Genomic DNA, 72,089 nt, shown 5'->3' with positions numbered 1-72,089 from the left:
GTTGTCAAAAGACTCTCTATTCCTTCTATAACCCGTGGTCACAAGACTCTATATAACTGTTATAACCAGAGGTTACAAAATCCTCTACAACTGTTATAAGCCGTGGTCACAAGTCTCTGTATCTTCTATAACCAGTTGTCACAAGACCCTCTATAACTGCTAAAACCCGTGGTCACAAGACTCTCTATAACTGATATAACCCGTGGCCACATGACCCTCTATAACTGCTATAACCCGTGGTCACAAGGCTCTTTATAACTGCTATAACCCGTATTCACAAGACTCTCTATAACTGCTATAACCCGTGGTCACAAATGTCTATAACTGCTATAACTCGTGGTCAAAAGACTCTCTATAACTACTATAACCAGTGATCACAAGTCTCTCTATAACTGCTATAAACCGTGGTCACAAGAACCTCTATAACTTCTATAACCCGTGATCACAAGACCCTGCATAACTGCTATAACCCGTGTTTACAAAACTCTCTATAACTCCTGTGACCAGTGGTCACAAGACTCTCTATAACTGCTATAACCCGTGGTCACAAGACCCTCTATAACTGCTATAACGTCCGGTCACAAGACTCTGCATAACTGCTATAACCCGTGGTCACGAGACCCTCTAAAACTGCTATAACTCGTGGTCACAAAACCCTCTATAACTGCTATAACAAGTGGTCACAAGACAATAACTTCTACAACTCGTGGTCACAAGACCCTCTATAACTGCTATAACTTGTGGTCACAAGACTCTTTAGAACTGCTGTAACCCGTGGTCACAACACTGTATATAACTTCTGTAACCCGTAGTCACATGACCCTCAAATCTCTTTGTAACTGTTATAACACGTGGTCACAAGACTCTCAAACTTCTATAACCAGTGTTCACAAGACCCTCTATAACTGCTATAACCCGTGGTAACAAGACTCTCTGTAACTGCTATAACTCGTGGTCACAAGACCCCTCTATAACTGCTATAACCTGTGGTCACAAGACCCCTCTATAACTGCTATAACCAGTGGTCACAAGACTATAACTTCTATAACACGTGGTCTCAAGACTCTACACCTTCTATAACCCGTGGTCACAAGACTGTCTATAACTGCTATAAGCCGTGGTTACAATATCCTCTATAACTGCTATAACCAGTGGTCACAAGACTCTCTATAACTGCTATAACCCGTGGTCACAAGACTCTCTATAACTGCTCTAACCAGTGGTCACAAGACTCTCTATAACTGCTCTAGAAAGTCGTCACAAGACCCTCTATAACTACTCTAACCAGTCGTCGCAAGACTCTCTATAACTGCTATAACCCGTGATCACAAGACTCTCTCTATAACTGCCATGACTCGTCGTCAAAAGACTCTCTCTATAACTGCTATAACCAGTGTTCACATGACCCTCTATAACTACTATAACCCGTGGTCACAAGACCCTCTATAACTGCTATAACCCGTGGTCACAAGACTCTCTATAACTGCTATAACCCGTGATCACAAGAACCTCTATAACTGCTATAACTCTTGGTCACAAGACCGTCTATAACTGCTATAACCCGTTGTCACAAGACCCTCTATAACTACTCTAACCCGTGGTCACAAGATTATAACTGCTATAACCCGTGGTCACAAGACCCTCTATAACTGCTATAACCCTTGGCCACAAGACTCTCTATAACTGCTATAACCCTTGGTCACAAGACCCTCTATAACTGCTATAACCCGTGGTCACAAGACCCTCTATAACTCCTATAACCCTTGGTCACAAGACTCTCTATAACTGCTATAATCCGTGGTCACAAGACTCTCTATAACTGCTATAACCCGTGGTCACAAGACTCTCTATAACTGCTATAACCCGTGGTCACAAGACTCTTTAGACCTGCTATAACCCGTGGTCACAACACTGTATATAACTTCTGTAACCCGTAGTCACATGACCCTCTATAACTGCTAAAACCTGTGGTCACAAGACCCTCTGTAACTGCTATAACAATTGGTCAGAAGACTATAATTTCTATAACCCGAGGTCAAAAGACTCTATATAACTGCTATAACCAGTGGTCTTAAATCTCTTTGTAACTGTTATAACCCGTGGTCACAAGACTCTCAAACTTCTATAACCAGTGTTCACAAGACCCTCTATAACTGCTATAACCCGTGGTAACAAGACTCTCTGTAACTGCTATAACCCGTGGTCACAAGACCCCTCTATAACTGCTATAACCTGTGGTCACAACACCCCTCTATAACTGCTATAACCAGTGGTCACAAGACTATAACTTCTATAACACGTGGTCTCAAGACTCTACACCTTCTATAACCCGTGGTCACAAGACTGTCTATAACTGCTATAAGCCATGGTTACAATATCCTCTATAACTGCTATAACCAGTGGTTACAAGACTCTCTATAACTGCTATAACCCGTGGTCACAAGACTCTCTATAACTGCTCTAACCAGTGGTCACAAGACTCTCTATAACTGCTCTAACCAGTCGTCACAAGACCCTCTATAACTGCTCTAACCAGTCGTCGCAAGACTCTCTATAACTGCTATAACCCGTGATCACAAGACTCTCTCTATAACTGCCATGACTCGTCGTCAAAAGACTCTCTCTATAACTGCTATAACCGGTGGTCACATGACCCTCTATAACTGCTATAACCCGTGGTCACAAGACTCTCTATAACTGCTATAACCCGTGATCACAAGAACCTCTATAACTGCTATAACTCTTGGTCACAAGACCGTCTATAACTGCTATAACCCGTTGTCACAAGACCCTCTATAACTACTATAACCCGTGGTCACAAGACTATAACTGCTATAACCCGTGGTCACAAGTCTCTCTATAACTGCTATAACCAGTGGTCACAAGACTCTCTATAACTGCTATAACCCGTGGTCACAAGACCCTCCATAACTGCTATAACCCGTGGTCACAAGACCCTCTATAACTCCTATAACCCTTGGTCACAAGACTCTCTATAACTGCTATAACCCGTGGTCACAAGACTCTCTATAGCTGCTATAACCCGTGGTCACAATACTCTCTATAACTGCTATAACCCGTGGTCACAAGACTCTCTATAACTGCTATAACCCGTGGTCAAAAGACCCTCTATAGCTGCTATAACCCGTGGTCACAATACTCTCTATAACTGCGATAACCCGTGGTCACAAGACTCTCCAAAACTGCTATAACCCGTGGTCACAGGACTCTCTATAACTGCTATAACCCGTGGTCACAATACTCTCTATAACTGCTATAACCCGTGGTCACAAGACTCTCTATAACTGCTATAACCCTTGGTCAAAAGACCCTCTATAGCTGCTATAACCCGTGGTCACAATACTCTCTATAACTGCTATAACCCGTGGTCACAAGACTCTCCAAAACTGCTATAACCCGTGGTCACAAGACTCTCTATAACTGCTATAACCCGTGGTCACAAGACTCTCTATAACTGCTATAACCCGAGGTCACAAGACTATAACTGCTATAACTCTTGGTCACAAGACTCCATATCTGCTATAACTCGTGGTCACAAGACTCTCTATAACTGCTATAACTCGTGGTCACAAGACTCTCTATAACTGCTATAACCCGTGGTCACAAGACTCTCTATAACTGCTATAACCCGTGGTCACAAGACTCTCTATAACTGCTATAACTCGTGGTCACAACACTCTATAACTGCTATAACCCGTGGTCACAAGACTCTCTATAGCTGCTATAACCCGTTGTCACAAGACTCTCAATAACTTCTATAACCAGTGATCACAAGATTCTCTATAGCTGCTATAACCCGTGGTCAAAAGACTCTCCAAAACTGCTATAAACCGTGGTCGCAAGACTCTCTATAACTGCTATAACCCGTGGTCACAAGACTCTCTATAACTGCTATAACCCGTGGTCACAAGACTATAACTGCTATAACTCTTGGTCACAAGACTCTCTATAACTGCTATAACTCTTGGTCACAAGACTCTCTATAACTGCTATAACTCTTGGTCACAAGACTCTCTATAACTGCTATAACTCTTGGTCACAAGACTCTATAACTGCTATAACTCGTGTTAATAAAAAAATGACAACTCCCAGAAAATTTCCGAATCAATGTCAAAACGCCAGAAAAAATTTAGCATGAAATCTTTTGGTCAGATTTTGATAAGGTGAACCACAGTTTTTATTTCTTTGATATGTTGAAGAAAATGTTAACTTGTCTTCAAGTGACGGACAGTTTAATTGATCAGTCAAAATCGAGGCCAGGAAAAAATTAAGATTTTTTTGTTATGTGTCGTTGTTCCACTGTTGGAGAAGGTGTACCATCACTGTTACTGTGTTGGTGATGGTGTACCATCACTGTTACTGTGTTGGTGATGGTGTACCATCACTGTTACTGTGTTGGTGATGGTGTACCATCACTGTTACTGTGTTGGTGATGGTGTACCATCACTGTTACTGTGTTGGTGATGGTGTACCATCACTGTTACTGTGTTGGTGATGGTGTACCATCACTGTTACTGTGTTGGTGATGGTGTACCATCACTGTTACTGTGTTGGTGATGGTGTACCATCACTGTTACTGTGTTGGTGATGGTGCACCATCACTGTTACTGTGTTGGTGATGGTGTACCATCACTGTTACTGTGTTGGTTATGGTGCACCATCACTGTTACTGTGTTGGTGATGGTGCACCATCACTGTTACTGTGTTGGTGATGGTGTACCATCACTGTTACTGTGTTGGTGATGGTGCACCATCACTGTTACTGTGTTGGTGATGGTGTACCATCGCTGTTACTGTGTTGGTGATGGTGTACCATCACTGTTACTGTGTTGGTGATAGTGTACCATCACTGTTACTGTGTTGGTGATGGTGTACCATCGCTGTTACTGTGTTGGTGATGGTGTACCATCACTGTTACTGTGTTGGTGATGGTGTACCATCACTGTTACTGTGTTGGTGATGGTGTACCATCACTGTTACTGTGTTGGTGATGGTGTACCATCACTGTTACTGTGTTGGTGATGGTGCACCATCACTGTTACTGTGTTGGTGATGGTGTACCATCACTGTTACTGTGTTGGTGATGGTGTATCATCACTGTTACTGTGTTGGTGATGGTGCACCATCACTGTTACTGTGTTGGTGATGGTGTATCATCACTGTGCTGTGTTGGTGATGGTGAACCATTACTGTTACTGTGTTGGTGATGGTGTACCATCACTGTTACTGTGTTGGTGAAGGTGTACCATCACTGTTACTGTGTTGGTGATGGTGAACCATCACTGTTATTGTGTTGGTTATGGTGTACCATCATTGTGCTGAGTTGGTGATGGTGAACCATCACTGTTACTGTGTTGGTGATGGTGAACCATCACTGTTACTGTGTTGGTGATGGGGTACCATCACTGTGCTGTGTTGGTGATGGTGTACCATCACTGTTACTGTGTTGGTGATGGTGTACCATCACTGTTACTGTGTTGGTGATGGTGTACCATCACTGTTACTGTGTTGGTGATGGTGTACCATCACTGTTACTGTGTTGGTGATGGTGTACCATCACTGTTACTGTGTTGGTGATGGTGTACCATCACTGTTGCTGTGTTGGTGATGGTGTACCATCACTGTTACTGTGTTGGTGATGGTGTACCATCACTGTTACTGTGTTGGTGATGGTGTACCATCACTGTTACTGTGTTGGTGATGGTGTACCATCACTGTTACTGTGTTGGTGATGGTGTACCATCACTGTTACTGTGTTGGTGATGGTGTACCATCACTGTTGCTGTGTTGGTGATGGTGTACCATCACTGTTACTGTGTTGGTGATGGTGTACCATCACTGTTACTGTGTTGGTGATGGTGTACCATCACTGTTACTGTGTTGGTGATGGTGTACCATCACTGTTACTGTGTTGGTGATGGTGTACCATCACTGTTGCTGTGTTGGTGATGGTGTACCATGGTGTACCGTCACTGTTGTGTTGGTGATGGTGTACCATCACTGTTACTGTGTTGGTGATGGTGTACCATCACTGTTGCTGTGTTGGTGATGGTGTACCGTCACTGTTGCTGTGCTGGTGATGGTGTACCATCACTGATGCTGTGTTGGTGATGGTGTACCATCACTGTTACTGTGTTGGTGATGGTGTACCATCACTGTTGCTGTGTTGGTGATGGTGTACCATCACTGTGCTGTGTTGGTGATGGTGTACCATCACTGTGCTGTGTTGGTGATGGTGTACCATCACTGTTGCTGTGTTGGTGATGGTGTACCATCACTGTTGCTGTGTTGGTGATGGTGTACCATCACTGTTACTGTGTTGGTGATGGTGTACCATCACTGTGCTGTGTTGGTGATGGTGTACCATCACTGTTTCTGTGTTGCTGATGGTGTACCATCACTGTTGCTGTGTTGGTGATGGTGTACCATCACTGTTACTGTTGGTGATGGTGTACCATCACTGTTGCTGTGTTGGTTATGGTGTACCGTCACTGTTGCAGTGTTGGTGATGGTGAACCATCACTGTTACTGTGTTGGTGATGGTGTACCATAACTGTTACTGTGTTGGTCATGGTGTACCATCACTGTTACTGTGTTGGTTATGGTGTACCGTCACTGTTGCTGTGTTGGTGATGGTGAACCATCACTGTTACTGTGTTGGTGATGGTGTACCATCACTGTTACTGCGTTGGTGATGGTGTACCATCACTTTTACTCTGTTTGTGATGGTGTACCATCACTGTTGCTGTGTTGGTGATGGTGTACCGTCATTGTTGCTGTGTTGGTTATGGTGTACCGTCACTGTTACTGTGTTTGTGTTGGTGTACCATCACTCTTACTGTGTTGGTGATTGTGTACCATCACTGTTGCTGTGTTAGTTATTTTGTACCGTCACTGTTGCTGTGTTGGTGATGGTGAACCATCACTGTTACTGTGTTGGTGATGGTGTACCATCACTGTTACTGTGTTGGTGATGGTGTACCATCACTGTTGCTGTGTTGGTGATGGTGTACCATCACTGTTGCTGTGTTGGTGATGGTGTACCATCACTGTTACTGTGTTGGTGATGGTGTACCGTCACTGTTACTGTGTTGGTGATGGTGTACCATCACTGTTACTGTGTTGGTGATGGTGTACCATCACTGTTGCTGTGTTGGTGATGGTGTACCATCACTGTTACTGTGTTGGTGATGGTGTACCGTCACTGTTACTGTGTTGGTGATGGTGTACCATCACTGTTACTGTGTTGGTGATGGTGTACCATCACTGTTGCTGTGTTGGTGATGGTGTACCATCACTGTTGCTGTGTTGGTGATGGTGTACCATCACTGTTGCTGTGTTGGTGATGGTGTACCATCACTGTTGCTGTGTTGGTGATGGTGTACCGTCACTGTTGCTGTGTTGGTGATGGTGTACCATCACTGTTACTGTGTTGGTGATGGTGTACCATCACTGTTACTGTGCTGGTGATGGTGTACCGTCACTGTTGCTCTGTTGGTGATGGTGTACCATCACTGTTGCTGTGTTGGTTATGGTGTACCATCACTGTTACTGTGCTGGTGATGGTGTACCATCACTGTTGCTGTGTTGGTGATGGTGTACCATCACTGTTGCTCACTGTTAGTGTTGGTGATGGTGTACCATCACTGTTGCTGTGTTGGTGATGGTGTACCATCACTGTTACTGTGTTGGTGATGGTGTACCATCACTGTTACTGTGTTGGTGATGGTGTACCGTCACTGTTACTGTGTTGGTGATGGTGTACCATCACTGTTGCTGTGTTGGTGATGGTGTACCATCACTGTTACTGTGTTGGTGATGGTGTACCATCACTGTTACTGTGTTGGTGATGGTGTACCATCACTGTTGCTGTGTTGGTGATGGTGTACCATCACTGTTGCTGTGTTGGTGATGGTGTACCGTCACTGTTGCTGTGTTGGTTATGGTGTACCATCACTGTTACTGTGTTGGTGATGGTGTACCGTCACTGTTGCTGTGTTGGTTATGGTGTACCATCACTGTTACTGTGCTGGTGATGGTGTACCATCACTGTTGCTGTGTTGGTTATGGTGTACCATCACTGTTGCTGTGTTGGTTATGGTGTACCATCACTGTTACTGTGCTGGTGATGGTGTACCGTCACTGTTGCTCTGTTGGTGATGGTGAAGCATCACTGTTGCTGTGTTGGTGATGGTGTACCATCACTGTTGCTGTGTTGGTGATGGTGAAGCATCACTGTTGCTGTGTTGGTGATGGTGTACCGTCACTGTTGCTGTGTTGGTGATGGTGAAGCATCACTGTTGCTGTGTTGGTGATGGTGTACCGTCACTGTTGCTGTGTTGGTGATGGTGAAGCATCACTGTTGCTGTGTTGGTGATGGTGTACCATCATAGCACAGGTGCTATATGACCCCTACGGGCTCATCACTTTCCTCTGATTAAATTAAAATAAATATATGAAGACAGTGGTTCAGTCCGACACGTCGTGTCCAACAGATGCAACATATCATGAGTACAGGCGCTAGTTTTGTTAAATTTTATGTATTAAGTAGCGAGGGAGAGAGAGAGTCGCCTATAAACTTTTAGTGATGATAAACGACGGTACTGATGATGGTCTCATTGCGATTTCGTGAGTCATTTTAGGGAAACTCATCAGAGGGTATTAGTGAATTTTAGGCTGTGTTAAGGTTTAATGTACCGAGTTTAATGATTAGTGTGTTTTCTGTGAAATACCTCCCCCCCCCCCGCACCTCCCTCTCAAAGAACTGATTAACTGGACCAATGCTCCAGTTCCTTGAATCAAGCCTGGATGTCTTCCATTCCTTGAGACAATGTATGACCCGTGTGGATTTAGTGCTCCCCAATGAATGTAATACTGTGGAAAAAATAAAGAATATCTTCTGATCAGAAGTAAGTTACTGTGTTTGTCTTCATCGTCTCAGCTTATATCTACAAACAAAACAAGTTTTAAGTGCCTATATTATGAGTGTAAAATATTTGGATGTTACTTTTCTTACTTCATTCGATCACCGGTGAGGGTAGAAACATCACGACGTGTTTCCTTAACACACCTGCTGTCCATGTTCACCTAGCAGTATAACAGGTACCTGGGTGTTAGTGGACTGGTGTGGGTCGCATCCTGGGAATAAACTGACCTAATTTGCGGGAAATGTTCAGCATAACAAGTGACTTTCTTTATAGTAATATGTCATTAATGTCAATTATGGTCTGTATAAGTTATATCATGTACTTGTGGGAATAAAAATTATTATTATTATTATTATTATTATTATTATTATTATTATTATTATTAATTTTATTATTATTATTATTGTTATTATTATTATTATTATTATTATTAATTTTATTATTATTATTATTATTATTGTTATTATTATTATTATTATTATTATTATTATTATTATTATTATTATTATTATTATTATTATTATTATTATTATTATTATTATTATTATTATTATTATTATTATTATTATTATTATTATTATTATTATTATTGTTAATTAAGTAATTAATTAATTAATTAATTAATTAATTTAACGTTGATCAATCTTACTTTCGGAAAAGTTTGGACTAATTTGGTGTAATTAAGGTCCAAATTTGGTTTCTTTCGTCAAAGAAATTTGGAAAATTTAAATACCGCTTTTCATGCGATTTCTGAGTCTCATCTGATTAAGTTCGAGCAATCAGTGCTGGTAACTTGACACTGCAACTTGTGAGTAACTTCAAGTTTGAAGATTGAGACACTTATGCAGCATATGGGAATCTTTATTTGTACTCACCTATTTGTACTCACCTATTTGTGGTTGCAGGGGTCGAGTCCTAGCTCCTGGCCCCGCCTCTTCACCGGTTGCTACTAGGCCCTCTCTCTCCCCGCTCCATGAGCTTTATCAAACCTCGTCTTAAAACTGTGTATGGTTCCTGCCTCCACTACGTCATTTTCTAGGCTATTCCACTGCCTTACAACTCTATGACTGAAGAAATACTTCCTACTATCTCTCTGACTCATTTGTGTCTTCAACTTCCAATTGTGGCCTCTTGTTTCTGTGTCCCCTCCCTGGAACATCCTGTCCTTGTCCACCTTGTCTATTCCACGCAGTATTTTATATGTCGTTATCATGTCTCCCCTGACCCTCCTGTCCTCCAGTGTCGTCAGGCCGATTTCCCTTAATCTTTCTTCATAGGACATTCCCCTTAGCTCTGGAACTAACCTTGTTGCAAACCTTTGTACTTTCTCTAGTTTCTTGACGTGCTTTATCAAGTGCGGGTTCCAAACAGGTGCTGCATACTCCAGTATGGGCCTGACATACACGGTGTACAGTGTCTTGAATGATTCCTTACTAAGGTATCGGAATGCTGTTCTCAGGTTTGCCAGGCGCCCATATGCTGCAGCAGTTATCTGATTGATGTGTGCTTCCGGAGACATGCTCGGTGTTATACTCACCCCAAGATCTTTCTCCTTGAGTGAGGTTTGCAGTCTTTGGCCACCTAGCCTATACTCTGTCTGTGGTCTTCTGTGCCCTTCCCCTATCTTCATGACTTTGCATTTGGCAGGATTAAATTCGAGAAGCCATTTGCTGGACCAGGTGTCCAGTCTGTCCAGGTCTCTTTGAAGTCCTGCCTGGTCCTCATCAGATTTAATTCTCCTCATTAACTTCACATCATCTGCAAACAGGGACACTTCTGAGTCTAACCCTTCCGTCATGTCGTTCACATATACCAAAAATAGCACTGGTCCTAGGACCGACCCCTGTGGGACCCCGCTCGTCACAGGTGCCCACTGTGATACATCATTACGTACCATGACTCGTTGTTGCCTCCCTGTCAGGTATTCTCTGATCCATTGCAGTGCCCTTCCTGTTATATGCGCCTGATGCTCTAGCTTCTGCACTAATCTCTTGTGAGGAACTGTGTCAAAGGCCTTCTTGCAGTCCAAGAAGATGCAATCAACCCACCCCTCTCTCTCTTGTCTTACTTCTGTTATTTTATCATAAAACTCCAGAAGGTTTGTGACACAGGATTTGCCTTCCGTGAATCCGTGCTGGTTGGCATTTATACTCCTGTTCCGTTCCAGGTGCTCCACCACTCTCCTCCTGATAATCTTCTCCATAATTTTGCATACTATACACGTCAATGACACAGGTCTATAGTTTAGTGCCTCTTTTCTGTCTCCTTTTTTGAAAATGGGAACTACATTTGCTGTCTTCCATACCTCAGGTAGTTGCCCAGTTTCCAGGGATGTGTTGAAGATTGTGGTAAGTGGTACGCACAACATATCTGCTCCCTCTCTAAGGACCCATGGAGAGATGTTGTCCGGTCCCATTGCCTTTGAGGTATCGATGTCCCTTAGCAGTTTCTTCACCTCCTCCTCATCTGTATGTATGTCGTCCAACACTTGTTGGTGTATTCCTTGTTGGTGTCCCCATCTGGTCTGTCCCCCCAGAGTCCTTCCTGTCTCTACTGTAAATACTTCCTTAAATCTCGTGTTGAGCTCCTCACATACCTCTTGATCGTTTCTTGTGAGTTCCCCACCTTCTTTCCTCAGCCTTATCACCTGGTCCTTGACTGTTGTCTTCTTCCTAATGTGGCTATACAGCAGTTTCGGGTCAGATTTGACTTTCGATGCTATGTCGTTTTCATACTGTCTCTGGGCCTCCCTCCTTATCTGCGCATACTCGTTTCTGGCTCTTCTACTAATCTCCTTGTTTTCCTGGGTCCTATGCCTCCTGTACCTTTTCCATTCTCTGTTGCACTTAGCTTTTGCCTCCCTACACCTTCGGGTAAACCAAGGACTCGTCTTGGTCTTCCTATTATTTCTGTTTCCCTTGGGAACAAAACTTTCCTCTGCCTCCTTGCACTTTGTTGCCACATATTCCATCATCTCGTTTACTGATTTTCCTACCATTTCTCTGTCCCACTGAACCTCCTGCAGGAAGTTTCTCATACCTGTGTAGTCCCCCCTTTTGTAGTTTGGCCTGTCCCCTTCAGTTCCTGTTCCCTTCTCCACTTGTAACTCTACTATATAGTCAAAACTCAGAACCACATGATCGCTAGCTCCAAGGGGCCTCTCGTAAGTGATGTCCTCGATGTCTGAACTGCTCAGGGTGAACACAAGATCCAGTCTTGCTGGCTCATCCTCCCCTCTCTCTCTGGTTGTGTCCCTGACATGTTGATGCATGAGGTTTTCAAGTACCACATCCATCATCTTTGCTCTCCATGTTTCGGGACCCCCATGTGGCTCCAGGTTTTCCCAGTCGATCTCCCTGTGGTTGAAATCGCCCATTACCAGTAACTTTGCTCTGCTCGAGTGAGCTCTTCTTGCCACCTCAGCCAGTGTGTCCACCATCACCCTGTTGTTTTCTTCGTACTCCTCTCTTGGCCTCCTGCAGTTCTGTGGTGGGTTATACATCACTCCAATGACTACTTTATGTTCTCCGGACTGAATTGTACCTACAATGTAGTCTCTTTCTCCAATCATGTCCATGCCTTCCATTTCCTCAAATCCCCATTGGTGTTTTATGAGCAGTGCAACCCCTCCTCCCCCTCTACTCCTTCTATCTTTCCTCAGGATCTGATATCCTGTTGGGAAGATTGTGTCTGTTATTATCTCAGCGAGTTTTGTTTCTGTGACTGCTATGATGTCTGGGGATTTTTCACTGATTCTTTCATTCCACTCCTCATGTTTATTCATTATTCCATCCGCATTTGTGTACCAAACCTTTAGTTTCTTTTCTATCATTGTGGTCATGCAAGTGTATTGGGGTTGGGGGAGGGAGAGCCTTGGTGGGGGCCTATATGGGGCTGTGGTGTAGGTGGGGTATGTGCTGATGGGGGTGGGGTCAGAATGCCCATAAGGGACAGCTGTTGGGGTGAGGTTTGTGATAAGGGGGTTGGTGGCAGAGGGAACAGTGAGTGGGTTGGAGTATAGGTTGCTCAGTTGCGTTGGGAATGTCGCGGGTGGGGTCTTTTGGTGGGAGATTCTGTGGGGTGTGTTTGCCCTTCCTCCTGTGTCTGGGTCCTGCTCATTTTCATTGCTTCTCGTTCCTCCTTGCGTCTCTGTACCCTCTCTTTCAGTGTAGTCCTTTCTTCTTGTGTTCTGTCGCGGTCGAGGAATACTCTCTGGTACCCCTCTTTGTCTCTCAGTCTTGCTTTCTCTTGCAGAATCCTGATTCGAACTGATTCTTCCTTGAAAGTTACTCTGACAGGCCGTATCCTTCCACTTGCAAACCACCCAATTCTCTGAAAATTTGTCACCTGGGTCATATTGCCCTCCCCTATTGTTTTCATGATGTCTTCAATCATTTTTTTCTCCTCCTGTTTTATTTCTTCAAAGTTGGCCCCCTTGGCTTCTTGGAGCCCGTACACAAAAATTGACCTCGCCCTTTCCTCCTCCCACTGAGTCTCCATCTGCTTCCTCTGAGGCATTTTGTTTCCTTCCATTGACATGTTCTTGCCTTCAGTCCCTGTCATATCTGAAACATCTATTCTTAGTGGACTGTCTTTCCTGGCCAGCTGTCCCTTGCTACTGCAGTTGGCTGTTAGAACCTCTGCATATAACAAACCTTCATTTTCTTCGGACCTGTCGCTTGATCTTAGTGTGCTCATCGTCTTTTCCCTGTGTGTGTATCATGTCTCCGTTGTTGTGTGTGTGTGTGTGTGTGTGTGTGTGTGTGTGTGTGTGTGTGTGTGTGTGTGTGCGTGTATGTGTGTGTGTGTGTGTGTGTGTGTGTTTGTGTGTGTGTTAGTGAGCTAGATAGAGGCGCCTGGCATGGATGAGCCAGGCAGGGGATGACCAGTGCCTGGAGGAAGTTAGTGCCAGTCCTGAGCGACCACCACTACCACTACCACCTACACCGCCGCTACCACCACCACCGCCTCTACCACCACCACCACCACCACCTACACCGCCGCTACCACCACCACCGCCGCCGCCACCGCCACCACCACCACCGCCGCTACCACCACCAACTACACCGCCGCTACCACTATCACTGCCGCTACCACCACCACCACCTACACCGCCGCTACCACCACCACCTACACCGCCGCTACTACCACCACCACCTACACACCCGCTACCACCACCACCACTACCAACACCGCCGCTACCACCACCACCCCCACCGCCGCTACCACCACCACCTACACCGCCGCTACCACCACCACCTACACCGCCGCGACCACCACCACCTACACCGCCGCTACCACCACCACCTACACCGCCGCTACCACCACCACCACCACTACCACCTACACCGTCACTACCACCACCACCTACACCACCGCTACCACCACCACCACCTACACCGCCCCCACCACCACCACCTACACCACCACTACCACCACCACCACCTACACCGCCGCTACCACCACCACTACCTACACCGCCGCTACCACCACCACCACCTACACCACCGCTACCACCACCACCTATACCGCCGTTACCACCACCACCTACACCGCCGCTACCACCACCACCTACACCGCCGCTACCACCACCACCTACACCACCGCTACCACCACCACCACCTACACCGCCGCTACCACCACCACCTACACCGCCACTACCACTACCACCACCACCACCACCACCTACACCGCTACCACCACCACCTATACCGCCACTACCACCACCACATACACTGCCACCACAACCACCACCACCTACACCACAACCACAACCACCACCGCCTTCACCGCCACCACAACCACCACCACGTACACCGCCACCACAACCACCACCACCTAGACCGCCACCACAACCACCACCACTTACACCGCCACCACAACCACCACCACCTACACCACCACCACAACCACCACCACATACACCGCCACCACACCATCACCACTTACACCACCACCACAACCACCACCACTTACACCACCACCACAACCACCACCACCTACACCACCACCACCACTTACACCGCCACCACACCATCACCACTACCATAACTACCACCAATATTCATACACCGCCACCAACACTTATACACCATCACCAACACTTACACTCCTATATATATATATATATATATATATATATATATATATATATATATATATATATATATATATATATATATATATATCTTTCTTTCTTTCAACACACCGGCCGTATCCCACCAAGGCAGGGTGGCCCAAAAAGAAAAACGAAAGTTTCTCTTTTAAATTTAGTAATTTATACGGGAGAAGGGGTTACTAGCCCCTTGCTCCCGGCATTTTAGTCGCCTCTTACAACACGCATGGCTTACGGAGGAAGAATTCTGTTCCACTTCCCCATGGAGATAAGAGGAAATAAACAAGAACAAGAACTAGAAAGAAAATAGAAGAATACCCAGAGGGGTGTGTATATATATGCTTGTACATGTATGTGTAGTGTGACCTAAGTGTAAGTAGAAGTAGCAAGACGTACCTGAAATCTTGCATGTTTATGAGACAGACAAAAGACACCAGCAATCCTACCATCATGTAAAACAATTACAGGTTTTCGTTGTACACTCACTTGGCAGGACGGTAGTACCTCCCTGGGTGGTTGCTGTTTACCAACCTACTACCTAGGATGTATATATATATATATATATATATATATATATATATATATATATATATATATATATATATATATATATATATATATGGATTCATCATTTAAACAGTACAAATCATTCATTCTACGATTCACTTTTCAAACAGAAAAACTCATACACCTAAATATGTATAGTTTAAGCCCCAGATAGCTCCCTCCACTGAACTAAGCAGAGCCCCCACACCTGCCCTAGATAACCCAGCACCATCCGCATATGTCTTTTCTGCCATAGAAGAGGTCCCATTTGTTTATAATAATATAATATATTTTTATTTACTACAAGTTCATGTACATGGTATACAGCTCTAGCTAACATCAATGACATACTACTATATAGAACACCGCTTGTTATGCTGAGCATTTCGAGCAAATTAGGTCAGTTTTGTCCCAGGATGCAATCCACACCAGTAAACTAACACCCAGGTACCCATTTTACTGATGGGTGAACATAGACAACCGGTGTAAAGAAACACGCCCAATGTTTCTACCCTCGCTGGGAATCGAACCCAGACCCTCGCCGTATGAAGCGAGAGCTTCAGCCACTAGGCCACGGGGCACCGTGAATGATATTGCAATGTCCAGTCAGCAACTACCACCAATTTCCATGGGCAACCATTTAACTCACATCTCGGCAAAATGCCACATATTACGGGGTGCTCTCCCTTATTCCTTGTGTCTATGCTGGCCTATACCTACTAATCAGATCCTCTCTCCTACACCTGTCAACATCATTGCCTCCAGCACTGAGGCAGATAATAAGACTGTTCCCATAACCTTTCATGTTGTCATCAAGACAGCTACCAATATCCTGCATCCCAACCCCAGGAAAACACATCCTCTACCTCCTCTTCCTATCTCTAAGACAAAAAACCCTATCCATGAACTTAACCTAGCTGTCCCCAGCTAAAACAATATTCTTACCTTCACTGGTGGTGTTTGTCGTGACATTCTCGATTGTCTTCGTTGGAAAGTCCTGGAACATCAACTCACATTTGCCTGTTAATATAAAAATATTTTTTGGTCTCTACAGCAGTCTCCTGGACCTTCCTCATCTTCAGTTTCGTCCCATTCATTCCTACTAGCATCCAACTCTTGGTAAGATCATCAACGTAGCTGTTTTCTACGTCCTTGCTCTGGAGATAATCCGTTGTATGACCCTTTAACCTTCTGAATCTCTCTCCTAGCTTCCTCTAATTCTGCCTTAACCTGAAGATACAGTTGTTCAAAGTTGAGGGAAGCCATCATCGCAATCATCGCCTTCGCAGATACCTGGAACACAATTCTCTACTTTCTCATGGCCAGTTTGGCTTCAGAACACACAGATCCACACAGGATGCCATTAACATCATTCTCAACTACATCCACATCAACACAAAACAAAGAAACAGGACAGCCCTGGTTGCAAAAGACGTTGAAAAAGCCTTTGACACTGTCTGGCACGAAGGGCTCAAGTACAAACTCTGCACTAACTTCAACCTGCCTCTCAATACTCGTAAACTCCTCTGCAACTTCCTAGACGGCCGTACCATGAGAATCAAATTCCAAAGCTGTTACTCTGACTACTTCACACTAAATGCCGGAGTACCCCAGGGATCTGTCCTCTCCCCTACCCTCTACATTTTATACACTAACGACATTCCAACACCTGTATACTACAACTCCATCACACTAGCCTATGCAGACGACATTACACAACTTATCACTCACGCCAATATAGATACACTCACACACAAAACACAAAATGAGGTAGACAGGATAGCCATCTGGGAACAAAAATGGAGGATCAAAACCAATGCAGCTAAATCCAGCATTACGTATTTTAACTACAGGAAACGTGATCCTCCATTACCTGTCGAGCTCAGAACAGCTGACACCCGCACTTACATCCCCATCACACAATCTGTCACTGTCCTGGCGTTAATCTTGACTACCTTCTTCGCTTACACGGACACATTCACTCAAGGCATGCAATAGCTAGTAAGGCCCTTGCGGGCCTCTACAAGCTGAAACATGCCTCCCAACGCACCAAACTACACCTCTACAAATCCCTAATACGTCCTCTGATAACTTACTCTCCTCTAGCCCTCTCTCTTGCAGCAAAAACAAACTTACTTAAACTGCAGCGTGTCCAGAACAAGGCGCTGCGCTGGGTGCTTGATGTCAGATGGGAGGACTTCGCCACATGCGAGTCTCTACATGCCCAGTTAGACATCCCTGCTCTGAATCTGTACTGGAAGACGCTCAGTGACAGACAGATAGACAAACTTGAGACACGACACGACTACTGGACCTCTCTCCTTGACGAAGACATTAGCAGACCCACAAACCAACACAACCTTTTCTACTCCTTGCATGATCCTGCTCCTAACCCTATTTACAAATAACCTTGGATTCGCTGACAGGTACCTTCTCTGACAGGTACCATTCTCTGACCCACGTTCACCTTAGCTTTTGGGTTAAGACATGGCCCAGTTCTACACTCCTCTCTAGCGCTAAACGTAGCATGTCCCTTCCTCCCCGCTCACCCCACCGGAGTCCTAACAGAAGAGCCTGAATTTCTCTTCTCAATATCTGTCCCACGATCGCCTTCGCTGCTGGGTTAAGCCCTGGCTCTATTTCTACGACTAAGAACACTCCTCTCCAGCACTATTCTTCGTCTGTCCCGTCTTCCCCGCTCATCCCATTTGGGATCTTACCTGAACTTTCGTTCGTTCGTTCGTACCCCAGGTAGATCTGTTTGTGACTTGAAAAAGCCCACTGTGTGGGCGAAACGTTGTCAATAAAGGATCACATTATACTGCATATGTGTTTATATTTCCTTAGTGAAGCTGTCCTGAGATTCGTTGATTAAATTATATTTTTCAAGGTGACTTTAAATTGCATCAAGAATTATTGATTCCATCAACTTTCCCACAAATGAGGCTACGTTGATTGTTCTATAATTTGAAAATAACCAATCTCCCACTTTATAAACGTGTATCACATTTACTGTATTCTATTTATCCGGTACAATACCTGTTTGTAGGGATATGTTGAAGAAGCTATCTGATGGCGTGCTAAGTTTGTCCTTGAATTCATTTACAACACTGAAAACATCTCATCAGGTCCAGGTGACTTGTTTAGTTTCAGTTTATTGACTTGTTTGAGGACCATGTGACAAGTGAATAATATTGTATAATTTGCTTTCGTTCTGACCAGTGTGATTGTTGATACATGTCGGTATTTTATACCATTTTAATGTTCGATTTCGTTTTTATTTTCTTGGGTAAAAAACAAAACAGAATAAACAGGTATTGCAAATTATACTCACTTCTTTTTCAATAACAGTTAGCTGACCTGAGTTACATTTAAGTGGGCCGTCGACTGGTGGCAAAGTTCTCGATTCACACGCTGGGAGTTTGGGATCGATTCTCTGAAAGGGTATTAACATTGGATGTGTTCCTTACACCGGCTGTCCATGTTCACCCATCAGTAAAATGGGTACCTGGGTGTTAGTCGACTGGTGTGGGTTGCATCCTGGGGCAAAATTTACCTAATATTTCCCGAAATGCATAACAAGTGGCTTTCTATATAGTAGTATGTCATTGATATCAGCTATGGTCTATATACCTTGTACTTGTACTTATAGTAATTAATATATTATTATTATATTATTATCTTTTCCTTAATCTTACTCATATATAACCTGAAATAAATCCTAATTTCATATATTCTGTTGGCTTATTTAATACGTTTTTTGTTTGTAGTTTAAATATCTTGTTCAGTAAGGTCACCCCTCACCTATATCGCCTCTAAATGTCTTTCTGTTCACCCAGGAGATGTTTTACTCTATTATTTATCCACACAGGATCAGTTACGTTTGATTTAAATTATCTGTCAGGAATATATGCAGCTTGGCCAGCTTGGCCAGCTTGGCCAGCTTGGCCAGCTTGGCCAGCTTGGCCAGTGTTATGGAAAATGTGAAGTTAGTAACTATCACCATCACCTACCATGCTACCACCATCACCACCTACCATGCTACCACCATCACCACCTACCATGCTACCACCATCACCACCTACCATGCTACCACCATCACCACCTACCATGCTACCACCATCACCACCTACCATGCTACCACCATCACCACCTACCATGCTACCACCAACGCCACCTACCATGCTACCACCATCACCACCTACCATGCTACCACCATCACCACCTACCATGCTACCACCATCACCACCTACCATGCTACCACCATCACCACCTACCATGCTACCACCATCACCACCTACCATGCTACCACCATCATGCTACACCATACCATACCATGCTACCACCATCACCACCTACCATGCTACCACCATCACCACCTACCATGCTACCACCATCACCACCTACCATGCTACCACCATCACCACCTACCATGCTACCACCATCACCACCTACCATGCTACCACCATCACCACCTACCATGCTACCACCATCACCACCTACCATGCTACCACCATCACCACCTACCATGCTACCACCATCACCACCTACCATGCTACCACCATCACCACCTACCATGCTACCACCAACGCCACCTACCATGCTACCACCATCACCATACCATGCTACCACCATCACCACCTACCATGCTACCACCATCACCACCTACCATGCTACCACCATCACCACCTACCATGCTACCACCATCACCACCTACCATGCTACCACCATCACCACCTACCATGCTACCACCATCACCACCTACCATGCTACCACCATCACCACCTACCATGCTACCACCATCACCACCTACCATGCTACCACCATCACCACCTACCATGCTACCACCATCACCACCTACCATGCTACCACCATCACCACCTACCATGCTACCACCATCACCACCTACCATGCTACCACCATCACCACCTACCATGCTACCACCATCACCACCTACCATGCTACCACCATCACCACCTACCATGCTACCACCATCACCACCTACCATGCTACCACCATCACCACCTACCATGCTACCACCATCACCACCTACCATGCTACCACCATCACCACCTACCATGCTACCACCAACGCCACCTACCATGCTACCACCATCACCACCTACCATGCTACCACCATCACCACCTACCATGCTACCACCATCACCACCTACCATGCTACCACCATCACCACCTACCATGCTACCACCATCACCACCTACCATGCTACCACTATCACCACCTACCATGCTACCACCATCGCCACCTACCATGCTACCACAATCACCACCTACCATGCTACCACCATCACCACCTACCATGCTACCACCACCACCACCTACCATGCTACCACCATCACCACCTACCATGCTACCACCATCACCACCTACCATGCTACCACCATCACCACCTAAAATGCTACCACCATCACCACCTACCATGCTACCACCATCGCCACCTACCATGCTACCACCATCGCCACCTACCATGCTACCACCATCGCCACCTACCATGCTACCACCATCACCACCTACCATGCTACCACCATCACCACCTACCATGCTACCACCATCATCACCTACCATGCTACCACCATCACCACCTACCATGCTACCACCATCACCACCTACCATGCTACCACCATCACCACCTACCATGCTACCACCATCACAACCTACCATGCTACCACCATCACCACCTACCATGCTACCACCATCGCCACCTACCATGCTACCGTCATCACCACCTACCATGCTACCACCATCACCACCTACCATGCTACCACCATCCCCACCTACCATGCTAAAACCATCACCACCTACCATGCTACCACCATTACCACCTACCATGCTACCACCATCGCCACCTACCATGCTACCACCATCGCCACCTACCATGCTACCACCATCACCACTTACCATGCTACCACCATCGCCACCTACCATGCTACCACCATCGCCACCTACCATGCTACCACCATCGCCACCTACCATGCTACCACCATCACCACCTACCATGCTACCACCATCGCCACCTACCATGCTGCCACCATCACCACCTACCATGCTACCACCATCGCCACCTACCATGCTACCACCATCGCCACCTACCATGCTACCACCATCACCACCTACCATGCTACCACCATCACCACCTACCATGCTGCCACCATCACCACCTACCATGCTACCACCATCGCCACCTACCATGCTACCACCAACACCACCTACCATGCTACCACCATCACCACCTACCATGCTACCACCATCACCACCTACCATGCTACCACCATCACCACCTACCATGCTACCACCATCGCCACCTACCATGCTACCACCAACACCACCTACCATGCTACCACCATCACCACCTACCATGCTACCACCATCACCACCTACCATGCTACCACCATCACCACCTACCATGCTACCACCATCGCCACCTACCATGCTACCACCATCACCACCTACCATGCTACCACCATCACCACCTACCATGCTACCACCATCACCACCTACCATGCTACCACCATCGCCACCTACCATGCTACCACCATCACCACCTACCATGCTACCACCATCACCACCTACCATGCTACCACCATCACCACCTACCATGCTACCACCATCACCACCTACCATGCTACCACCATCACCACCTACCATGCTACCACCATCGCCACCTACCATGCTACCACCATCACCACCTACCATGCTACCACCATCACCACCTACCATGCTACCACCATCACCACCTACCATGCTACCACCATCTCCACCTACCATGCTACCACCATCACCACCTACCATGCTACCACCATCTCCACCTACCATGCTACCACCATCACCACCTACCATGCTACCACCATCACCACCTACCATGCTACCACCATCACCACCTACCATGCTACCACCATCGCCACCTACCATGCTACCACCATCACCACCTACCATGCTACCACCATCACCACCTACCATGCTACCACTATCACCACCTACCATGCTACCAATATCGCCACCTACCATGCTACCACCATCACCACCTACCATGCTACCACCATCACCACCTACCATGCTACCACCACCACCACCACCTACCATGCTACCACCATCACCACCTACCATGCTACCACCATCACCACCTACCATGCTACCACCATCACCACCTACCATGCTACCACCATCACCACCTACCATGCTACCACCATCACCACTTACCATGCTGCCACCATCGCCACCTACCATGCTACCACCATCACCACCTACCATGCTACCACCATCGCCACCTACCATGCTGCCACCATCACCACCTACCATGCTACCACCATCGCCACGTACCATGCTACCACCATCGCCACCTACCATGCTACCACCATCACCACCTACCATGCTACCACCATCACCACCTACCATGCTGCCACCATCACCACCTACCATGCTACCACCATCGCCACCTACCATGCTACCACCAACACCACCTACCATACTACGACCATCACCACCTACCATGCTACCACCATCACCACCTACCATGCTACCACCATCACCACCTACCATGCTACCACCATCGCCACCTACCATGCTACCACCATCACCACCTACCATGCTACCACCATCACCACCTACCATGCTACCACCATCACCACCTACCATGCTACCACCATCACCACCTACCATGCTACCACCATCACCACCTACCATGCTACCACCATCACCACCTACCATGCTACCACCATCGCCACCTACCATGCTACCACCATCACCACCTACCATGCTACCACCATCACCACCTACCATGCTACCACCATCACCACCTACCATGCTACCACCATCACCACCTACCATGCTACCACCATCACCACCTACCATGCTACCACCATCACCACCTACCATGCTACCACCATCACCACCTACCATGCTACCACCATCACCACCTACCATGCTACCACCATCACCACCTACCATGCTACCACCATCGCCACCTACCATGCTACCACCATCACCACCTACCATGCTACCACCATCACCACCTACCATGCTACCACTATCACCACCTACCATGCTACCACCATCGCCACCTACCATGCTACCACCATCACCACCTACCATGCTACCACCATCACCACCTACCATGCTACCACCACCACCACCACCTACCATGCTACCACCATCACCACCTACCATGCTACCACCATCACCACCTACCATGCTACCACCATCACCACCTACCATGCTACCACCATCGCCACCTACCATGCTACCACCATCACCACCTACCAGGCCTCTCTCATGATAGTCCCTAGTTAAGTCACTCCACTCACCACTTCTCAAGTCACCCCAGTCACCTCATGTCACCTCATGTCACCCCAGTCACCACTTCTCATGTCATCCCAGTCACCACCTCTCATGTCACCCCAGTCACCACCTCTCAAGTCACCCCAGTCACCACCTCTCATGTCACTCCAGTCACCACCTCTCATGTCACCCCAGTCACCACCTCTCATGTCACCCCAGTCACCACCTCTCATGTCATCTCAGTCACCACCTCTCATGTCATCCCAGTCACCACCTCTCATGTCACCCCAGTCACCACCTCTCATGTCATCTCAGTCACCACCTCTCAGGTCCCCCCAGTCACCACCTCTCATGTCATCCCAGTCACCACCTCTCATGTCACCCCAATCACCACCTCTCATGTCACCCCAGTCACCACCTCTCATGTCACCCCAGTCACCACCTCTCATGTCACCCGTCACCACCTCTCAAGTCACCCCAGTCACCACCTCTCATGTCATCTCAGTCACCACCTCTCAGGTCCCCCCAGTCACCACCTCTCATGTCATCTCAGTCACCACCTCTCATGTCATCCCAGTCACCATCTCTTATGTCACCCCAGTCACCACCTCTCATGTCATCTCAGTCACCACCTCTCATGTCATCTCAGTCACCACCTCTCATGTCCCCCCAGTCAGCACCTCTCAAGTCACCCCAGTCACCACCTCTCATGTCATCCCAGTCACCACCTCTCATGTCACCCCAGTCACCACCTCTCATGCCACCCCAGTCACCACCTCTCAGGTCACCCCAGTCACCACCTCTCAGGTCACCCCAGTCACCACCTCTCATGTCACCCCAATCACCACCTCTCATGTCACCCCAGTCACCACCTCTCATGTCACCCGAATCAGCATCTCTCAAGTCACCCCAGTCACCACCTCTCAGGTCACCCCAGTCACCACCTCTCAGGTCACCCCAGTCACCACCTCTCAGGTCACCCCAGTCACCACCTCTCATGTCACCCCAGTCACCACCTCTCAGGTCACCCCAGTCACCACCTCTCAGGTCACCCCAGTCACCACCTCTCAGGTCACCCCAGTCACCACCTCTCAGGTCACCCCAGTCACCACCTCTCATGTCACCCCAGTCACCACCTCTCAGGTCACCCCAGTCACCACCTCTCAGGTCACCCCAGTCACCACCTCTCATGTCACCCCAGTCACCACCTCTCAGGTCACCCCAGTCACCACCTCTCATGTCACCCCAGTCACCAATAACTCAGTTACTGTTGTTATTAAAGAATGTTCATGGGATAGTGAAAGTGATTTATGTTCACTATCTCAAAGTCCTTCACGGGTATTCATCAGAAAAGTCTTGTTTGACGGAACCAAGTCCAGCAGGTTATTTCCTCTAGTTACTTATGACTCTGAGCTCACTACATGTTTGTTTCCAAGCTTCGTCAAACAGGACTAATGCGTGGGAATGTGTACGCAATTCTTACAATATATATGAGAAGAAAATCTGACAAAAGAAGGGAAGAGAGTTAGATTTTGCCACCGAAGTGGCTAGTTTATTGTGCACCCCATATCCATCCTGTGGACGGTAGCGCAAGAGCATATGGATACACAAAAGGCCTAGGAACTAGGCCCCTAAGGGTAAACAGGTGTACATACGGGTTTTTATTTATCTACATATCTACAGTTCACTTATCTGTTACTTGCAAATTTAGAAAATTTGCTTAGTATATCTGGTATCTTATTTTCATTAATAAGATATCTTGACATGTCACATAGGTTATTGTACTGTCTGTCTCTGTATTCCTCAATTAGTGGACAATTAAGCACATAGTGTTCAAGAGAGTGACCATATGCCTGATCACATAATTTGCATTTAGTTTGATCATCATCTGTGTGTCTCCCAAACTGCCAGAAGTACTTGTAACCAAGCCTAAGCCTGGTCACTACAACATCAGTCAGTCTGTTCACATTGCAAGTTGCTCCATAAACATACTTATCTACGTTCATGTTATCATAGTGGGTTATAGATCTACTCAGGCTTCTAACTGCATTCCTATAACAATCATTTTCGTTATTTACTTCTCTCCTAATATTATTCCTAATGTTAGACACAGATATACCAGTTATATTCTACATTCTCCTTCTGGGTACTCTTCTTGGCTAACATATCAACTTTATCATGAAGGAGTAATCCAATGTGTGATGGGATCTATAGCAATTGTACATTAATTCCTTTGTGGGAGTGAATTATGAAATGACGGTATGTTAGTGGAGGCGGGAGGTGTTAGTGTGTCGCCAGCCCCACACAGGAAGGAGGCGGCAGGCGACCTCTGACCAACAGGATGGCAACAATTACCGCATTCTACAATGTTACTCTTGCATGCCGATGCTGGCTAAAGTTACCTCACTGGAAGAAAGAGAGAGAGAGAGAGAGAGAAGGATATGACTAATATGGTATAAAGTATGGTGAACATGGGCAGTTACACAGGGTATGGTGGTGGTGGAACACAGACAAGTGTGCCTGGGCTTCAACAAGGAGCTCGGGATGCCAGGTTATGCTAAGAGGGAGAAGAGCACTCAGACCTGACCATATCCTTCTCCTCACACTCTCCACACACTCTCGTTCTTTCTTTCTTATCTACCCTGAGTGATATAGACGTAAGGTTTTCCTCTCATTCGCAACACCTTCCTCAGGACAGTGACTCACCTACTTAATTCCATGAATGTAATCGGATACTCTTTCCAAGCTAGTATAAATAAGTGAAAATTTATTCTACAGACAGTCCATGCCTATCATATATGACGTATATATATATATATATATATATATATATATATATATATATATATATATATATATATATATATATATATATATATATATATATATATATATATATATATATATATATATATATATATATATATATATATATATATATATATATATATATATATATATATATATATATATATATATATATATATATATATATATATATATATATATATATAATATAGTAATTATAGTAATTATAGTAATTATAAGACAAATATTACGTCATACGCTTGTTTAAAGCTTGACTCGTTTTTATTCTGATAGAGAACTGGGAGATAAAACTTTAAATTGGTGCTAAGTTGTACACTGCAGCAGTGTACAACTTAGCAGCATTCACTAACATGTTTTACATGAGTACCAACTATGGCACCTCAGAACTCAAGACGCAAACAAACTGTTCTGTGTGTATTCACTTGTATGTGGTTGTAGGGGTCGAGTCACTGCTTCTTGGGCCCCAGATACTTATTGTGTTTTCTCTTAGTGTACTAATGGTGCCTCTACTTTTCACTGGCAGTATGTTGCATCGCCTGCCAAGTCTTTTGCTTTCGTAAGGAGTGATTTCTGTGTGTAGATTAGGGACCAGTTCCTCCAGGACCTTCCAGATGTAGATTATGATGTGTCACACACGTGTGTGCGCCTACCCACCTACCCTCACTGTTTATATATAAATCCCGCCACTACCACATCACTCTCCAGATTGTTCCACTTCCTGACAACCCTAAAGCTGAAGAAATAGTTCCTAACATCCCTATGACTCATCGGAGTTTTAACTTCCATCTATGCCTTCGAGTACTAGTCTGGTTGCAAATCTCTGTACTTTCTCCAATTTATTGATGTGTTTGATCAGGTGTGGGTTCCATACTGGTGCTGCATACTCTAATATTAGCCTGACGTACACAGTGTACAGTGTCATGAGTGACTCCTTACTTAGATGCCGAAAAACTATTCTTAGATATGCCAGACGCGCATTTGCCGTGTATGTATGTATGTATGTATGTATGTATGTATGTATGTATGTATGTATGTAAGTATGCATGTATGTGCTCACCTAGTTGTACTCACCTAGTTGAGGTTGCAGGGGTCGAGTCCAAGCTCCTGGCACCCCCTCTTCACTGGTCGCTACTTGGTCACTCTCCCTGAACCGTGAGCTTTATCATACCTCTGCTTAAAGCTATGTATGGATCCTGCCTCCATTACATCGCTTCCCAAACTATTCCACTTCCTGACTACTCTGTGGCTGAAGAAATACTTCCTAACATCCCTGTGATTCATCTGTGTCTTCAACTTCCAACTGTGTCCCCTTGTTACTGTGTCCAATCTCTGGAACATCCTGTCTTTGTCCACCTTGTCAATTCCTCTCAGTATTTTGTATGTCGTTATCATGTCCCCCCTATCTCTCCTGTCCTCCAGTGTCGTCAGGTTGATTTCCCTTAACCTCTCCTCGTAGGACATACCTCTTAGCTCTGGGACTAGTCTTGTTGCAAACCTTTGCACTTTCTCTAGTTTCTTTACGTGCTTGGCTAGGTGTGGGTTCCAAACTGGTGCCGCATACTCCAATATGGGCCTAACGTACACGGTGTACAGGGTCCTGAATGATTCCTTATTAAGATGTCGGAATGCTGTTCTGAGGTTTGCTAGGCGCCCATATGCTGCAGCAGTTATTTGGTTGATGTGCGCTTCAGGAGATGTGCCTGGTGTTATACTCACCCCAAGATCTTTTTCCTTGAGTGAGGTTTGTAGTCTCTGGCCCCCTAGACTGTACTCCGTCTGCGGTCTTCTTTGCCCTTCCCCAATCTTCATGACTTTGCATTTGGTGGGGTTGAACTCCAGGAGCCAATTGCTGGACCAGGTCTGCAGTCTGTCCAGATCCCTTTGTAGTTCTGCCTGGTCTTTGATCGAGTGAATTCTTCTCATCAACTTCACGTCATCTGCAAACAGGGACACTTCGGAGTCTATTCTTTCCGTCATGTCGTTCACAAATACCAGAAACAGCACTGGTCCTAGGACTGACCCCTGTGGGACCCCGCTGGTCACAGGTGCCCACTCTGACACCTCGCCACGTACCATGACTCGCTGCTGTCTTCCTGACAAGTATTCCCTGATCCATTGTAGTGCCTTCCCTGTTATCCCTGCTTGGTCCTCCAGTTTTTGCACTAATCTCTTGTGTGGAACTGTGTCAAACGCCTTCTTGCAGTCCAAGAAAATGCAATCCACCCACCCCTCTCTCTCTTGTCTTACTGATGTCACCATGTCATAGAACTCCAGTAGGTTTGTGACATAGGATTCCCCGTCCCTGAAACCATGTTGGCTGCTGTTGATGAGATCATTCCTTTCTAGGTGTTCCAACACTCTTCTCCTGATAATCTTCTCCATGACTTTGCATACTATACATGTTAGTGACACTGGTCTGTAGTTTAGTGCTTCATGTCTGTCTCCTTTTTTAAAGATTGGGACTACATTTGCTGTCTTCCATGCCTCAGGCAATCTCCCAGTTTTGATAAATGTATTGAATATTGTTGTTAGGGGTACACATAGCGCCTCTGCTCCCTCTCTCAGGACCCATGTAGAGATGTTATCTGGTTCCATTGCCTTTGAGGTATCTAGCTCACTCAGAAGCCTCTTCACTTCTTCCTCGGTTGTGTGTACTGTGTCCAGCACTTGGTGGTGTACCCCACCTCTCCGTCTTTCTGTAGCCCCTTCTGTCTCCTCTGTGAACACTTCTTTGAATCTCTTGCTGAGTTCCTCACATACTTCACGGTCATTTCTTGTTGTCTCTCCTCCTTCCTTCCTTAGCCTGATTACCTGGTCCTTGACTGCTCTTTTCCTCCTGTTGTGGCTGTATAACAACTTTGGGTCAGATTTGGCTTTCGCTGCTATGTCGTTTTCATATTGTCGTTGGGCCTCCCTTCCTATCTGTGCATATTCATTTCTGGCTCTACGACTGCTCTCCTTATTCTCCTGGGTCCTTTGCCTTCTATATTTCTTCCATTCCCTAACACACTTGGTTTTTGCCTCCCTGCACCTTTGGGTGAACCATTGGCTCATCCTGGCTTTTTCATTATTCCTGTTACCCTTGGGTATAAACCTCTCCTCAGCCTCCTTGCACATTGTTGTTACATATTCCATCATCTCATTAACTGGCTTCCCTGCCAGTTCTCTGTCCCACTGAACCCCATTCAGGAAGTTCCTCATTCCCGTGTAGTCCCCTTTCTTGTAGTTTGGCTTCATTTGCCCTGGCCTTCCTGCTTCCCCCTCCACTTGTAGCTCTACTGTGTATTCGAAGCTTAAAACCACATGATCGCTGGCCCCAAGGGGTGATGTCCTCAATATCTGCACTACTCAAGGTGAATTCTAGGTCCAGTCTCGCTGGTTCATCCTCTCCTCTCTCTCTGGTAGTGTCCCTTACATGTCGGTACATGAAGTTTTCCAATACCACCTCCATCATCTTAGCCCTCCATGTATCTTAGCCCCCATGTGGCTCTAAGTTCTCCCAATCGATTTCCTTGTGGTTAAAGTCACCCATGATAGATTGTGGGGTTCTGGGGATGGTTCTGTGTGTGCTTGCTCTTGTTGCTCTGTCATGCTCTGGTTGACCTCTGCTGATTCTGTCCTTGTCTCCTTTACTAGCTCCTTTCGCTTTTGTATCCTTTCCCTCAGCTGCTGTCGTTCTGTTTGTGTTCTGTCTCTGTCTAGGAACACCCTCTTGCATTCTGCCATGTACTTAAACCGTGGTTTCTCTTGGAGGATCCTGTTCCACACTGTTTCTGTCCTGAAAATTAGCTTGATCGGTCGTTTTCTCCCCTTCAAGTATCCACGTATTCTCTGAAAATTTACAATCTTGCCCATGTCCTCTTCACCTGTTTTTGTGATGGTGTTCTCAATCTCCTTTCTTTCTGCCTGCTGTCTTTCAGTGTGTGTGTGTGTGTGTGTGTGTGTGTGTGTGTGTGTGTGTGTGTGTGTGTGTGTGTGTGTGTGTGTGTGTGTGTGTGTGTGTGTGTGTGTGTGTGTGTGTGTATTCACCTATTTGTGGTTGCAGGGGTCGAGTCTTAGCTCCTGGCCCCGCCTCTTCACTGGTTGCTACTGGGTTCTCTCTCTCCCTGCTCTGTGTGTGTGTGTGTGTGTGTGTTTCTGTCTGTCTGTGTGAGTGTCTGTATCTGTGTCTGTGCGTTTAGGAAATTTTGGTGAAAGACTCAGTTGTCGCTACTTGTCACAGTAAGGTAACTCCTGTCATCGTGGTTCTTCAAATGGTACGTTCATTTTCGCACGCATAACGCTTTTATGATTTATGCCCGATATAAAATTCTACAAATATAGATGATTGCGTCTGACAACGCAAAACATGTTTTGATCTCTTAGAGAGTTGGTAACTTCACGCACATCGTTAATGTTGGGGGCTGACTATAATGGCTGATCTTCCTCGAGTATTTGTCACATGGCACTTAGATATTTTAGATTTTACCGCCGCAGTGGTTAGTTTATTGTGTACACCATATCCATCCTGTGGACGGTAGCGCAAGAGCATATGGATACACAAAAGGCCTAGGAACTAGGCCCCAAAAAGGTTAACAGGTGTACATCTGGGTATATATCTACAACTGCCTTATCTGCTGCAAGCAAATTTAAGAAATTTTTTAACATCTGTGGTATCTTATTTTCGTTTAATAAGATATTTTGACATATCACATAGGTTATTATACTATCTCTATATTCCCCAATAAGTGGACAATTGAGCATATAGTGTTCAAGATAGTGACCATGGGACTGGCCACATACTTTGTATTTAGTATGATCTTCAACTGTGTCTGCCAAACTGTCAGAAATACTACAATCAAGCCTAAGCCTTGCTATTACGGCATCAGTCAGTACTTGTAACCAAGCCTAAGCCTGTGTCTAGCATTAGGAATAATATTAGGAGAGAGGTAAATAATGAAACAGAGTTCTATAGGAATGCAGTTAGAAGCCTGAGTAGATCTATGACTCACTATGATAACAACAACGTAGATAAGTTCATTCATGGAGCATTCTGCATTGTCAAGTGATTGACTGATGTTGTAGCAGCCAGGCTTATGTTTAGTTACAATACTTGCGGCAGTTTGACAGACACAAAGATGAGGGTCAAACCAAATGCAATTTATGTGGCCAGCCTTATGGTCACTATCTTGAACACTATGTGCTTACTTATGCACTTATTGAGGAACATAGAGATAGACAGAATAATAATCTATGTGAAAATAAGTTACCAGATATATTAAACAAATTTTCTAAATTTGCTTGCAACAGATAAGCCAACTGTAGACATCAATCCAGATGGAAATAAGTCACTTTGACTTTTTTTTGGTTATCCTGGGTCCTCTACACATTTGCTGTTATGTATGATAATCTCTGTAACTGTATTTGTGTATACCTGAATAAACATACTTACTAACTCTTTTGGGACATAGTTCCTAGGTCTTTTGTGCAGCGATATACTCTTGCGCTACCCTCCATGGTGTGTACAATAAACTAGCCGCTACGGCAGCAGAATGAAAAAGGTGGTAGTGACTCTGGCAGTGACCTTGACAGTGACTAATGACAACTTCTTTTGCAGATGGTAGTGACCCTGGCAGTCACACTGGCAGTGACTAATAATAACTTGTTGAAGGTGGTAGTGACACTGACAGTTACGAATAATAACTTGTTGCAGATGGTAGTGACCCTGGCAGTGACCGTGGACGGTGCCACGGAGGAAGGTCTACAAGCAGGTGCCAGGCAAGTCTTGCAACATGTTCGCCCACACTGGCAACACCACGACCTGCACTTCAAGGTAGGCTGCCAGTATTTCAAAGCGATGTAGATGGTTACGAAAGATGTGTATTGAAATATGACTGGTGTCTTCTTTTTGGTCATACGATCGAGACCTTTCGCTGGCTTATAGCAGAAAACAACATACAGGATATATACACACCGAGAGGCATATTTCACCTTATATATGCTGAGAGTAGAGCTTAAGGCCACAATGAGCTTAGTCATTGGGCTGTACATGCAGTTAGGAAAACAACCCAGTGTAACACGACCTGTTGTTTCCTTGGTCAGAGGTACACCAGCGGGGTGACGAACACCCTGGTGGGTGTGTGGTGTGAGAGTGAGAATCAACAGGTGCTCGTCAGAGTCTATGGTAACAACACTCATCTCTTCATCGACAGACAACAAGAGATCTACACCATGAAGGTGAGGACTGACCTACACCCGGGTGTGAGTACACACGGACATAAACACGCACAAGTACATAAATTTAGGAAACCCATACAGAGACAGACATACAATATATATATATATATATATATATATATATATATATATATATATATATATATATATATATATATATATATATATATATATATATATATATATATATATATATATATATATATGCAGAACAACCACTGCGAAGAAATAGTGAAATTCCCAGCGCTTTCGTGACGTCTCACAATATCAAGGAACTATAAAAATAAAGCAACAGGAAGGCATATAAGGGCAAGACTACACCTCACAGTTGCATCACAACACCCGACTATGTGAAATACAACTGATACTCTACCCAAGCATTAAGAATTTTTTATTTGTCTAATGTAGCATTAAATTCTTTCCAAATTTTATTAATTATAAAAGATTCCAATTTATATATACCAAAAGAAATATTCATATTATTTTCAAAACTGCTTTTTATGAAACATGATTGCTGGAAAAAATAACTTCAATATTAAAAACAACATAGATTTAGTTGATAAATTAAGCTCCTTGACTGACTTAAATGATTTTAACATGGTTAGTTTTGATGTTACTTCCTTGTTTACGAAAGTTCCTGTTGATGATTTATTAAGTTTCTTATCTGAAGAATTTGTTAATTACAATTTACCATTGCCAGTTCCTACTATCATTAAACTTATTAAACTTTGCATTGTTGATGCAAAATTTGTATTTAATGAAAAGTTTTATGCTCAGAAGTTTGGTATGGTAATGGGAAATCCTCTGTCACCTGTTCTTAGTAATTTATACATGGAATTTTTTTAAACAAGATTGCTTAACACAATCCTTGCTAATAGAGCTAAGTGGTATAGATATGTTGATAATATTTTGTCTTATGCCTAAAAATATAGATATAAATAATTTCCTCGTTAAATTAAATAGTTTAGCTCATTCTATAAATTTTACTGTTGAGTTCGAAGAAAATAACTCATTGCCTTTCCTAGATGTTTTAATTATTAAGGATAACTAGCAATGATTTTAAATTTAAGATTTACAGAAAACCTACAAATAACTGTTCCTGTGTACACTGTTATTCTTCACATCAAGATAGAGTTAAATTGTCGGTTTTCTCATCAATGTTTTTGAGAACTTTTCGTATTTGTAATACAGAGTTCATAGAAATATCCTAAATTTACGAAATAGCTAATGATCTGAAAAACCAAAGAAACGTAATTGATAAATCCTTTAAAACTGCCAGAAATACGTTTTGCAATCCAAAAAGGGACAACCAGCCTTATTCAACTAAAGATATGTTGGTTCTCCCTTACCATAAAAACTTGGTTGATATGCCTTCTCTTCTTAAGACTTTTAATATCAAAGTTGTATTTAAAAATCTTGATACAGTAAAAAAAAAAACTTTTGATAAAGAATTTTCCCCAAAATGCTGACGGATGTGCCTATAAGATTCCTTGTAAAATTTGCGATAAAGTTTATTACGGTCAAACTGGTAAAAGTCTTGAACTAAGATTAAAACAACATAAATATAGCATTAAAAGTGGACAAGATTCTAACTCTCTATTTATTCACGTGAGAGATTTTAACCATCCAATTGATTTTCAAAAACTTGAGAAAGTTGCATCATGAATATTTTCACGTACACAGTCGCCAGAACTCTCCCACGCAGGTCTGCTAGTCTACCTGACTTATATTTTTTTTGTCTTTGCAAACAGTACATTGAGAGTTTGTATTTACAATAGTGGGTTGTAATACAAAGAGAACCTCTATTGCGCCTAGGCATTATGGGCCAACTTAACATTATTGACTTACAGTCTACTTAATACTAAGGATTATATCATAGTTGTACAGTAGGATAGTAATTATTTCTTAGTTGTGCAGTAGATTATTAATTATAAGTGAATCAAAATTTGTATAATACAAAGATATTTATATTCTAAAATGCTTTTGTGAAAACGATGATTCAATTATATTCGTGTCAACAATGGATAAAACGTTCAAAGTGATTGTTGGAGTTATGATGTGGGAGTACATAAGTGAGTAAATGTGTACTGAGTATTTAGCATTTAGTCTAGGGTGATTAAGTGGCTTTTGAGAAGAGTCTTAAATTGATTTTCACACCGGGTTACTTTAATATCTTCTGGTAATGAATTCCATATTTTGGGGCCTTTATGTGCATAGAGTTTTTACACAGTGTGATATGGACACGAGGTATATCAAAAAGAGATCTGTGTCTTGTGTTGTGGTCATGTGTCCTGTTTAGGTTGGTGAGGAGAAGTTTGAGTGGAGGGTTTATATTTGTGTGTATTGTTCTGTGTATATAGTAGGCACATGAATAAGTATGGATGTTCTTAATGGTGAGCAGATTCAGACTTTCGAAAATTGGTGGAGTATGATGGCGGGAGTGGGAATTTGTTATCATTCTTACTGGATTCGGGCGGATTCAAATGGTTTCATTGGAAATAAAACGAAAACAGGCCTGGATTGCTTGCAATCTCTGTGGTCAATGGTCCCATGGTATATGCAGGGATTTTAAACCAGTGACCACGCTTGACATAAACTCAGAGAGATGTTTTTGGGTCTGCCTAAACGAGATACACCTGTTTGAGGAAATGACATCTATATTAAAAGACAAGAACACCAATAAAACATCCTTCTTGAAAGACATGTCAGCATGGTATGACAGCTGGGAAAAAAAGATGGGTGGTAGGGACGGGGCTGTCTTGGACAGTGCTCCTGAGGGTGCTAGTGCTGTCCTGGAGGACAGTGCTGAGGGTGCTAGTGTTGTCCTGGAGGAAAGTGCTCCAGAGGGTCCTAGTGATGTCTTAGAAGACAGTGCTCGTGAGGGTACTAGTGTTGTCCTGGAGGACACTGAAGACAACGTTATTCAGTCCACAGAGGTTCAAAATAGAGATACTGCTGGAGATGGATCAAAATGGGATGATGCCTCAGGGAACAGTGTCGACACACTACCAACAAAACCTGGTGGAAGCACTGATGTCCATACAGGGGTGAAAGATATTGAGGAAACAGGAAAAATAAATGCACCAGCAGTGAATGCAGCTACAATAAATCCTAGCAAACAGAATTACAATCTATGTAAATACTATGCCTTGGGTATCTGCAGGCACGGTATATCTGGTAAAACAGGTGGGACATGCACATTTGACCATCCCAAAAATGCCGCATCCACATGACAACAGGAGAGTGCAACTTCCCTTCTTGTAACTTATTTCACCCAGAAATGTGTCACTCGTCATTCCATGAAAGAAAATACTACAATGCATACTGCCAGGCACATCATCTAAAGGGGACAGACCAGCCAGACTTTGGGAAACAAAAGAGAGGAGCCACAACCTCTCCAGGGACAGAGGTTTTTTAGAGCCAGAAGGGTAAAAAGACTGGCAAGAAATGACAATAATCCTACACCTGAAAACGCTTCTGGAGCAGAGGCACGGACATTGGCCTCTACTCCAGAACAGCAGATATTAGAGCCAGCAAATAAAACCCCCTAAATTCCACCAATACGACATTCGTCTTTGCAAACATACAGGGTCTAAAGCCGTCAAAAAACAAGAAAATTCCTTACATCAAGGGACTGCTCACGGAGTCAAATGCAATGTTTGCAGCATTCACAGAGACCCACATAAAGGATCATTATGACAACGAAATATGGATCCCAGGTTATAACCTATTCCGATGCGGTAGACTAAACAGGCAACAAGGGGGGGGAGGGTTGGCCTGTATGTCACAGAGTGGCAGATTTGCACAGAACTACTAAACACCTCAAGTGATGTAGTTGAAGTTTTGGCGGTAAAGATCGAAAACCAAAACCTTGTCATTATGGTAGTATACAAGCCTCCAGATGCAACTTCCCAGCAATTCCAGGAGCAGCTTGAGAAAATTGACCACTGTCTGGAAAATCTCCCAACTCCTGCCCCAAACATCTTACTACTAGGAGATTTCAACCTGAGACACCTAAAATGGAGGAGTATAGCAAACAATGTTTTAGCAGAGATCACCCCGGGAGGCAGCTCAGATGAAAATTCACACACACACGAACTATTAAATCTCTGCAACAAATTCACCTTAAACCAGCAAATAGTAGAGCCTACAAGACTAGAAAATACGCTGGACCTCATCTTCACTAACAATGATGATCTGATACGTAATATAACTGTATCAAAGACAATACACTCAGATCACAACATAATAGAGGTACAGACATGTATGCACAGGGCTCCTGACCAGCAAAATGTGAGCAGTCATGAAGGTCTCTTCACGAAATTCAATTTCAATAACAAAAACATACAATGGGATCAAGTAAACCATGTCCTAAATGAAACAAGCTGGGAAGATATCCTAAACAACACGGATCCGAACATTTGCCTTGAAAAAATGAATTCTGTGGTTCTTGAGATCTGCTCAAGACACATTCCATTAAGAAAAAGAAAGAGAAGATGTAAACTAGAAAGAGAGAGACGTTCCCTATACAGACGAAGGCGAAGAGTCACAGAGCTGCTGAGTGGGGTCAATATATCTGAAATACGAAGGGAGGCACTAGTCAATGAAATTGCAAATATCGAACTTAAGCTGAAGGAATCTTACAGGAGACAAGAATCACAGGAAGAACTAAAAGCCATAAAGGAAATTGAAAAAAAAAAAAATACTTCTTCTCTTATGCCAAATCTAAGGGAAAAACAACATCCAGTATTGGGCCCCTGCTTAGGCGGGATGGGACATACACAGATGATAGCCAAGAAATGAGTGAGATACTAAAGTCCCAATATGACTCAGTGTTCAGCGAGCCACTGCCCAGACTAAGGGTCGACAATCCAAATGAATTCTTTATGAACGAAACCCAAAATTTGGTCATCCCAAAAATCTCGGATATTATTCTAACTCCACAAGACTTTGAAGAGGCAATTAATGACATGCCCATGCACTCTGCCCCAGGCCCAGACTCATGGAACTCCGTGTTCATCAAGAATTGCAAGAAGCCCCTATCGCGTGCCTTCAGCATTTTATGGAGAGGGAGCATGGACACAGGGGTCATCCCACACACACTAAAAACAACAGACATAGCCCCACTCCACAAAGGTGGCAGTAAAGCAATTGCAAAGAACTACAGACCGATAGCACTAACATCCCATATCATAAAAATCTTTGAGAGGGTTCTAAGAAGCAAGATCGCCAACCACCTAGATACCCATCAATTACACAACCCAGGGCAACACGGGTTTAGAGCAGGTCGCTCCTGCCTGTCCCAGCTACTGGACCACTATGACAAGGTCCTGGATGCTGTAGAGGATAAACAAAATACAGATGTAGTATACACAGACTTTGCAAAAGCTTTCGACAAGTGTGACCATGGTGTAATAGCACACAAAATGCGTGATAAAGGAATAACAGGAAAAGTTGGTAGATGGATCTACAACTTCCTGACAAATAGAACACAAAGAGTAATAGTAAACAGAGTAAAGTCCCAGGCAGCCACGGTAAAAAGCTCTGTTCCACAAGGCACAGTACTCGCTCCCATTCTATTCCTCATCCTCATTTCTGACATAGACAGAGATGTAAGCCATAGCTCCGTGTCTTCCTTTGCGGATGACACCCGGATTACCATGGCAGTGACCTCCATCGAAGACACTGCGAGACTCCAAGCGGACATCAACCAAATCTTCGAATGGGCCACTCAAAACAATATGAAGTTCAACGAGGAGAAATTTCAACTACTCAGATATGGAAAACTTGAGGAAATTAAAAATGTATCAGGGTATACAACAAATTCTAATCATACAATAGAGCGGAAAAGTAATGTGAAGGACCTGGGAGTGATAATGTCAGAGGATCTCGCCTTCAAAGACCACAACAATGTATCTACCTCATCTGCTAGGAAAATGATAGGATGGATAATGAGAACCTTCAAAACTAGGGACGTCAAGCCCATGATGATTCTCTTCAAATCTCTTCTGCCCTCTAGGCTGGAATACTACTGTACAATAACGGCCCCCTTCAAGGCTGGCGACATTGCAGACCTGGAGAGTGAATAAAGAACTTTCACGGCACAGGTAAGTACGATAAGGCACCTAAACTACTGGGAACGGTTGAAGGTCCTTGGTCTGTATTCCCTTACATGATAATATACACATCGGCCGGTCTCAGACGGAGCCACTCCCCACCAAGGCAGGATGGCCCGAAAAACTAAAACTTTCATCATCATTCAGTCCATCACTGTCTTGCCAGAGGCATGCTTACACTACAGTTATAAAACTGCCACATAAACACCTTTCCTTCAGAGTGCCGGCAATGTACTTCCCATCTCCAGGACTCAAGTCCAGCCTGCCGGTTTCCCTGAATCCCTTTATAAATGTTACCTTGCTTACACTCCAACAGCACGTCAAGTCCTAAAAACCATTTGTCTCCATTCGCTCCTAACATACTCACGCACACTTGCTGGATGTCCAAGCCCCCTCGCACACAAAACCTCCTTCAACCCCTCTCTCCAACCATTCCAAGTCCTACCCCTACCCCACCTTCCCTCCACTACAGATTTATACACTCTCGAAGTCATTCTATTTTATTCCAACCTCTCTACACGTCCAAACCACCACAACAACCACTCTTCAGCTCTCTGGATAATAGTTTTGGTAATCCCACACCTCCTCCTAATTTCCAAACTACGGCTTCTCTGCATTATATTCACACCACGCATTGCCCTCACATATGACATCTCCACTGTCTCCAACCTTCTCTTTGTTGCAAAATTCACCACCCATGTTTCACACCCATAAGAGCATTGGTATAACTATACTCTCATATCTTCCTCTCCTTGCTTCCATGGATAAAGTTCTTTATCTTCACAGACTCCTCAGTGCACCACTTGCCTTTTTTCCCTCATAAATTCTGCGAGTCATCTCATCTCTCATAGACCCATCCGCTGACACGTCCACTCCCACATATCTGAATACATTCACTTCCTCCATATTCCCTTCCTACAATCTGATATCCAATCTTTCATTACCTAATTTTTTTGTTATCCTCATCACCTTGCTCTTTCCTATGTTCACTTTTAATTTATTTCTTTTACATACCCTTCCAAACTCGTCCACCAACCTTTGCAACTTCTCTTCAGAATCTCCCAAAAGCACAGTGTCATCAGCAAAAAGCAACTGTGACAACTCCCACTTTCTGTTAGATTCTTTGTCTTTTAACCCCACACCTCTTGCCAACACCTGAGCATTCACTTCTCTTACAACCCCGTCTATAAATATAGTGAACAACCATGGTGACATCACACATCCTTGTCTAAGGCCTACTTTTACTGGGAAATAATCTCCCTCTCTCCTACATACTCTAACCTGAGCCTCACTATCTTCAAAAACTTTTCACTGCTTTCAATAACCTACCTCCTATTCCATACATTTGCAACATCTGCCATTGTCCCCCTATCCACCCTGTCATGTGCCTTTTCCAAATCCATAAATGCCACAAAAACCTCTTTACCCTTATCTAAATACTGTTCACCTGTATGTTTCACTGTAAACACTTGGTCAACACATCTACCATTCCTGAAGCCTCCTTGTTCATCTGCTATCCTGCTCTCCGTTTTACTCTTAATTCTTTCAGTAATTACTCTAACATTTACTTTACCAGGTATACTCAACAGGCTTATTCCCCTATAATTTTTACACCCTTTTGTCCCCTTTGCCTGCATATAATGGAACTATGCATGCTCTCTGTCAATCCCTAGGTACTTTACCCTCTTCCATACATTTATTAAATAAAAGCACCAACCACTCCAAAACTACATCCCCACCTGCTTTTAACATTTCTATCTTTATCCCATCACTCCCAGCTGCTTTACCTCCTTTCATTCTATCCACTGCCTCACTAACTTTTCCCCACACTCACAAGTAGCTCTTCCTTACTCCTACAGGATGTTATTCCTCCTTGCCCTATACTCGAAATCACAGCTTCCCTATCTACATCAACATTTAACAGTTCCTCAAAATATTCCTTCAAACTTCCCGATACCTCCAACTCCCCATCTAATAACTCTCCTCTCCTATTTTTAACTGTTAATTCCATTTGTTCCCCAGGTTTTCTCAACAATTATTAATATCACTCCAAAGCTTTTTCTTATTCTCAGCAAAACAGAGGAGACTGTAGCAAATGAAAGAGCTAAGCTTTATGTGGAGGCCCTAACAGACAACAACAGAGCCCAAGGAAAGCCGAGAAGGGAAAATGACAGGCCACTGAGCCCAAGTACATTAGCCAGTGAAACTGATGAAAGGAAAGCTGCAGTGGAGGAAACCAAATTAAATGAGGGGATACACAGGGATATGCAGTGGGAGAATGAAAGGGTGAGGTCAGTCTTTGTGTATGGGCTCCAGGAAGTTGAAGGGGAAACATATGAAGCAAGAAAACAAGGGGAAAAAAAGCAATTGAAAGCATCATGAAAGCAATAGGAGAAGACGACATGACCCAGCTGGAAAATTTTCGGAGAATAGGGGGGTTTGTAAAAAAAAGAACCCGGCCAGTGAAAGTGACCTTCAAGGCAGAAGCGACTCGGACCAGGATCCTGCAGGAGAAAGCACGATTAAGGGACATGCCGGCATACAGGAAGGTGTATCTCGACCGCGACAGAACACAAGAAGAAAGGCAGAAACTGAGAGAGATGGTACAAAGGCGAAAGGAGGAAAGAGAGGGGATGGAGAAGACAGACAGGAGATCCCAGACCCAGGAAGAAGATCAAATACAGCCTCCCTCACAACTTCCTATAGAAGCCTCCCAACCAGGTCAACCCCAGTGCAACCAAACACTCTAAATCAAAACACCCATGCCACATCCAATGCCCCCACCCACTACATTACAAACTCCACCCCCACAGCAACAACCCATAGTTCCTTACCAGGTCTCCCACTTCCCCAACCCCAATATACCTCCCAGACCACAGTCTTAGAAAAGAAGTTGAAGGTGTGGTATACAAATGCAGATGGAATAACAAACAAGTATGAGGAGTGGCACGAAAGAATCAAAGAGACATCCCCAGACATAATAGCACTCACAGAAACAAAACTCACCAGAATAATAACAGATTCAATCTTTCCATCCGGATATCAAATCCTCAGGAAAGACAGAGGGAGGAGAGGGGGAGGAGGAGTTGCACTGCTCATTAAAAACCAGTGGGGTTTTGAGAAAATGGAAGGAATGGATGGCACGGGCGAAAGGGACTACTTAGTAGGAACAATCCAGTCTGAGGGACATAAGGTGATAATTGCAGTAATGTACAACCCACCACAGAACTGCAGGAGGCCAAGAGAAGAATACGATGAGAGCAACAGAGCAATGATCGACACACTAGCCGAGGTGGCCAGGAGAGCACACATGGGGGGAGCAAAGTTACTAGTTATGGGTGATTTCAATCACAAGGAGATTGACTGGGAAAACCTGGAGCCCCATGGGGGTCCCGAAACATGGAGAGCCAAGATGATGGATGTGGTACTGGAAAACCTCATGCATCAACATGTTAGAGACACTACCAGAGAGAGAGGAGAGGATGAACCAGCAAGGTTGGACCTTGTATTCACCATGAGTAGTTCGGACATCGAGGGTATCATGTATGAAAGGCCCCTGGGAGCTAGTGATCATGTGGTTCTGTGCTTCGACTACATAGTTGAGCTCCAAGTGGAGAGAGTAGCAGGAATAGGCTGGGAAAAACCAAACTACAAAAGGGGGAACTACTCAGGCATGAGGAACTTCCTTCAAGACATTCAGTGGGAGAGGGAACTGACAGGAAAACCAGTACAAGAAATGATGGACTATGTAGCAACAAAATGCAAGGAGGCAGAGGAGAGGTTTGTTCCCAAGGGAAACAGAAATAATGGGAAGAACAGAACGAGTCCTTGGTTCACCCAAAGGTGTAGGGAGGCAAAAACTAGGTGTACTAGAGAATGGAAAAGGTACAGAAGACAGAGAACTCAGGAAAATAAAGAAATCAGCCGAAGAGCCAGAAACGAATATGCACAGATAAGAAGGGAGGCTCAGAGACAATATGAAAATGACATAGCATCAAAAGTAAAGACTGACCCGAAGCTGTTGTACAGCCACATCAGGAGGAAAACAACAGTCAAGGACCAGGTAATCAGACTGAGGAAGGGTGATGGGGAATTCACAAGAAACGACCGAGAGGTATGTCAGGAGCTCAACACAAGATTTAAAGAGGTATTTACAGTGGAAACCAGTAGGACTCCAGGAAATCAGAACAGGGGGGCACACCAGCAAGTGCTGGATGAGGTACATATAACCAAGGAGGAGGTGAAGAAGCTGCTATGCGAACTTGACACCTCAAAGGCGGTGGGACCAGACAACATCTCTCCATGGGTCCTTAAAGAGGGAGCAGAGATATTGTGTGAGCCATTAACAAAGATCTTCAACACATCATTTGAAACTGGGCAACTCCCTGAGGTATGGAAAATGGCAAATGTAGTCCCAATTTTTAAAAAGGGAGACAGACATGAGGCACTAAACTACAGACCTGTATCACTAACGTGTATAGTATGCAAGGTCATGGAGAAGATCATCAGGAGGAGAGTGGTGGGGCACCTGGAAAGAAACAAGTGTATAATTGACAACCAGCACGGTTTCAGGGAAGGAAAATCCTGTGTCACAAACCTACTAGAGTTTTATGACAAGGTGACAGAAGTAAGACAAGAGAGAGAGGGGTGGATCGACTGCATATTTTTGGACTGCAAGAAGGCCTTCGACACAGTTCCTCACAAGAGGTTACTGCAAAAGCTAGAGGATCAGGCACACATAACAGGAAAGGCACTGCAATGGATCAGAGAATACCTGACAGGGAGGCAACAACGAGTCATGGTACGCGACGAGGTGTCAGAGTGGGCGCCTGTGACAAGCGGGGTTCCACAGGGGTCAGTCCTAGGACCTGTGCTGTTCTTGGTATATGTGAACGACATAACGGAAGGGATAGACTCAGAAGTGTCCTTGTTTGCAGATGATGTGAAGTTAATGAGAAGAATCAAATCGGATGAGGATCAGGCAGGACTACAAAGAGACCTGGACAGGCTACAAGCCTGGTCCAGCAACTGGCTCCTTGAATTTAACCCTGCCAAATGCAAAGTCATGAAGATTGGGGAAGGGCAAAGAAGACCGCAGACACAATATAGTTTAGATGGCCAAAGACTGCAAACCTCACTCAAGGAAAAAGATCTGGGGGTGAGTATAACACCGAGCATATCTCCTGAGGCGCACATCAATCAGATAACTGCTGCAGCATACGGGCGCCTGGCAAACCTACGGATAGCGTTCCGATACCTCAGTAAGGATTCGTTTAAGACTCTGTATACCATTTACGTCAGGCCCATACTGGAGTATGCAGCACCAGTTTGGAATCCACACCTAGTCAAGCACGTCAAGAAATTAGAGAAAGTGCAAAGGTTTGCAACAAGACTAGTCCCAGAGCTACGGGGATTGTCCTACGAAGAAAGGTTGAGGGAAATCGGCCTGACGACACTGGAGGACAGGAGGGTCAGGGGAGACATGATAACGACATATAAAATACTGCGCGGAATAGACAAGGTGGACAAAGACGGGATGTTCCAGAGATGGGACACAGACACAAGAGGTCACAATTGGAAGTTGAAGACTCAGATGAATCAAAGGGATGTTAGGAAGTATTTCTTCAGTCATAGAGTAGTCAGGCCGTGGAATAGCCTAGAAAGTGATGTAGTGGAGGCAGGAACCATACATAGTTTTAAGGCGAGGTATGATAGAGCTCATGGGGCAGGGAGAGAGAGGACCTAGTAGCAATCAGCGAAGAGGCGGGGCCAGGAGCTGTGACTCGACCCCTGCAACCACAAATAGGTGAGTACAAATAGGTGAGTACACACACACACACACACACACACACACACACACACACACACACACACACACACACACACACACACACACACACACACACACACACACACACACACACACACACACACACAGACACACACACACACACACACACACACACACACACACACACACACACACACACACACACACACACACACACACACACACACACACACACACACACACACACACACACACACACACACACACACCACAGAACTGCAGGAGGCCAAGAGAGGAGTACGAAGAAAACAACAGGGTGATGGTGGACACACTGGCTGAGGTGGCAAGAAGAGCTCACTCGAGCAGAGCAAAGTTACTGGTAATGGGCGATTTCAACCACAGGGAGATCGACTGGGAAAACCTGGAGCCACATGGGGGTCCCGAAACATGGAGAGCCAAGATGATGGATGTGGTACTTGAAAACCTCATGCATCAACATGTCAGGGACACAACCAGAGAGAGAGGGGAGGATGAGCCAGCAAGACTGGATCTTGTGTTCACCCTGAGCAGTTCAGACATTGAGGACATCACTTACGAGAGGCCCCTTGGAGCTAGCGATCATGTGGTTCTGAGTTTTGACTATATAGTAGAGTTACAAGTGGAGAAGGTAACAGGAACTGAAGGGGACAGGCCAAACTATAAAAGGGGGGACTACACAGGTATGAGAAACTTCCTGCAGGAGGTTCAGTGGGACAGAGAAATGGTAGGAAAATCAGTAAACGAGATGATGGAATATGTGGCAACAAAGTGCAAGGAGGCAGAGGAAAGTTTTGTTCCCAAGGGAAACAGAAATAATAGGAAGACCAAAACGAGTCCTTGGTTTACCCGAAGGTGTAGGGAGGCAAAAACTAAGTGCAACAGAGAATGGAAAAGGTACAGGAGGCATAGGACCCAGGAAAACAAGGAGATTAGTAGAAGAGCCAGAAACGAGTATGCACAGATAAGGAGGGAGGCCCAGCGACAGTATGAAAACGACATAGCATCGAAAGTCAAATCTGACCCGAAACTGCTGTATAGCCACATTAGGAGGAAGACAACAGTCAAGGACCAGGTGATAAGGCTGAGGAAAGAAGGTGGAGAACTCACAAGAAACGATCAAGAGGTATGTGAGGAGCTCAACACGAGATTTAAGGAAGTATTTACAGTAGAGACAGGAAGGACTCTGGGGGGACAGACCAGATGGGGACACCAGCAAGGAATACACCAACAAGTGTTGGACGACATACATACAGATGAGGAGGAGGTGAAGAAACTGCTAAGGGACATCGATACCTCAAAGGCAATGGGACCGGACAACATCTCCCCGTGGGTCCTTAGAGAGGGAGCAGATATGTTGTGCGTGCCACTTACCACAATCTTCAACACATCCCTGGAAACTGGGCAACTACCTGAGGTATGGAAGACGGCAAATGTAGTTCCCATTTTTAAAAAAGGAGACAGAAAAGAGGCACTAAACTATAGACCTGTGTCATTGACGTGTATAGTATGCAAAATTATGGAGAAGATTATCAGGAGGAGAGTGGTGGAGCACCTGGAACGGAACAGGAGTATAAATGCCAACCAGCACGGATTCACGGAAGGCAAATCCTGTGTCACAAACCTTCTGGAGTTTTATGATAAAATAACAGAAGTAAGACAAGAGAGAGAGGGGTGGGTTGATTGCATCTTCTTGGACTGCAAGAAGGCCTTTGACACAGTTCCTCACAAGAGATTAGTGCAGAAGCTAGAGCATCAGGCGCATATAACAGGAAGGGCACTGCAATGGATCAGAGAATACCTGACAGGGAGGCAACAACGAGTCATGGTACGTAATGATGTATCACAGTGGGCACCTGTGACGAGCGGGGTCCCACAGGGGTCGGTCCTAGGACCAGTGCTATTTTTGGTATATGTGAACGACATGACGGAAGGGTTAGACTCAGAAGTGTCCCTGTTTGCAGATGATGTGAAGTTAATGAGGAGAATTAAATCTGATGAGGACCAGGCAGGACTTCAAAGAGACCTGGACAGACTGGACACCTGGTCCAGCAAATGGCTTCTCGAATTTAATCCTGCCAAATGCAAAGTCATGAAGATAGGGGAAGGGCACAGAAGACCACAGACAGAGTATAGGCTAGGTGGCCAAAGACTGCAAACCTCACTCAAGGAGAAAGATCTTGGGGTGAGTATAACACCGAGCATGTCTCCGGAAGCACACATCAATCAGATAACTGCTGCAGCATATGGGCGCCTGGCAAACCTGAGAACAGCATTCCGATACCTTAGTAAGGAATCATTCAAGACACTGTACACCGTGTATGTCAGGCCCATACTGGAGTATGCAGCACCTGTTTGGAACCCGCACTTGATAAAGCACGTCAAGAAACTAGAGAAAGTACAAAGGTTTGCGACAAGGTTAGTTCCAGAGCTAAGGGGAATGTCCTATGAAGAAAGATTAAGGGAAATCGGCCTGACGACACTGGAGGACAGGAGGGTCAGGGGAGACATGATAACGACATATAAAATACTGCGTGGAATAGACAAGGTGGACAAAGACAGGATGTTCCAGGGAGGGGACACAGAAACAAGAGGCCACAATTGGAAGTTGAAGACACAAATGAGTCAGAGAGATAGTAGGAAGTATTTCTTCAGTCATAGAGTTGTAAGGCAGTGGAATAGCCTAGAAAATGACGTAGTGGAGGCAGGAACCATACACAGTTTTAAGACGAGGTTTGATAAAGCTCATGGAGCGGGGAGAGAGAGGGCCTAGTAGCAACCGGTGAAGAGGCGGGGCCAGGAGCTAGGACTCGACCCCTGCAACCACAAATAGGTGAGTACAAACCACCCTCTACCACCATCACTACCACCCTCTACCACCACCACCATCACTACCACCCTCTACCACCATCACTACCACCACCACCATACCACCATCTACCACCATCTACACCATCACTACCACCCTCTACCACCATCACTACCACCCTCTACCACCATCACTACCACCCTCTACCACCATCACTACCACCCTCTACCACCATCACTACCACCCTCTACCACCATCACTACCACCCTCTACCACCATCACTACCACCCTCTACCACCATCACTACCACCCTCTACCACCATCACTACCACCCTCTACCACCATCACTACCACCCTCTACCACCATCACTACCACCCTCTACCACCATCACTACCACCCTCTACCACCATCACTACCACCCTCTACCACCATCACTACCACCCTCTACCACCATCACTACCACCCTCTACCACCATCACTACCACCCTCTACCACCATCACTACCACCCTCTCACACCACCATCACTACCACCCTCTACCACCATCACTACCACCCTCTACCACCATCACTACCACCCTCTACCACCATCACTACCACCCTCTACCACCATCACTACCACCCTCTACCACCATCACTACCACCATCACTACCACCCTCTACCACCATCACTACCACCCTCTACCACCATCACTACCACCCTCTACCACCATCACTACCACCCTCTACCACCATCACTACCACCCTCTACCACCATCACTACCACCCTCTACCACCATCACTACCACCCTCTACCACCATCACTACCACCCTCTACCACCATCACTACCACCCTCTACCACCATCACTACCACCCTCTACCACCATCACTACCACCCTCTACCACCATCACTACCACCCTCTACCACCATCACTACCACCCTCTACCACCATCACTACCACCCTCTACCACCATCACTACCACCCTCTACCACCATCACTACCACCCTCTACCACCATCACTACCACCCTCTACCACCATCACTACCACCATCACTACCACCATCACTACCACCCTCTACCACCATCACTACCACCCTCTACCACCATCACTACCACCCTCTACCACCATCACTACCACCATCACTACCACCCTCTACCACCATCACTACCACCCTCTACCACCATCGCTACCACCCACCATCACTCTACCACCACACTACCACCCTCTACCACCATCACTACCATCCCACCCTCTACCACCATCACTACCACCCTCTACCACCATCACTACCACCCTCACCACCAACACAACCACCCTCTACCACCATCACTACCACCCTCTACCACCATCACTCACTACCACCCTCTACCACCATCACTACCAACCTTTACCACCACAACCACTACCACCCTCTACCACCACTACCTCCACCACTACCACCCTCTACCACCACTACCACCATCACTACCACCCTCTACCACCATCACTACCACCACAACCACTACCACCATCACTACCTCTACCACCATCACTACCACCCTCTACCACCATCACTACCACCCTCTACCACCATCACTACCACCATCACTACCACCCTCTACCACCATCACTACCACCCTCTACCACCATCACTACCACCCTCTACCACCATCACTACCACCCTCTACCACCATCACTACCACCCTCTACCACCATCACTACCACCCTCTACCACCATCACTACCACCCACTACCACCCTCTACCACCATCACTACCACCCTCTACCACCATCACTACCACCCTCTACCACCATCACTACCACCCTCTACCACCCTCACTACCACCTTCACTACCACCCTCTACCACCATCTACCACCACCCTCTACCACCATCACTACCACACCCTCTACCACCATCACAACCACTACGACCCTCTACCACCATCACTACCACCCTCTACCACCATCACTACCACCCTACCACCATCTACCACCACACCACCCTCTACCACCCTCTACCACCATCACAATCACTACCACCCTCTACCACCATCACAACCACTGCTGCCCTCTACCACCATCACTACCACTACCACCCTCTACCACCATCACAACCACCCTCTACCACCATCACTACCACCCTCTACCACCATCACTACCACCCTCTACCACCATCACAATCACTACCACCCTCTACCACCATCACTACCACCCTCTACCACCATCACTACCACCCTCTACCACCATCACTACGATTACCACCCTCTACCACCATCACTACCACTGCCACCCTCTACCACCATCACTACCACCCTCTTCCACCCACTCCACCCTCTACCATCACTACCACCCTACCACCATCACTACCACCCTCTACCACCATCATTACCACCCTCTACCACCATCACTACCACCCTCTACCACCATCACTACCACCCTCTACCACCATCTACCACCATCACTACCACCCTCTACCACCATCACTACCACCCTCTACCACCATCACTACCACCCTCTACCACCATCACTACCACCCTCTACCACCATCACTACCACCCACTCTCTACCACCACCCACCGTCTACCACCACCCACCCTCTACCACCATCACTACCACCCTCTACCACCATCACTACCACCATCACTACCACCCTCTACCACCATCACTACCACCCTCTACCACCATCACTACCACCCTCTACCACCATCACTACCACCCTCTACCACCATCACTACCACCCACCCACTCTACCACCATCACTACCACCCTCTACCACCACCACTACCACCCTCTACCACCATCACTACCACCACCCTCTACCACCATCACTACCACCCTCTACCACCATCACTACCACCCTCTACCACCATCACTACCACCCTACCACCCTCTACCACCATCACTACCACCCTCTACCACCATCACTACCACCCACCATCACTACCACCCTCTACCACCATCACCACCACACTACCACCCTCTACCACCATCACTACCACCCTCTACGACCATCACTACCACCCTCTACCACCATCACAACCACTACCACCCTCTACCACCCTCTACCACCATCACACCACCCTCTCTACCACCATCACTACCACTACCACCCTCTACCACCATCACTACCACCCTCTACCACCATCACTACCATCATCACTACCACCATCTCTACCACCCTCTACCACCATCACTACCACCCTCTACCACCATCACTACCACCCTCTACCACCATCACTACCACTACCACCCTCTACCACCATCACTACCACCCTCTACCACCATCACTACCACCCTCTACCACCATCACTACCACTACCACCCTCTACCACCACCCTCTACCACCATCCCTCTACCACCCTCTACCACCATCACTACCACCATCACACCACCTACCACCCTCTACCACCATCACTACCACCCTCTACCACCATCACTACCACCCTCTACCACCATCACTACCACCCTCTACCACCATCACTACCACCCTACTACCACCATCACTACCACCCTCTACCACCACCACTACCACCCTCTACCACCATCTACCACCCTCTACCACCATCACTACCACCCTCTACCACCATCACTACCACCCTCTACCACCATCACTACCACCCTCTACCACCATCACTACCACCATCACCCACCCTGCTGGCTACCACCATCACTACCACCCTCTACCACCATCACTACTACCCTCTACCACCATCGCTACCATTCTCTACCACTATTACCCTCTACCACCATCACTACCACCCTCTACCACCATCACTACCACCCTCTACCACCATCACTACCACCCTCTACCACCATCACTACCACCCTCTACTACCATCACTACCACCCTCTACCACCATCACTACCACCCTCTACCACCATCACTACCACCCTCTACCACCATCACTACCACCCTCTACCACCATCACTACCACCCTCTACCACCATCACTACCACCCTCTACCACCATCACACCCACACACTACCACCATACCACCCTCTACCACCATCACTACCACCTTCTACCATCATCGCTACCACCCTCTACCACAATCACTACCACCTTCTACCACCATCACTACCATCACTACCACCCTCTACCACCATCACTACCACCCCCTACCACCATCACTACCACCCTCTACCACCATCACTACCACCCTCTACCCCCCGCACTACCACCATCACTACCACCCTCTACCACCATCACTACCACCCTCTACCACCATCACTACCACCCTCTACCACCATCACTACCACCCTCTACCACCATCACTACCACCCTCTACCACCATCACTACCACCCTCTACCACCATCACTACCACCATCCCTCTACCACCATCACTACCACCCTCTACCACCATCACTACCACCCTCTACCACCATCACTACCACCCTCTACCACCATCACTACCACCCTCTACCACCATCACTACCACCCTCTACCACCATCACTACCACCCTCTACCACCATCACTACCACCCTCTACCACCATCACTACCACCCTCTACCACCATCACTACCACCCTCTACCACCATCACCACCACCACCATCACCACCACCACCACCATCACTGCCACCCTCTACCACCATCACTACCACTCTACCACCATCACTACCACCCTCTACCACCATCACTACCACCCTCTACCACCATCACTACCACCCTCTACCACCATCACTACCACCCTCTACCACCATCACTACCACCCTCTACCACCATCACTACCACCCTCTACCACCATCACAACCACCCTCTACCACCATCACTACCACCCTCTACCACCATCACTACCACCCTCTACCACCATCACAAACACTACCACCACAACCACTACCACCCTCTACCACCATCACTATCACCCTATACCACCATCACTACCACCCTCTACCACCATCACTACCACCCTCTACCACCATCACTACCACCCTCTACCACCATCACTACCACCCTCTACCACCATCACTACCACCCTCTACCACCATCACTACCACCCTCTACCACCATCACTACCACCCTCTACCACCATCACTACCACCCTCTACCACCATCACTACCACCCTCTACCACCATCACTACCACCCTCTACCACCATCACTACCACCCTCTACCACCATCACTACCACCCTCTACCACCATCACTACCACCCTCTACCACCATCACCACCATACCACCGCGACAGCTTGTAAACAATGGCACACTGAGTCTCGGAGTGGCTGGGCGCACATCGACAGGTTCCAGACGAACGTCGTTGGTTAAGTTTTTCGCCGTTGGTTAAGGAATTTTTTCTACGGCAAAAATCGCCGTTAGACGAAATATCCATTACTTAATGCCACCGTTAGTTGAGGGTCGACTGTATATATCTATCTATTTATCTATCATATATATTGTAGGGGATGTGGTGTTGCTAAGAGTGTGGTTGGTGGTGCAGGTGGTGCAGGAGGCAGGGTGTGGACCGGAAGTCTTTGCAGCCTTCACTAACGGCCTATGCTACGCCTACACCCCTGGGATGCCACTCACCTTCAGAGATGTGACCAACGAGGCAGTTTGGCGAGCCGTCACCTCGCGAGCTGCCAGCTTCCACAAGATCCAGGTGAGCGCCTTCCAGGTGCCAGGCAGCTCCACCAGGTGATGGAACACACAGGTGAGCGCCTCCCAGGTGCCAGGGAGCTCCACCAAGTGATGGAACACACAGGTGGGCGCCTCCCAGGTGTCAAGGAGCTCCACTGGACGATACGACACGCAGGTGAGCTTTTCCCGGATGACAGGAAACATCGGTAATCCCACTAGGTGTTACAACACACAGGCAGCTCCTCCTAGTAGCAAGCAGGAACTGGGATGCTGGTGAACTCGTTAGATGAAATAATTTACAAGTAAGGTCTAAAGTTTCGTATTACTGAGGTAAGGACTCAGTTTACACATAATTAAGGTCAGGTATCAGGCTACACAGTATTAAGGCCAGATATTAATTTACACGGTATTAAGGTCCCAGGCTACACTTACCTAGTAATTCACTTACCTAGTAAGTGAATAACACTAAGTCATGTAGCAACGACCAGAAACACACAAGCTGGCAGGTATTGTAACACTCTAATATGAGCGTTTCTATCATTTTCGTAACCAGCAGGTATTGGTGCAACACTAATATGTCTCAAGACTAACGAAATCGTAATGTGTGTACTCACCTAGTTGTGATTGCAGGGGTCGATTCACAGCTCCTGGCCCCGCCTCTTCACTGGTCGCTACTAGGTCACGCTTCCTGCTCCATGAGCTTTATCATACCTCTTCTTAAAGCTATGTATGGGTCCTGCCTCCACTACATCACTTTCCAGACTATTCCACTTCCTGACAATTCTGTAACTTAAGAAATACTTCCTAACATCCCTGTGATTCATCTGAGTCTTCAACTTCCAATTGTGATCCTCTGTTGCTGTGTCCCATCTCTGGAACGTCCTGTCTCTGTCCACCTTGTCGATTCCTCTAGGTATTTTAAATGTCGTTATCATATCATCCCTATCTCTCCTATCCTCCAGTGTCGTCAGGTCGATTTCCCTTAACCTCTCCTCGTAGGACATGTGTGTGTGTGTGTGTACTCACCTATTCACCTATTTGTGGTTGCAGGGGTCGAGTCATAGCTCCTGGCCCCGCCTCTTCACTGATTGCTATTAGGTCCTCTCTCTCCCTGCTCCATGAGCTTTATCATACCTCGCCTTAAAACTATGTATGGTTCCCGCCTCCACTACGTCACTTTCTAGGCTATTCCTCTGCCTCTATGACTGAAGAAATACTTCCTAACATCCCTTTGACTCATCTGAGTCTTCAACTTCCAATTGTGACCTCTTGTTACTGTGTCCCATCTCTGGAACATCCTGTGTCTGTCCACCTTGTGTTTTCTTTGCAGTATTTTATATGTCGTTATCATATCTCCCCTGACCCTCCTGTCCTCCAGTGTCGTCAGGCCGATTTCCCTCAACCTTTCTTCGTAGGACAATCCCCTTAGCTCTGGGACTAGTCTTGTTGCAAACCTTTGCACTTTCTCTAATTTCTCGACGTGCTTGACTAGGTGTGGATTCCAAACTGGTGCTGCATACTCCAGTTACCTGGAGTTTACCTGGAGAGAGTTTCGGGGGTCAACGCCCCCGCGGCCCGGTCTGTGACCAGGCCTCCTGGTGGATCAGCGCCTGATCAACCAGGCTGTTGCTGCTGGCTGCACGCAAACCAACGTACGAGCCACAGCCCGGCTGATCAGGAACTGACTTTAGGTGCTTGTCCAGTGCCAGCTTGAAGACTGCCAGGGGTCTGTTGGTAATCCCCCTTATGTGTGCTGGGAGGCAGTTGAACAGTCTCGGGCCCCTGACACTTATTGTATGGTCTCTTAACGTGCTAGTGACACCCCTGCTTTTCATTGGGGGGATGGTGCATCGTCTGCCAAGTCTTTTGCTTTCGTAGTGAGTGATTTTCGTGTGCAAGTTCGGTACTAGTCCCTCTAGGATTTTCCAGGTGTATATAATCATGTATCTCTCCCTCCTGCGTTCCAGGGAATACAGGTTTAGAAACCTCAAGCGCTCCCAGTAATTGAGGTGTTTTATCTCCGTTATGCGCGCCGTGAAAGTTCTCTGTACATTTTCTAGGTCGGCAATTTCACCTGCCTTGAAAGGTGCTGTTAGAGTGCAGCAATATTCCAGCCTAGATAGAACAAGTGACCTGAAGAGTGTCATCATGGGCTTGGCCTCCCTAGTTTTGAAGGTTCTCATTATCCATCCTGTCATTTTTCTAGCAGATGCGATTGATACAATGTTATGGTCCTTGAAGGTGAGATCCTCCGACATAATCACTCCCAGGTCTTTGACGTTGGTGTTTCGCTCTATTTTGTGGCCAGAATTTGTTTTGTACTCTGATGAAGATTTAATTTCCTCATGTTTACCATATCTGAGTAATTGAAATTTCTCATCGTTGAACTTCATATTGTTTTCTGCAGCCCACTGAAAGATTTGGTTGATGTCCGCCTGGAGCCTTGCAGTGTCTGCAATGGAAGACACTGTCATGCAGATTCGGGTGTCATCTGCAAAGGAAGACACGGTGCTGTGGCTGACATCCTTGTCTATGTCGGATATGAGGATGAGGAACAAGATGGGAGCTAGTACTGTGCCTTGTGGAACAGAGCTTTTCACCGTAGCTGCCTCGGACTTTACTCTGTTGACGACTACTCTCTGTGTTCTGTTAGTGAGGAAATTATAGATCCATCGACCGACTTTTCCTGTTATTCCTTTAGCGCGCATTTTGTGCGCTATTACGCCATGGTCACACTTGTCGAAGGCTTTTGCAAAGTCTGTATATATTACATCTGCATTCTTTTTGTCTTCTAGTGCATTTAGGACCTTGTCGTAGTGATCCAGTAGTTGAGACAGACAGGAGCGACCTGTTCTAAACCCATGTTGCCCTGGGTTGTGTAACTGATGGGTTTCTAGATGGGTGGTGATCTTGCTTCTTAGGACCCTTTCAAAGATTTTTATGATATGGGATGTTAGTGCTATTGGTCTGTAGTTCTTTGCTGTTGCTTTACTGCCCCCTTTGTGGAGTGGGGCTATGTCTGTTGTTTTTAGTAACTGAGGGACGACCCCCGTGTCCATGCTCCCTCTCCATAGGATGGAAAAGGCTCGTGATAGGGGCTTCTTGCAGTTCTTGATGAACACAGAGTTCCATGAGTCTGGCCCTGGGGCAGAGTGCATGGGCATGTCATTTATCGCCTGTTCGAAGTCATTTGGCGTCAGGATAACATCGGATAGGCTTGTGTTAATCAAATTTTGTGGCTCTCTCATAAAAAATTCATTTTGATCTTCGACTCTCAGTCTGGTTAGCGGCTTGCTAAAAACTGAGTCATATTGGGACTTGAGTAGCTCACTCATTTCCTTGCTGTCATCTGTGTAGGACCCATCTTGTTTAAGTAGGGGCCCAATACTGGACGTTGTTCTCGATTTTGATTTGGCATAGGAGAAGAAATACTTTGGGTTTCTTTCGATTTCATTTATGGCTTTTAGTTCTTCCCGCGATTCCTGACTCCTAAAGGATTCTTTTAGCTTAAGTTCGATGCTTGCTATTTCTCTGACCAGTGTCTCCCTGCGCATTTCAGATATATTGACCTCTTTTAGCCGCTCTGTTATTCTTTTCCGTCGCCTGTAAAGGGAGCGCCTGTCTCTTTCTATTTTACATCTACTCCTCCTTTTTCTTAGAGGAATAAGCCTTGTGCATACATCGAGTGCCACCGAGTTAATCTGTTCTAGGCATAAGTTTGGGTCTGTGTTGCTTAGTATATCTTCCCAGCTTATATCGGTTAGGACTTGGTTTACTTGGTCCCACTTTATGTTTTTGTTATTGAAGTTGAATTTGGTGAATGCTCCCTCGTGACTAGTCTCATTTTGTCGGTCTGGGGCTCCACGCATACATGTCTGAACCTCAATTATGTTGTGATCTGAGTATATTGTTTTTGATATGGTGACATTTCTTATCAGATCATCATTGTTAGTGAAGATGAGGTCTAGTGTATTCTCCAGTCTAGTAGGCTCTATTATTTGCTGGTTTAAATTGAATTTTGTGCAGAGATTTAAAAGCTCGTGTGAGTGTGAGTTTTCATCAGAGCTGCCTCCTGGTGTTATTACTGCAACAATATTATTTGCTATATTCCTCCATTTTAGGTGCCTTAAGTTGAAATCCCCCAGGAGCAAGATGTTGGGTGCAGGAGCTGGAAGATTTTCCAGACAGTGGTCAATTTTTAACAGCTGTTCCTGGAATTGCTGGGATGTTGCATCCGGAGGCTTGTAGACTACCACAATGACTAGGTTTTGGTTCTCGACCTTTACTGCTAAAACTTCCACTACGTCATTTGAGGCATTAAGCAGTTCTGTGCAAACAAGTGACTCTGCAATGTACAGGCCAACCCCCCCCTTTTGCCTGTTCACTCTGTCACATCTGTATAGGTTGTAACCTGGGATCCATATTTCGTTGTCCAAGTGATCCTTTATGTGGGTCTCAGTGAAAGCCGCGAACATTGCCTTTGCCTCTGCAAGCAGTCCACGGATGAAAGGTATTTTGTTGTTTGTTGCTGGCTTTAGACCCTGTATATTTGCAAAGAAGAATGTTATCGGACTGGTGGTATTGTTGGTACTGGGGGGGGGGATTTTTTTTCCGGCATTAGTATCTGTATCTGTTGGTTTGGAGTGGAGGCCATCGACTGTGGTTCCACTCCAGGAATGACTGGATTTGGTGTACGATTTCTGGGCCTGACGTAAATGGTATACAGAGTCTTGAACGAATCCTTACTGAGGTATCGGAACGCTATCCGTAGGTTTGCCAGGCGCCCGTATGCTGCAGTAGTTATCTGATTGATGTGCGCCTCAGGAGATATGCTCGGTGTTATACTCACCCCCAGATCTTTTTCTTTGAGTGAGGTTTGCAGTCTTTGGCCATCTAAACTATATTGTGTCTGCGGTCTTCTTTGCCCTTCCCCAATCTTCATGACTTTGCATTTGGCAGGGTTAAACTCAAGGAGCCAGTTGCTGGACCAGGCTTGTAGCCTGTCCAGGTCTCTTTGTAGTCTTGCCTGATCCTCATCCGATTTGATTCTTCTCATTAACTTCACATCATCTGCAAACAAGGACACTTCTGAGTCTATCCCTTCCGTTATGTCGTTCACATATACCAAGAACAGCACAGGTCCTAGGACTGACCCCTGTGGTACCCCGCTTGTCACAGGCGCCCACTCTGATACCTCGTCACGTACCATGACTCGTTGTTGCCTCCCTGTCAGATATTTTCTGATCCATTGCAGTGCCTTTCCTGTTATGTGTGCCTGATCCTCTAGTTTTTGCAGTAACCTCTTGTGAGGAACTGTGCCGAAGGCCTTCTTGCAGTCCAAAAAAATGCAGTCGATCCACCCCTCTCTCTCTTGTCTTACTTCTGTCACCTTGTCATGAAACTCCAGTAGGTTTGTGACACAGGATTTTCCTTCCCTGAAACCATGCTGGTTGTCAATTATACACTTGTTTCTTTCCAGGTGCCCCACCACTCTCCTCCTGATGATCTTCTCCATGACCTTGCATACTATACACGTTAGTGATACAGGTCTGTAGTTTAGTGCCTCATGTCTGTCTCCCTTTTTAAAAATTGGGACTACATTTGCCATCTTCCATACCTCAGGGAGTTGCCCAGTTTCAAGTGATGTGTTGAAGATCTTTGTTGTGGCACACACAGTATCTCTGCTCCCTTTTTAAGGACTCACAGAGAGATGTTGTCTGGTCCCACCGCCTTTGAGGTGTCAAGTTCGCATAGCAGCTTCTTCACCTCTTCCTTGGTTAGATGTACCTCATCCTGTCTGTGTATGTGTGTGGTGTGTGTGTGTGTGTGTGTGTGTGTGTGTGTGTGTGTGTGTGTGTGTGTGTGTGTGTGTGTGTGTGTGTGTGTGTGTGTGTGTGTGTGTGTGCGTGCGTGCGTAACTGTGCCAGCACAAGCTTCCACTATACTTTAATTAAAGTCATAATAACCATATGTAATTGTAGTAATGACATATAACTATCACAGTATAACAATAATCATCCACTCACACCATAACACAACACACTGCACTGCATAAGTCCGACACAAGCAACCAGCTTGCATTGTCTTCTTGATCAGGGTGGAGGCTGGCGGCTGTACGAAGAAGCAGCTGGTGCTCCTGATGGAGGAGCTGGAGGCTCACCTGGTGCCCCTAGCGTGCCCTGTTGTCTTCTGTCATAACGACCTCGTCATGAGGAACATCATCTGGGACGCGGACACTGCCTCTGCTACTTTCATAGACTACGAGTACGCAGGACCCAACTATCAGCCCTTCGATATTGCTAACCATTTCAACGAGTACTCAGGTGAGCGGTGTGTCCAGCTGGCCAGAGAGATGGCCATCTACTCTATGGATATAGAGTCTCACCAGTGTAGATACCATATTGTCTATGGTATCTACACTGCAGGTGTTCAGACTGTGAAATGATAAATTAGACACATGTGCAACTCTTGGGTATCTTTATTGAGGAAACGTTTCGCCACACAGTGGCTTCATCAGTCCATACAAAGGAGAATCTTGAAGAACAGGAGGAGAATGAGGTAATCAGTCCCTCAACCTTGAGTCGATGTGGTCAGTCCATCAATCTTGAATAGAATACGGCATACGTGCGGAGAAGGAGCTTATAAACCGTTGGTAGGAGAGGTGCAGCAGTCATAGGCGGTGTCACATTTGTTCAATGTGGAAGTAGGTCGTGCCCAAGAATTAGGCAAGCGAAGAATTCCCAAGTATTAAGATCCCAAGAAGTTGCACATGTGTCTAATTTATCAACATGTCGGTTCTCTGAACCATTCATCTACAAACCTGTCAGACACTGCAACTTCTTGGCATCTTAATACTTGGGAATTCTTCGCTTGCCTAATTCTTGGGCACGACCTACTTCCACATTGAACTAATGTGACACCGCCTATGACTGCTGCACCTCTCCTACCAACGGTTTATAAGCTCCTTCTCCGCACGTATGCTGTATTCTATTCAAGATTGATGGACTGACCACATCGACTCAAGGTTGAGGGACTGATTACCTCATTCTCCTCCTGTTCTTCAAGTTTCTCCTATGTATGGACTGATGAAGCCACTGTGTGGCGAAACGTTTCCTCAATAAAGATACCCAAGAGTTGCACATGTGTCTAATTTATCAACATGTCGGTTCTCTGAACCATTCATCTACAAAGACTGTGAAATGTCCGCACTATAGTTGTGAGCGTTCAGACTCTGACACAGGCTGGCATACTCCACTGTCATACGTCGACACTGGAGTATGCTCGCTAGAAATGAAGGTGTCTCTCACTAGTTTAGTGGTAGCTTTGCAACGCTCTCTGTTGAGGACTCGTATTGTGCACAATTACCGAATGAGTCTTCTGTTTTTTAATTGAGGAGCTCTACATGATTCTCCTTACTTTTCAGGGTGAAAGGCAGGGAAAATCATTAATAAATCACTCGGTTTAACAATGCATTCTCTTTGCTCTGGCTGATCATGCTTTAGTCCACTCTGTTGTCTTAAAAATCGAGGAGTTGTTAGTCGGTCCCCACAAGGATGTGGAGTTCTGCTGGTGCCCAGCCCATATTGGGGTCCTAGTAAATTAAAGGACGGCTACAGAGGCGAAAGTTGTGATTTCAAGTTTGCTATACAGCAGAACTCTTGCTCACAGTGACTTATTGAGGCAAATAGATATTAATATCCATCGGAAGTGGCTGAACTGAAGGGCCTTGCAGACGGACAAGTTAAACAGGATTCAACAGGACGTGGATAATTGACATTTCTCTTTCATGGGAAAAGTAATTTTTTAGACGATTCTTTGTCCACTGAGGAAGTGGCACACACTACTCACTCATAGCCACCTGCTTACAGGTGCTTCTGCACCTCACTGTCAGACACATGTGACGTGCGACTCACTGTGGAGCACGACTTCTTCCTTGCTTATGGATTCAGACTTAATTTAAGACGTGTAGGAACCTCAGGGAACTTTTAGGCAAGTATTTTAAAATTATTAATTCAACATTTTTAAACTAATGTGAGATATTTTTAATTTGATATGACAGTACTTATTTGTTATATGTTTTATTCATGCTAGTATTTTTTTTTATACTTAAGTTTATTTTCGATACTCTTATACGTGAATTGTATTTATTTTAATTGTTAATAGCGCCGAGTGACCTTCCAGATCGAAGAACTCTTTCGACATCAAAATTTTCTTCCATCTTCCAGGCATGGAGAAGCCAGACTTCAGTTTGTATCCGAGTGTGGCGGTACAGCGAGCCTGGCTGAGGAGCTACCTGGCACAGTACTGTAGCATTCCTGAGGAGGAGGTCTCCTCACACCTGGTGGAGGTGTGGAGAGGCTGGGTCACCAAGTTCACCCTGGCCTCACACCTCTTCTGGGGTGTGTGGGCCTTCCTGCAGGCCTGCCACTCATCCATTGACTTCGATTACATAGAGTAAGTCGAGTAATGGTGTATGCGAGGGGGGAATTATTATTAAATTCATCAAAAGTATTAAACTTCCAAGTATCATACATTGCTACATCGCTGAGATGCTCCAAATTGTCGGGGAAGAGGTGGAGGCGTTGAAAAAAAGATAAAATAAGAAAGGAGTGGAGGCACAGTTAGCGTAGCAAAGAGGAGTCACCTAAGAAATCATAAAAGTGTCTGCATAAAAGATGGAGCTGTTGGAGAAGAAGGTGAATGAAGTAAGCATGTCAAGATGTTGGAAATGAAGATGGAGTACTCGTTGAAGAATTGTGCCGTCTGTCAAGAGATGTTGGACGTCAGTAAGATCAAACAGTTCTCATAGAGCAGGGTTGGGTGTCCTCCATGAGACGACCATGTATGAGTCTAGTTGTAAATGAATGGTAGACAATACCGAGAAGATGAAGAATTAGATACACGTGCAACATCTGGGTATCTTTATTACGGACGTTTCATCGTCCAGTGACTTTATCACTACAAATTCAAGGACATAATGTGAGAATGCAGAACTATATACAAAAGATGAGGTAATCAGTCCCTCAGTCTTGGAGTTGATGAAGACCACCGTAGTCTTGAAGTCTTCAGATGCTTCAACAATACGATACTCTTCACCAACTCTAAGATTAAAAGACTGATTACCTCATCTTTTGTATATAGTTCTTCTGTCTTCCATTATGCCCTGGAATTTGTATTGATAAAGCTACTGGATGGCGAAACGTCTACAATAAAGACACCCAGATGTTGTACATGTGTGTAATTTTTCATTATGAGTCTAGTGACTCGCATGTGAACATCTCATGGAGGGTCTTGTGTCTGAAGCAGAACAGTTTGTTGGTCACTGCTGAGGACATACAACTTTGCCAGCGATCTCCCAATAGGCAAGGAATCAGAGAATGGCAAATGCTGGAGATTCGTAGAGATTTTGAGTTGCTGATTATATTTTTTCCAAGTTTACTTTTCTCATTTACGCTCTATTTAAAATTCTTGGAAGAGCCTGCAAATCCATTTCCTCAAACTCCCGCGTAGGCGGAGGCCATACCTAACATTACTTTTTAATGTCTTGATGATTCAACAAAGAAAACATTAAATGCGAACGAGAGTGGGACACTGAGGCCCCATGCTGACTTACTGGTTCATCCCTAAAAAGAAAATCATAATTTATATGTGTACGATGTATATGACGGGAAAGTCCGAGACCAAAATCAAAGTTTGTTGTTACTAATAAAATGAAAACCTCGGCATCCCTTTCCAGTCGAATTGTAAGTAACTATAGATGGAATTCAACGTTGCTATCAGAATTTGTAGATTAAGTATATTTCAGAGGGACATATTAATGTCTGTGTTTATTTAATTAGCTTTTTTGGGGTCTGTCTCTTAATCTTCTATTTACTTGTATAGTCTAGTCCTAAACTTTCGTAATTTCTCATATATTCTTTAAAATTTACGTATGGAGTATGAAAAAACTCTTCGGTAGAGAAAGTTGTTGATGAATTAGACACTTGTACAACACTTGGGTATCTCAAGCAATCAGTCCATCAATCTTGAAAAGAATACAGGATATATGCGAGCTGGCTTGTATAGTGTAGACAGGTGAGGTGCAGCAGTCGTAAACAATATCACAGAGGACAAATCCACACGTGAAAGTTGTTCCTGTCGTTTACGTTCCTCAGAACGATGTTGACACTTTCAGTTCCTTCTCATGTCAAACCATTATATACTCTTCAATATTTGCATATTTTGTTATAACATCTATCCCGTGTGACAGTAAAGTCATAGTAAGAGTTATCGTAGTGTCAACTATGCAAGTATTCACGTAGTTTAATAGGCTTCAATAGTACTCAATGCCTCCCTCTATTTCTCCACAGGTACGGCATCGCGCGACTGACAGAATACAACAGCAGGAAACAGGCGGTGTTTGACCTGGTCCTCCAGTCTCTCACTTCACTACCTACCTCTTCCTCCACCTCCTCCGCCTCCTCGTTCACCTCTGCCTCATCCTTCACCTCCTCCTCCGACTCCTCCTCCACTTCCGCCTCTTCCTTCACCTCCTCCTCCATCTCCAAAAGTGGTATTACTCTCTCAAGCTCTCAAATGGTACATATGAAGATAAATAAGACATTTGTGAAACATTTGGGAATCTTAATCGAGAAAACGTTTCACCTCACAGTGGCTTCATAAGTCCAATATAAAGAAGATCGGTGGAAATGGAGGAGGAGTTTGAGGTAATCAGTCCCCTCAGCCTGGACTCCTTGTGTTCCATCCATCGGTCTTGTTTGTACTGGAATGATGAACCCACTGAGTGGCGAAACGTTTCCTCAGTAAAGATAACCCAAATGTTTCACAGTTGTCTCGATCTTCAGCTTGTTAGTTTCGTCAGTACTGGCGCTGGTGTTTACATTACCTTGGGAATGGTAAACAAACGTCAGTACTGGCGCTGGTGTTTACATTACCTTGGGAATGGTAAACAAACGTCAGTACTGGCGCTGGTGTTTACATTACCTTGGGAATGGTAAACAAACGTCAGTACTGGCACTGGTGTTTACATTACCTTGGGAATGGTAAACAAACGTCAGTACTGGCGCTGGTGTTTACATTACCTTGGGAATGGTAAACAAACGTCAGTACTGGCACTGGTGTTTACATTACCTTGGGAATGGTAAACAAACGTCAGTACTGGCACTGGTGTTTACATTACCTTGGGAATGGTAAACAAACGTCAGTACTGGCGCTAGTGTTTACATTACCTTGGGAATGGTAAGCAAACGTCGGTACTGGCGCCGGTGTTTACATTATCTTGGGAATGGTAAACAAACGTCAGTACTGGCACTGGTGTTTACATTACCTTGGGAATGGTAAACAAACGTCAGTACTGGCACTGGTGTTTACATTACCTTGGGAATGGTAAACAAACGTCAGTACTGGCACTGGTGTTTACATTACCTTGGGAATGGTAAACAAACGTCAATACTGGCGCTAGTGTTTACATTACCTTGGGAATGGTAAACAAACGTCAGTACTGGCGCTAGTGTTTACATTACCTTGGGAATGGTAAACAAACGTCAGTACTGGCGCTAGTGTTTACATTATCTTGGGAATGGTAAACAAACGTCAGTACTGGCGCTGGTGTTTACATTACCTTGGGAATGGTAAACAAACGTCAGTACTGGCGCTGGTGTTTACATTACCTTGGGAATGGTAAACAAACGTCAGTACTGGCACTGGTGTTTACATTACCTTGGGAATGGTAAACAAACGTCAGTACTGGTGCTGGTGTTTACACTTTCTTGGGAATGGTAAACAAACGTCAGTACTGGCGCTGGTGTTTACATTAACTTGGGAATGGTAAACAAACGTCAGTACTGGTGCTGGTGTTTACATTACCTTGGGAATGGTAAACAAACGTCAGTACTGGTGCTGGTGTTTACACTTTCTTGGGAATGGTAAACAAACGTCAGTACTGGCACTGGTGTTTACATTACCTTGGGAATGGTAAACAAACGTCGGTACTGGCGCCGGTGTTTACATTACCTTGGGAATGGTAAACAAACGTCAGTACTGGCGCTGGTGTTTACATTACCTTGGGAATGGTAAACAAACGTCAGTACTGGTGCTGGTGTTTACATTACCTTGGGAATGGTAAACAAACGTCAGTACTGGCGCTGGTGTTTACATTACCTTGGGAATGGTAAACAAACGTCAGTACTGGTGCTGGTGTTTACATTACCTTGGGAATGGTAAACAAACGTCAGTACTGGCACTGGTGTTTACATTACCTTGGGAATGGTAAACAAACGTCAGTACTGGTGCTGGTGTTTACACTTTCTTGGGAATGGTAAACAAACGTCAGTACTGGCGTTGGTGTTTACATTACCTTGGGAATGGTAAACAAACGTCAGTACTGGTGCTGGTGTTTACACTTTCTTGGGAATGGTAAACAAACGTCAGTACTGGCGCTGGTGTTTACATTACCTTGGGAATGGTAAACAAACGTCAGTACTGGCGCTAGTGTTTACATTACCTTGGGAATGGTAAACAAACGTCAGTACTGGCGCTGGTGTTTACATTACCTTGGGAATGGTAAACAAACGTCAGTACTGGTGCTGGTGTTTACATTACCTTGGGAATGATAAACAAACGTCAGTACTGGCACTGGTGTTTACATTACATTGGGAATGGTAAACAAACGTCAGTACTGGCACTGGTGTTTACATTACCTTGGGAATGGTAAACAAACGTCAGTACTGGTGCTGGTGTTTACATTACCTTGGGAATGGTAAACAAACGTCAGTACTGGCGCTGGTGTTTACATTACCTTGGGAATGGTAAACAAACGTCAGTACTGGCGCTGGTGTTTACATTACCTTGGGAATGGTAAACAAACGTCAGTACTGGCGCTGGTGTTTACATTACCTTGGGAATGATAAACAAACGTCAGTACTGGCACTGGTGTTTACATTACATTGGGAATGGTAAACAAACGTCAGTACTGGCACTGGTGTTTACATTACCTTGGGAATGGTAAACAAACGTCAGTACTGGTGCTGGTGTTTACATTACCTTGGGAATGGTAAACAAACGTCAGTACTGGCGCTGGTGTTTACAATACCTTGGGAATGGTAAACAAACGTCAGTACTGGCGCTGGTGTTTACATTACCTTGGGAATGGTAAACAAACGTCAGTACTGGCGCTGGTGTTTACATTACCTTGGGAATGGTAAACAAACGTCAGTACTGGCACTGGTGTTTACATTACCTTAGGAATGGTAAACAGACGTCAGTACTGGCGCTGGTGTTTACATTACCTTGGGAATGGTAAACAAACGTCAGTACTGGTGCTGGTGTTTACACTTTCTTGGGAATGGTAAACAAACGTCAGTACTGGCGCTGGTGTTTACATTACCTTGGGAATGGTAAACAAACGTCAGTACTGGTGCTGGTGTTTACACTTTCTTGGGAATGGTAAACAAACGTCAGAACTGGCGCTGGTGTTTACATTACCTTGGGAATGGTAAACAAACGTCAGTACTGGTGCTGGTGTTTACACTTTCTTGGGAATGGTAAACAAACGTCAGTACTGGCGCTGGTGTTTACATTAACTTGGGAATGATAAACAAACGTCAGTACTGGCGCTGGTGTTTATTAGATAATGTGCCGCCCCATAATGTGGTTTGATCCAGCCACATCATAGTTTGATCCATTCACATCATAGTTTGATCCATCCATCATAGTTTGATCCATCCACATCATAGTTTGATCCAGCCACATTATGGTTTGATCCAGCCACATCATGGTTTGATCCAGCCACATCATGGTTTGATCCAGCCGCATCATGGTTTGATCCAGCCGCATCATGGTTTGATCCAGCCACATCTTGGTTTGATTCAGCCACATCATGGTTTGATCCAGTCACATCATGGTTTGATTCAGTCACATCATGGTTTGATTCAGTCACATCATGGTTTGATTCAGTCACATCATGGTTTGATTCAGTCACATCATGGTTTGATTTGTCACATCATGGTTTGATCCAGTCACATCATGGTTTGATTCAGTCACATCATGGTTTGATTCAGTCACATCATGGTTTGATTCAGTCACATCATGGTTTGATTCAGTCACATCATGGTTTGATTTGTCACATCATGGTTTGATCCAGTCACATCATGGTTTGATTCAGTCACATCATGGTTTGGTTCAGTCACATCATGGTTTGATTCAGTCACATCATGGTTTGATTCAGTCACATCATGGTTTGATTTGTCACATCATGGTTTGATCCAGTCACATCATGGTTTGATCCAGTTACATCATGGTTTGATTCAGTCACATCATGGTTTGATTCAGTCACATCATGGTTTGATTCAGTCACATCATGGTTTGATTCAGTCACATCATGGTTTGATTCAGTCACATCATGGTTTGATTCAGTCACATCATGGTTTGATTCAGTCACATCATGGTTTGATCCAGTCACATCATGGTTTGATCCAGTCACATCATGGTTTGATTCAGTCACATCATGGTTTGATTCAGTCACATCATGGTTTGATCCAGTCACATCATGGTTTGATCCAGTTACATCATGGTTTGATTCAGTCACATCATGGTTTGATTCAGTCACATCATGGTTTGATTCAGTCACATCATGGTTTGATTCAGTCACATCATGGTTTGATTCAGTCACATCATGGTTTGATTCTGTCACATCATGGTTTGATCCAGTCACATCATGGTTTGATCCAGTCACATCATGGTTTGATTCAGTCACATCATGGTTTGATTCAGTCACATCATGGTTTGATTCAGTCACATCATGGTTTGATTCAGTCACATCATGGTTTGATTCAGTCACATCATGGTTTGATTCAGTCACATCATGGTTTGATTCAGTCACATCATGGTTTGATTCAGTCACATCATGGTTTGATCCAGTCACATCATGGTTTGATTCAGTCACATCATGGTTTGATCCAGTCACATCATGGTTTGATTCAGTCACATCATGGTTTGATTCAGTCACATCATGGTTTGATTCAGTCACATCATGGTTTGATTCAGTCACATCATGGTTTGATTCAGTCACATCATGGTTTGATTCAGTCACATCATGGTTTGATTCAGTCACATCATGGTTTGATTCAGTCACATCATGGTTTGATTCAGTCACATCATGGTTTGATTCAGTCACATCATGGTTTGATTCAGTCACATCATGGTTTGATTCAGTCACATCATGGTTTGATTCAGTCACACTGGGTGACACGCGGTACGTTAAGAGTTAAACTTTATTAAAGAGTGTTAACAGTACCAATTATTTCACTGTCTACCATAAACCTGATACACTTTCAGAGTGACGGTAAGTGAACGGTCTCTTGAGATGCACCTCCACGCCCTTTACGTTGCCTCCACGTCCTGTACGCCGCCTTCACGCCTTGTACGCCGCCTCCACGCCCTGTACGCCTCCTCCACGCCCTGTACGCCGCCTCCACGCCCTGTACGCCGCCTCCACGCCCTGTACGCAGCCTCCACCCCCTGAACGCCGCCTCCAAGTCCTGTACGCCGCCTCGAGTGTGCGGGGCTCTCATAACTGTTCCCATCTGCCGTATTCCATTGTTTTAAGAAAGTTACTGACAGCCCTCAAGATAGTTCCTGACCACCCTCAAGATAGTTCCAGACAACCCTCAAGATAGTTCCTGACAGCCCTCAAGATGGTTCTTGTCCACCCTCAGGATAGTTCCTGACCACCCTCAAGATAGTTCCAGACAGCCCTCAAGATAGTTCCTGATAGCCCTTAAGATAGTTCCTGACCACCCTGATGATAAATTAGACACATGTGCAACTCTTGGGTATCCTCAATAAATATACCCAAGAGTTGCACATGTGTCTAATTTATCAACATGTCGGTTCTGTGAACCATTCATCTACCATCCTGACCACCCTCAAGATGGTTCCTGACCACCCTCAAGATAGTTCCTGACAGCCGTCAAGATAGTCCTTGACAGTCCTCAAGATAGTTCTTGACAGCCCTCAAGATAGTTCCAGACAGCCCTCAAGATAGTTCTTGACAGCCCTCAAGATAGTTCCTGACCACCCTCAAGATAGTTCTTGACAGCATTCAAGATAGTTCCTGACAGCCCTGAAGATAGTTCCTGACAGCCCTCAAGATAGTTCCAGACAGCCCTCAAGATAGTTCCAGACAGCCCTCAAGATAGTTCCTGACAACCCTCAAGATAGTTCTTGACAGCCCTCAAGATAGTTCCTGATAGCCCTTAAGATAGTTCCTGACCACCCTCTAGATGGCTCCTGACCACCCTCTAGATGGTTGCTGACCACACTCAAGATAGTTCCTGACAGCCCTCAAGATAGTTCTTGACAGCCGTCAAGAGAGTCCCTGACAGTCCTCAAGATAGTTCTTGACAGCCCTCAAGATAGTTCCAGACAGCCCTCAAGATAGTTCCAGACAGCCCTCAAGATGGTTCTTGTCCACCCTCAAGATACATCCTGACCACCCTCAAGATAGTTCCAGACAGCCCTCAAGGTAGTTCTTGACAGCCATCAAGATAGTTCCTGACAGCCCTCAAGATAGTTCTTGACAGCCCTCAAGATAGTTCCTGACAGCCCTCAAGATAGTTCTTGACAGCCCTCAAGATAGTTCCTGACAGCCCTCAAGATGGTTCTTGTCCACCCTCAAGATAGTTCCTGACAGCCCTCAAGATAGTTATTGACAGCCGTCAAGATAGTTCCAGACAGTCCTCAAGATAGTTCCAGACAGCCCTCAAGATAGTTCCAGACAGCCCTCAAGATAGTTCCTGACAGCCCTCAAGAGAGTTCCTGACAGCCCTCAAGATAGTTCTTGACTGCCGTCAAGACAGTTCCTGATAGCCCTCAAGATTGTTCTTGACAGCCCTCAAGATAGTTCCAGACAGCCCTCAAGATAGTTCCAGACAGCCCTCAAGATAGTTCCTGACAGCCCTCAAGATAGTTCTTGACAGCCCTCAAGTTAATTCCTGACAGCCCTCAAGAAGGTTCTTGTCCACCCTCAAGATAGTTCCAGACAGCCCTCAAGATGGTTCTTGTCCACCCTCAAGATAGATCCTGACCACCCTCAAGATAGTTCCAGACAGCCCTCAAGATAGTTCTTGACAGCCGTCAAGATAGTTCCTGACAGCCCTCAAGATAGTTCTTGACAGCCCTCACAGTTCCTGACAGCCCTCAAGATAGTTCTTGACAGCCCTCAAGATAGTTCCTGACAGCCCTCAAGATGGTTCTTGTCCACCCTCAAGATAGTTCCTGACAGCCCTCAAGATAGTTCCTGATAGCCCTCAAGATAATTCTTGACAGCCGTCAAGATAGTTCCTGACAGCCCTCAAGATAGTTCTTGACAGCCCTCAAAATAGTTCCTGACAGCCCTCAAGATAGTTCTTGACAGCCCTCAAGATAGTTCCAGACAGCCCTGAAAATAGTTCCAGACAGCCCTCAAGATAGTTCCTGATAGCCCTCAAGATAGTCCCTGACAGACCTCAAGATAGTTCCTGACAGCCCTCAAGATAGTTCCAGACAGCCGTCAAGATAGTTCCTGACAGCCCTCAAGATAGTTATTGACAGCCGTCAAGATAGTTCCAGACAGTCCTCAAGATAGTTCCAGACAGCCCTCAAAATAGTTCCAGACAGCCCTCAAGATAGTTCCTGACAGCCCTCAAGAGAGTTCCTGACAGCCCTCAAGATAGTTCTTGACTGCCGTCAAGACAGTTCCTGATAGCCCTCAAGATTGTTCTTGACAGTCCTCAAGATAGTTCCAGACAGCCCTCAAGATAGTTCCTGACAGCCCTCAAGATAGTTCTTGACAGCCCTCAAGTTAATTCCTGACAGCCCTCAAGATGGTTCTTGTCCACCCTCAAGATAGTTCCTGACAGCCCTCAAGATAGTTCCTGATAGCCCTCAAGATAATTCTTGACAGCCGTCAAGATAGTTCCTGACAGCCCTCAAGATAGTTCTTGACAGCCCTCAAAATAGTTCCTGACAGCCCTCAAGATAGTTCTTGACAGCCCTCAAGATAGTTCCAGACAGCCCTGAAAATAGTTCCAGACAGCCCTCAAGATAGTTCCTGATAGCCCTCAAGATAGTTCCTGACAGCCCTCAAGATAGTTCCTGACAGCCCTCAAGATAATTCCAGACAGCCGTCAAGATAGTTCCTGACAGCCCTCAGGATAGTTATTGACAGCCGTCAAGATAGTTCCAGACAGTCCTCAAGATAGTTCCAGACAGCCCTCAAGATAGTTCCAGACAGCCCTCAAGATAGTTCCTGACAGCCCTCAAGAGAGTTCCTGACAGCCCTTAAGATAGTTCTTGACAGCCGTCAAGATAGTTCCAGACAGCCCTCAAGATAGTTCCAGACAGCCCTCAAGATAGTTCCAGACAGCCCTCAAGATAGTTCCAGACAGCCCTCAAGATAGTTCCTGACAGCCCTCAAGAGAGTTCCTGACAGCAGTTAAGATAGTTCCTGACAGCCCTCAAGATTGTTCTTGACAGCCCTCAAGATAGTTCCAGACAGCCCTCAAGATAGTTCCAAGCAGCCCTCAAGATAGTTCCTGACAGCCTTCAAGATAGTTCTTTACAGCCCTCAAGTTAGTTCCTGACAGCCCTCAAGATGGTTCTTGTCCACCCTCAAGATAGTTCCTGACATCTTTCAAGATAGTTCCTGACAGCCCTCAAGATAGTTCCTGATAGCCCTCAAGATAGTTCTTGACAGCCGTCAAGATAGTTCCTAACAGCCCTCAAGATAGTTCTTGACAGCCCTCAAGATAGTTTCAGACAGCCCTCAAGATAGTTCCAGACAGTCCTGAAGATAGTTCCTGATAGCCCTCAAGAT

At 45.5% G+C, this 72,089-nt stretch overlaps 2 protein-coding genes across 2 annotated transcripts in view; one reads left to right on the top strand and one right to left on the bottom strand.

The window, feature by feature from the left end:
* The window catches only part of LOC128694134 (glutamate receptor-like), a 48,018-nt gene extending 31,437 nt beyond the window's left edge, over positions 1–16,581 (bottom strand). Inside the window, exon 1 of the mRNA XM_070105297.1 lies at positions 16,555–16,581. Coding sequence (XP_069961398.1) covers positions 16,555–16,581 — 27 coding nt within the window. The remainder of the gene's footprint in view (positions 1–16,554) is intronic.
* A 15,842-nt stretch (positions 16,582–32,423) lies between these two features.
* eas (ethanolamine kinase 1) lies at positions 32,424–69,034 on the top strand. The gene is made up of 7 exons (XM_070105287.1): positions 32,424–32,543; positions 32,813–32,947; positions 53,097–53,293; positions 59,333–59,559; positions 61,462–61,690; positions 63,586–63,814; positions 68,570–69,034. The coding sequence occupies exons 1-7, from the start codon at positions 32,424–32,426 to the stop codon at positions 68,582–68,584; spliced, it is 1,152 nt and encodes a 383-aa protein (XP_069961388.1). The 3' UTR covers positions 68,585–69,034.
* Positions 69,035–72,089: the final 3,055 nt, after the last annotated feature.

Source organism: Cherax quadricarinatus, chromosome 6, assembly GCF_038502225.1.
Source record: "Cherax quadricarinatus isolate ZL_2023a chromosome 6, ASM3850222v1, whole genome shotgun sequence".
NCBI classification, from domain to species: domain Eukaryota; kingdom Metazoa; phylum Arthropoda; class Malacostraca; order Decapoda; family Parastacidae; genus Cherax; species Cherax quadricarinatus.
This window is presented reverse-complemented; position numbering and strand designations above follow the sequence as displayed.

What these genes read in the sequence shown, in the direction of transcription:
- eas (XM_070105287.1), top strand. Translation starts at nt 32,424, where the DNA reads ATGGTAGTGACCCTGGCAGTGACCGTGGACGGTGCCACGGAGGAAGGT. An exon ending in GTGCCAGGCAGCTCCACCAG is followed by an intron (nt 53,294 to 59,332) that starts GTGATGGAACAC and finishes CTTCTTGATCAG; the next exon opens with GGTGGAGGCTGGCGGCTGTA. An exon ending in CCATTTCAACGAGTACTCAG is followed by an intron (nt 59,560 to 61,461) that starts GTGAGCGGTGTG and finishes TCCATCTTCCAG; the next exon opens with GCATGGAGAAGCCAGACTTC.